This window comes from Brassica napus, chromosome C3 (genome assembly GCF_020379485.1).
Source record: "Brassica napus cultivar Da-Ae chromosome C3, Da-Ae, whole genome shotgun sequence".
NCBI lineage: Eukaryota > Viridiplantae > Streptophyta > Magnoliopsida > Brassicales > Brassicaceae > Brassica > Brassica napus.
In genome coordinates, this window is record NC_063446.1 from 28,797,194 (window position 1) to 28,851,523 (window position 54,330).

The 54,330-nt window shown below is 35.7% G+C and overlaps 6 protein-coding genes and 1 pseudogene across 6 annotated transcripts; 4 read left to right on the forward strand and 3 right to left on the reverse strand.

Moving 5' to 3' along the window:
- The first annotated feature begins 8,488 nt into the window (after positions 1 to 8,488).
- On the forward strand, positions 8,489 to 10,385 carry LOC125584524 (annotated as a pseudogene).
- Positions 10,386 to 28,319: 17,934 nt separating this feature from the next.
- BNAC01G41370D lies at positions 28,320 to 29,177 on the forward strand. Its single transcript, XM_013826186.3, has one exon. It carries the CDS (start codon positions 28,536 to 28,538, stop codon positions 28,779 to 28,781), a length of 246 nt encoding a protein of 81 aa, XP_013681640.1. The 5' UTR covers positions 28,320 to 28,535; the 3' UTR covers positions 28,782 to 29,177.
- A 9,852-nt stretch (positions 29,178 to 39,029) lies between these two features.
- On the reverse strand, positions 39,030 to 40,561 carry LOC106386635 (auxin-responsive protein IAA31). Its single transcript, XM_013826460.3, has 4 exons — positions 40,296 to 40,561; positions 39,997 to 40,211; positions 39,822 to 39,909; positions 39,030 to 39,722 (listed from the first exon to the last, which is right to left on the reverse strand). Exons 1-4 carry the CDS (start codon positions 40,409 to 40,411, stop codon positions 39,668 to 39,670), a joined length of 474 nt encoding a protein of 157 aa, XP_013681914.1. The 5' UTR covers positions 40,412 to 40,561; the 3' UTR covers positions 39,030 to 39,667.
- Positions 40,562 to 43,432: 2,871 nt separating this feature from the next.
- Positions 43,433 to 44,506, forward strand: LOC106385812 (transcription factor HY5-like). The gene is made up of 3 exons (XM_013825710.3): positions 43,433 to 43,663; positions 43,747 to 43,933; positions 44,181 to 44,506. Exons 1-3 carry the CDS (start codon positions 43,600 to 43,602, stop codon positions 44,374 to 44,376), a joined length of 447 nt encoding a protein of 148 aa, XP_013681164.1. The 5' UTR covers positions 43,433 to 43,599; the 3' UTR covers positions 44,377 to 44,506.
- Positions 44,507 to 45,302: 796 nt separating this feature from the next.
- On the forward strand, positions 45,303 to 48,783 carry LOC106384333 (cation/H(+) antiporter 19). Its single transcript, XM_048753142.1, has 2 exons — positions 45,303 to 45,760; positions 46,382 to 48,783. Exons 1-2 carry the CDS (start codon positions 45,563 to 45,565, stop codon positions 48,581 to 48,583), a joined length of 2,400 nt encoding a protein of 799 aa, XP_048609099.1. The 5' UTR covers positions 45,303 to 45,562; the 3' UTR covers positions 48,584 to 48,783.
- A 141-nt stretch (positions 48,784 to 48,924) lies between these two features.
- On the reverse strand, positions 48,925 to 51,129 carry LOC106384332 (ATP-dependent DNA helicase pif1-like). The gene has a single exon (XM_048753143.1). It carries the CDS (start codon positions 51,085 to 51,087, stop codon positions 50,182 to 50,184), a length of 906 nt encoding a protein of 301 aa, XP_048609100.1. The 5' UTR covers positions 51,088 to 51,129; the 3' UTR covers positions 48,925 to 50,181.
- A 492-nt stretch (positions 51,130 to 51,621) lies between these two features.
- Positions 51,622 to 52,887, reverse strand: LOC106384331. Its single transcript, XM_013824313.1, has one exon. It carries the CDS (start codon positions 52,885 to 52,887, stop codon positions 51,622 to 51,624), a length of 1,266 nt encoding a protein of 421 aa, XP_013679767.1.
- Positions 52,888 to 54,330: the final 1,443 nt, after the last annotated feature.

Here is a 54,330-nt window from a genome sequence, read left to right on the forward strand (position 1 = left end):
GAAGAAGATGCCGGATACGAAGAAGCACGACGGGCCAACCCAACTAAACGGCCTCCTTTCCTTTTAGGAACCGCCTACAAAAATATTTAAAGTAAGTAAATAGGGACAAGTAAGTAATCGACATTATAAAAAAATATATTAAAAAAAAATTACCTTTTCAACCATCTCATTTATTTGCAATAGAGACAGGTTGGTTGAAGCTCCCGTGGAGTCGCCGTCATCAGAGAGAGGCTGAGATTGAGAAACTATCTTAGCTTCCACCAAATCAACTACACCTTTGATCACGGGGTCCTGAATTTGACCCGTCGTCTTGTTAGTGTGAGCCACCTTAATGAGTTGGAGACGATCAACGGGATTACCGTCATTTGCTTCGATCTAAAAAAACCGCCATTATTAGCCAAGAAATATATAAAATATTTATTTAAAAAATATAAAGATAAATAATAATAAAAAACTTACAAGTTCATCCTCCTTAGTAGACATGGAGCAAGCGCCGAGGTTGTGCACATACATACCTTTCCCGCCACGATCGCTCTTCCGGTTCCTGGAGTTCCTAGAAGACGTCTCTGCAGTGTCTTCCTTCTCCCAATGAGCTATCAACTGCTCCCACACCGTCCCGTTGATGAACCGTGGCTTCTTGTTCTTCTGCCAAACTGTCTTCCACGCGTTTATCTGCTTTGTGTAAGAGTCCATGGCCTTTTCGTTGAATTTCTTACGGACTGTTTCCGTAAGATCGGAGTGCCAGTTGAACTCTTGCTACAAAACAAACACAATTTAATAAGTAAATATATGTAAAAAAATGTAAAAACTTTAAAAAAATGAAGAGTTACTATACCGCAAACTGACGAAACCACAACTCTCGTTCGTCGGAAGGGATCACACTCCACTTTGGATATCCAAAACGGAGCATGGAGTACATCATCTGGTTGATGCTCCGGCTAATGCCATTTTTCGACTTGGTGAACCTTTAAAAAAATACAAGTTAGCAAGTTAATTAAAGGAAAAAATATAACGGTACAAATAAAAAAAAATACTAACCAAGTGCTATGGCCTCGTCGTGGGTTGGGTTGGAGAAACGGGAGATGCTCTCGACCTGGTTGTTGAACCAATAGATGAACCGGCATGACCCCCGGATCCTGTTGAGCAGCAGCGTGAGGGGCAGCGTGAGGGGCAGAGGGAGCTGGAGCGGAAATATATGCGGGAACCGAGTCATGAGACGATACCGATGCACGGGAACCGCTCACCGAACTACGTCGAAGACGGGCTGCGGGGCGGGCTTCATCCTCGGCCCTAAAAAAAAAAAATTAACCCATCAAACATATTTTCATTTATATATTTACAAAAAGTTTTATAAACGTTTTAAAAAAAACTATTAAACCTTTTATATATATATATATATATATGTATACAAAATTATAAAAAATTTATAAATATAGAAAAATGTTGTTAAAAATTTATAAATGAAGAAAAATGTTGTTAAATATTTATATTTTTTTTAAAAAAACGTTTTATTATACATAGTTTATTAGTGGAAACTTAAAAAAAATTATAAAAAATTTTAAAATTTTTATTATACATGATTTACATATATATATATATATATATATATATATATATGTATACAAAATTATAAAAAATTTATAAATATAGAAAAATGTTGTAAAAATTTATAAATGAAGAAAAATGTTGTTAAATATTTATATTTTTTAAAAAAAACGTTTTATTATACATAGTTTATTAGTGGAAACTTAAAAAAATTATAAAAAATTTTAAAATTTTTATTATACATGATTTACATATATATATATATGTATACAAAATTATAAAAAATTTATAAATATAGAAAAATGTTGTTAAATATTTTTAAAAAATTTTAAAAACGTTTTAAAATATCAAAAAACGTTTTTAAAAATCAAAAAACGTTTTTAAAAATAAAAAAAAATGTTTTAAAAAATCAAAAAACGTTTTTTAAAATCAAAAAACGTTTTTGAAAATCAAAAAATGTTCAAAAAAACTAAAACAACAATCCAAACAACAATCCTAACTTATATATCCTAAACTATCCATTCAATCCTAAAATTTTCAATCAAACAACCTAAAATCCGAGATCAACTTCCAAAACCCTAAACAATTGATTAAAAAAAAGGTTTGGGATGATTCTTACATGATTTGGGGTTTGGGGAAGAGATATGAGGGTGAGGAGAGGATTCGCCGGTGAAGAGAGGTGGAGAAAGGCCGGAATCGCCAGAGAGGGGGAGAAATCGCCGGAGTGTTTGTGAGAGAGAGAGGCCGCGGAGATAACGAAGAAGGAAGGAGAAGGGTTTTTATTTCCGAGGATTCCGACGGACACGGGTTCGTCGGTATTCCGTCGGTATAATTAAAATATACCAAATGCCGATTCGCGAAAATTTTCAAGCGGTTTGGTTCTCCCGGGCTAATTGAAATTCCGACGGAACGTGTCCGTCAGTATTTTCCGACGGACACATTCCGTCGGTATATTTCGACGGAATTCCGACGACTTAGTGTTTAGGGTGTTCATTTCAAGTTTCTAAATGCAAAATCCAATCTTTGATAATATATATAGTATTTGCATAAAGATTTAACAATAAAAATGTTTTATAACACGATTTTACACAACAACATTTTTTGTAGTGTAAGCTTATATAAATATGATTGTATAAGTATATAATGTTAAGATGAGATGTTATGAAAACAATGATATGCATACATAAATATTTTAATGAGTTGTTATATTTGAACGGTTGCGATCTAATACTATACTAAACACTTATTATGTGTTATTTTCATAGTTTTGGCATCTAAATTTATAGATTTTTATGATTGAAACTTTATAGAAAAACATGTCGTCGGTATTTTCCGACGAAATACCGACGACCTTTCCAATTTTCAATGAAACCCGTTGTCGTCGCTATGTCGTCGGTGTATTGCGAGGGATTTCCGACGGACCATAAAAAAAAAAAAAAAAAAAAACTAATCAGAATCTTCTGAATCTTCATCAAACTCCCCAACCTCGGCTTCCGGCTCTGAATGTACGACAGCATCATGTCCAAACACAGTCAAATTCTCAACGAGTTGAACATTTTCCAAATCTTCAACTGCCTGGGCGTTGCTGGTAGACTCTGGTTGCAATGGTTCATCATCATCAGAAGTTCCATCCACTCGTCCTCTTGGGTTGATTTGCGTTACAGTAACCCATGGATCGTCTCTGTACGTCACCCGAGGGTAACTGATGTAGCACACCTATACATATCAATTATACAAGTATTAGTTCAATATATAACATTAATTAATTATATTGGTAAAAAATTATGAATAGATTGACATACCTGATCAGCTTGCGAACCAAGAATGAAGGGATCATAATATTGAAGTTTCCGCCGCGAATGGACTGATGTAACACCAAACGCATCAATCTTCACTCCTCTATCTGGGGTGGTGTCATACCAATCACAATAGAATACTACACAACGCAATCCAACCATTCCAGGAAATTGGATTTCCAATATTTCTTTTATGTTGCCGTAGTAGACATCGTCACCAGAAGAAGATGAAACACCAGCATCATATGTTGTCTTAGAATGACCTTTCCTTGTGAATGCATATCCTCGCGTACAAAATTTAGGATATGATTTGACGACATAGTTTGGTCCCTGCACAAATTCGCGTATCCAATCATCGAACACAAGACCTCTGGCCAAACCATCATTCACCTATAAAAAAAAAACATATATGATTGCAAAATTAATTAGTTTATATATATTAAATTTAAACTAATCATTTGCATAGGGTAATATGATATATGACTCACATAACTACGAAGCCACGCAGCAAATCCGTTATCTCTAAGTTGTCGAAGCTCATCTTCTGTTGTATGCCTGTGAGTCATACGCAACTCCGCCATATATACACTATATACAAAAATATTATCAATATGAAATAAATTTATTGAATATTAATCTAACAATAAATGAATAAATATTTTTACCTCTCATATTGTAGAACATCTTCACAGTTGGTGAGCAAATATGTTTGCAAATGAGCGTGCTCAGTGTCCGTAAGTCTCCGCTTCGTGAATTTTCCACTAAGTCGTCCTATTTCCTTGAACATGCTTGGGACAGTAACATGATATGTTGCTCTCTCCCCTCTATCATCATGCCGAGCAGGTCTTCGGTGTTTTGTTTGCACTTCTGGTGGAAAATAATTTTCAGCAAAGATTGCAGTTTCTTCATTGATCACCTGTGCCACTATAGATCCTTCCACCCTGCTTTGATTTTTGACCATCTTCTTCAGATGATGCATATAACGCTCAAAAATATACATCCATCTGTACTGCACAGGACCACCAAGTTCTAATTCTCTTGCGAGATGAATAGCAAGATGTTCCATTACATCAGAAAATGATGGAGGAAATATCTTCTCAAGGTTGCACATGCTGACTGGTGCGTTTGTCTTCAAATTATTAATACCCTCTTCAGTCACTACTCTGCTGCATAAGTCGCGGAAAAAAACACTAATCCCTACATAGATAAAAGACATAATTTTCGTAAGTATTATGTTTTTATAAGCATAATTGTTAAATATAAAAATAAATTAAATTGTAAAAATATAATATACCTGCAATTGCTTCATGAACATTACGTGGCAATAATGCTGAAAAAGCAAACGGAAGGAGGCGCTGCATAATTACATGACAATCATGACTCTTCAAGCCAGTAAACTTTCCTTCGCTTCTATCAACGCAGTTCCCCAAATTTGATGCATATCCGTCAGGAAATTTCACTTTATCTGTAATCCAATCAAAGAACTCTTCTTTTCTAGCACCATCTAGCCGATAAATGGGAAAAGGGGCCGTACCGTTCTCATCAACGTGAAGTTCAGAACGATCACAAATATCGACTAAATCCAACCTTGACTTCAAATTATCCTTCGTTTTACCTTGGATGTTAAGGACTGTGTTCATCAGATTATCGAAGAAGTTCTTCTCAATATGCATGACATCTAAATTATGTCGCAATAGATGACTCTCCCAATATGGCAGATCCCAGAAAATACTCTTTTTGTGCCAGTTATGTAGCTCTCCAACCGCATTGACTCGAATGTTTTCATGTCCACCTACATCTGGCGTCCTTTCTGCATCAAAATACCTAAACTGCTTCAACAAATCTTTCCCACTAACTTCCTCAGGTGGACCATCAAACACCTGCTTGTTCTTCGTAAACGAAGTCTTACTCCTGCGGTATGGATGATCAGGTGGTAGAAATCGTCTGTGACAGTCAAACCAACACGTTTTCCTTCCGTTCTTTAGTTGGAAAGCATCTGTGTCATCTTGACAATATGGACATGATAGCTTCCCATGTGTTGTCCATCCAGATAACATACCATATGCTGGAAAGTCACTTATTGTCCACATAAGTACTGCCCGCATCTGAAAGTTTTCTTTGCGCGAAACATCGTATGTCTCAAAACCATGCGCCCATAGTTGTTGCAACTCATATATTAGTGGTTGAAGAAACACATCTAGTGATCTTTTAGGATGATCTGGCCCGGGGACGAGAATTGAGAGAAACAAAAACTCTCGTCGCATGCACAAGCTCGGCCGTAAGTTGTACGGTGTCACAATAACTGGCCATAGAGAATACTGCCTTCCATGCTTTCCAAATGGGCTGAAACCATCAGTAGATAATCCAAGATAAACATTTCTTCTCTCTTCCGCAAATTCTGGATATGTTGACTGGAAATGTTTCCAAGCCTTTGCATCTGAAGGATGTCTAATCTCACCATTTGTGGAATGCTCTGCATGCCATCTCATTGCTTTTGCTGTGCGCTCACACTGATACAACCTCTTCAATCTTTCCGTCAAAGGCAAATACCACATTCTTTTGAATGGGATCGGAACTCTTCCCCTCGTCTCCTGATAACGAGGTTTCCCACAAAATTTGCATACATTCCGTGTCTCATCCGCTCTCCAGTAGATCATGCAGTTGTCAATACATACATCTATCACTTCATACGGTAGTTGAAGACCTGCAACAAGTTTCTGAACCTCGTAGTATGAACCCGGTGCAAGGTTATCCTCAGGTAGAATACCTTTGACAAAATCAGTAATCGCATCCATACATTCTTCAGCCAAATTATAGTCTGTCTTAATACCCATTAATCTAGTTGCAGATGATAAGACTGAATGACCATCTCTACAATTTTGATACAAAGGTTGTTTTCCTGCATCCAACATGTCAAAAAATCTCCTAGACTCGGGGTTTGGTTCTTCCCCTCTATAATGATCATGTACCATCTGCTCAGTACCTACACCATAATCTATATCCGTTCTAGATTCTTCTAACCTAATATCAGGCTGAGGTTCACTAACAGGCTGAGGTTCGCTAGTACTACCATATTCATAACCAGTTTCCCCATGAAGGTACCAAACTTTATAATTACGTGAAAACCCTTTCATATACAAATGAGTCCAAACATCAAATTCTTTTATAACCTTATTATTATTGCAAGAAGAGCAGGGACATCTTAACATACCACTTTTTGCATCCGGTTGCTGTTGAACAAGCCTCATGAATTCTCCAATCCCTTGAACGTATTCTTCCGTAAGCAAATTGGTGTTCGGATCCAAATGAGGTTTATCCATCCACGAACGATAATAAACTTCTGAAGACATGATTTTCACGGAATTGTTATGACTAAAGAGAATGAAGAGAGAATGAAGTGTGAATGATTTGAATGAGGAGGGGTTGTATTTATAGGAAATTGCTTACGGACCTCCGACGACTTTCCGACGGAATTCCGACGGATGTAAAGCAGTCCGTCGGAATTCCGTCGGTATTGTCCAATCTCAAACGGCTATACAACGGTCATATATATTTGTCGGCAACGGTCACATGGTTCGTCGGAATTCCGTCGGATAATACCGACGGAATTCCGACGACATTCCTGTAAATCGGAATGTCGTCGGAAATTCGTCGGTATTTTCCGACGGAATTCCGACGACTACAACGGTTACATTTTTTATCGGAATGTCGTCGAAAAGTCGTCGGAAAATTCCGACGAACCCTATTTCGTCGGAATTCCGTCGGAAATGGCCGACAGAATTCCGACGACTTAGTTTTTTTGGATTTGGTCGGAAATTTGTCAGTATTCCGTCACAAATATCCGACGACCTTGGTGTCCGTCGGAACCTCCGTCGGAATTCGGTGTGTTTTCTTGTAGTGCGACGACCACTTTCGTCAGAAATTCGTCAAATTATCTCTATTCCGACGAACTTCTGACGATTTTGTCCGTCAGTATCCGCATGTTTTCTTGTAGTGGTATGCAAAAAATTGTTTATATTTTATGAGCAAAGTTATGTTATACTAGGTGGTTTTTCAGTACTTATGCACGGGTACAAGCATTTACATAATAATCAAAATCGTAATGATTGATTAGTTTTATTTTCTATTTATTGATAATTTTTTTGAAAATTGTAATTTATATGTTTAAAAATATAAATATATTTTTTTAAATTACATTATCTTACTACCTTAATTAAATATAGGATTTTGGGAATAATAATTTGGATCAGTTAAGTTATTTACTGATATATTAAATGTATTTATTTTAAGTTTAATTTTAAATAGGATTTTTAAGGTTAAAACCTCTCAACTACGTTTGTTTTGCGTAAAAACTCTCAAACTAAGTATTTAACGAAACAATCCCAAACTAACTTTATTTGATGAAATAAACTCTAACATGTCGTAATAACCATTACCACCGGTAAATCTTTTGTTTAGGGGTTTTTACATTAAGTAAACATAGTTGAAGGGTTTTACCCTTAAAAAACTTAAAAGCAAAAAAAAAATCAAAATTTTATAATATTATCTAAAAATAAGTAACTTAATTTTTTAAAATTAGCATTAAAATCTTTTTTTTGTAAATATATGAGTTTGATGTATTTTTAACATAAACATTCTATATTTATAAATTAAAAATATAAAAACCCAGCAAATATAATAAAAACTATCTAAAGATTTATTATTACATTTTTATTAGATAAGATAACATTTTTATTATATTTTATTTTTAAAACTTTTTAATCTTTTAGTAATTTTATTACAGGTAAATCTTTAGATAATTTTTGTTATATTTTCTGGGTTCTTAGATTTTTAATTTATACATATATAATGTTGATGTTAAAAACACATCAACTCATATAATTATTTTTTTTAATTCTAATTTTGAAAATTTAAGTTACTAATTTTTAGATAATATTATAAAATTTTGAATTTTTTGATTTTTAATGGTAAAACCCCTCAATTATGTTTACTTAATGTAAAAACGCCTAAACTAAAGATTTACCAGTAGTAATGGTAATTATGATCTGGTAGGGTTTAATTCATTAAATAAAGTTAATTTAGGGTTTTTTTGTTAAATACTTAGTTTGTGGGTTTTTACATAAAATAAACTTAGTTGAGGGGTTTTAACGTTAAAAATCCTTTTAAATATATTAAATCAGATTATGTTTAATATCATTTTGTTCGTTTTATCCTTTTAATTTCTAAAAATGTATTTATACATTTTTTTATAAAAAAAAATCTAGATTTCATGAATGTCTTAATAAAAATATAACTAAACTCTTAAGTATAATTTGTATATATGTGTATTTATGAAGGTCTTCATAAATGTGTATAACATTTTTTGAATTTAACTTTTTATTTATAATCTTTTTTACAGTTTAAAAAGATATTGATAATTATGTATAATATCATCACAAAATTAAAAAAAAAAATCATAAATATATATTAAAATTATATTTTAAATGTGTATTTAGTAAGACTTTCGTGAATATATATATATATATATATATATATATATATATATTTATTTATATTTTAAGATAGTTTCATAAGTTAGGCTTTAAGGTTAAAGATAGACGTCCAAATCTCTCTTCTCTGTCTCTCTCTCTTTTTATATAGTTGACCTTAAAACCTAAATTCTCTTTGCTATTCTCTAGCTCTCTTCTTTTCTCTTCGCTATCCTCTCTTCTCTCTTTCTTCTTTGGGAGTTCACGTCAGAAGCACAAAAAATAAAAGATAATGGTGACCCCCAAACTCCCATGGGACTTGGAATCAGAAATACTTTCTAGGGTTCCTCCCACATCTTTAAAACGTTTGCAGTTAAGTTGCAAACGATGGAACCCTTTATTCAAAGATCAGAGATTTATCAACAATCACATGGGCAAAGCAACAACACAGATGGTCTTAAAGAAGGATGAATCGGCTTATTCATTCAGTTTAGATTTCCATGGACTCCACAATAGGTATGATCAGTTTATTACGTTTACAGGAAAACTTCATAGTCTGAAGGATTCAGAAGATGTCAAGATATCTAAAATAATAGACTTGTGGTTTGGAACCCTTGTACTGGTCAAACTAGTTGGATTCTATCTAACGGTTACGCCATGAACCATAAGTATTATCTAGGATACGGTAACAAGAACAAATCATGCGATAGCCTCAAACTCTTGAGGCTTAGCAGAGTTGATACGTTTGAAATGTATGAGTTTAACTCTGATTCATGGAGAGCTTTTCATGACGATGCTGTTAGTGGGTGGAAATTATCATCGCGTGGCGTCTCTTTAACCGGGAAATACTTCCTGGTTATATTCAGATGATGAAGAAGAAGACGATCTGGTTAATTGTATTCTCATATTTGGTTTCACTACAGAGAGATTTGGACGTCTGTCTCTTCCTTTTCATAATGATGATAACGATGCGGGTGTAGTTCTATCAGTTGTCAGAGAAGAGAAACTTGCGTTGCTATTTCAGAGCTTTGCTACTTGTCCATCAGAGATGAAGATATGGGTGACCAACACTAAGGCTGATGAGGCCAAGGAGTTGTCGTGGAGCTTGTTCTTAGTAGTGGATTACACTAAAGTTACAGAAGCCATGACGAAGGTAATTTGTTTCTTGGTGGACGAGGAGAATAAAAGGGTCATGTTTTGTCTTGAAGACAATGAAGACAATGAAGATGAAGAGAGGACCATAATTCACATTGGTGGAGAAGATATACATAAAATAGTCTATAGCGAGTACATCCCAAAGCCAAAGGTGATAAACCTTGACTACAAGAGGCTATTTCATAGTCCACTTCTCGTCAGTTATATTCCAAGTTTGGTCCGAATTCCGTTAAAACAAAGTAATCCTGATGGCAACAGAAAAAGATGATTAGTTGATTATCAATTAGGGTTGTTTCTGTTTAGTTAATAAACATAGCAGCTGGATTTTCTTTGTTTTCGTTTCTTTTTCTATATAGAGTTTTTCTGGAAAAAAATTATTTTTTGGTGATCTTACTCAAATATATTAGTTCTGGTCAAAGTTTTTCATAAATATGTGTAATGTTTTATAAATACCAGAAACAAAGAGACGAACACCAAGGAGTAGAAAAGCTCTGAGATAGTTGGTGAAAATATCATTACATTGGCAGGACTTTAAGTAATCTAACTATTTAACTACCACACAAATAAGATCTTAACGTCCTCAAGTTGCAACATGCAAAATTTCAAGTCGTTTTATTGAGTTCAACTCTGTATACTGGACGGTTTTCTTTCGTCCTCATGTATATGAAGTGTGGAGAGCAAGAAAAGATAACGTAGTTATGTCTTCTTCTTTTTTCCCTTTCACGTATATCATTTGGAGCTTACAAGGAGAGCATTACAAAGAAAAATAAGGAGAGAAAGCTTAGTTTGAAGTTTGTACACATAGGAGAGGCTAACGAAACGAAGACGAGTGGCATCGAGCAAGCAGTACTTATCACGGAAGGAGAGTGTGAGAGTTGAATGAATCCAAACCAAGTCGATACAACAGGCTCTGAGGACACCGCAAGGACATCGACAGAAGGGCGGTCAAGGCTCAACAAACTAAGTTGGTCAGCATTCTTCAGTCACTCAAACATTGTTATATTTCTTACTACACATTTCTTGATTTCATCTGAGATGTTCAAGCCAAATAAATTGAGCATATATATCCAATTAGAACTAAATTAAACCAAAACATAAACCGATCTGAATTTTAACTGAATTTGATTATTCTTTATAATTCAAACCAATACGAAAAAACGGACCGGACCCAAAATTTAGTTTAACAATGAAATGATTCTTGACAAGTTGAACTAATACTGAAAAAAATCTGAAACAAAACTTATAACTCTCTAAATCTAATAACATGCAACGATGATTTATATTTGCTCCATTTACTTGCTTTTCTAGTTAATCTTGAAGAAAATATACTGAAAATTTTGAACCTAAACCGAGTTTTCAACTTCTTTTAAGTAGCTATATATATGATTAGTTGATTACATCATACATGTTACACGTATAGCACCATTAGGCAGTGATTAAATAAAACACTGTACCGCAATAGCTAATTATTAGACCGTTTAAATCAAGGTTCTAAAAATTGGTCTAGCTCGGTTCTTTCCGAAATGATTTTTTTAAAATACGATTTATACCGATTTATACGATCAAATCAGTTTAAACTGTTCTTAATTGGTTAAAATCGCCTTAAATCGATCTAAATTGGTCTTAATATGCTAAATTAAGCAATAATGTTACTATAAATCCAATATTTTGTTTAACTTCTTTAGTTTTGTATATCTAATTTTGATAATTCATTACAATAATTTTATAATTAAACTCAAAAATAAAATATCTCATATAAATGTAAAAAAAAAAATATAATAAATGAATAATTCGTTAACACCTAGGCCTCGTCTAAGCTCCGAATAATCCACCTAGTCGCTAATCCTCTATAGAGCGTCTTGTTACCGCCTAGTGATTTCTTGAACATTGGTTTAAATATACATCAAAACATCAAAGTGACAAAACTTAATTACTAATCAGAAAATTATGAAGATTTTTTAATAAACACATCAAACATATAATTTAAATAGTGGGTGATCTTCTTGAATAAAATCACTACTGGTTGTTGCAGATCAATCATATTCACAAGTAAAAAAGAACAAAAAAAAAAGATGAAGAATATATAGTTTGGTAGTATATAGAATATAGGCCTGATTACTTTACGACATTTGTATATCTATCAATACATTAAATACTATAATCTATTAGACTTATAAACTAATTAAACAATATATTTGAATCCTTCATTCCTCATACATGGAAAGTTTGAGAACTTATTCTCATCTCAAAAGAAGTTCCTTCACTTTTACAGCCATGCATCCATCGGTCGGTCTCCAATGAATTTTCTCTAGACAATAATCTTACTTTAAACCTCGTATAGATCATATATTATATAGAGATACGTATGTATTTACGTGTTAAAGGCATATTGTATACACGAGAGGTTGTCGTTTGTGTAGCACAATTTCCTAGCTACTTCCTATTCTCTCTTTTTCTCTTCCTATAAATATGAATACTTAGAGATGTATACATATATTCAAGTTGAGTGATTGTAGTACACATATATAAGACAAACTGAGATGGGTAGGAACAAGAAATCATCAACGTTTTCGGTAATAAGAGCTTTGCTACCGTGCTGTTCGAACAGTGGAGATGACTGGAGCGAAGAAGGAGTGATCATAAGGTCAAGAATCATGACCAGTGATGAAGATGGTCGACTTTGGATCGCTGAGCCAGGGGTCGATAGAAGAGCTAATTCTTTTATTGCTAGGTTCTACGAGAACCGTGGCTCCGATCCTAATTGCAAAAGTGCTACCCCTTGAATGATTTTATGTGCTTTGCCTTCTTTATTTTGTTTCTTCCATGTTTTCTTTTGATCTCGTGTTAGTTTATAAAAACAATAACATGCTATTCGTAATACCCTGTCTTTGTTAGTACGTGTCTTAATTTTCGTTTGTTTATTTATGTAATAATAATAACTAATGAGATTTATAAGTTATGGTATGTTCCAAAAAAAAGAAGAGATTTATAAGTTATGGCTTCATACTGTTTATTTATATATACAAAAATATATTGGAAAACTTGTTTCTGACTTACGCCTTTTACTTTCTTAAAAACATAATAATAACTAGATTTTTCACCCGCACGGATGTGCGGGTAGATTTTCATTTTATAAATATATGACGTATACCATCGCAAAACTTTAAAATATATTTACGTTTTAGTGTTATATATTGTGTAAATCTATAATGTTATTGGTTATGTTTCTTATTCGATATTATTATTGTATAATGATTTGTTTTATATATTTTACTTTATTATTAATTGTTATTATATATTAATATATTTTCGAGTTTGGTAAAATAAATTCATAGTATGAAATAAAAAAAATTGAGAATCTCCTTTATTTTTTCTAATTTTTACAAACTGAATACAATACATTTTAAAATTTTATTTAGTTATACTATAAACTGATATTTTCTTAGCATAATTTATATTTCTATGTTATTTATTTTAGTATATTGTGGGATTTTATAAGTAAATACTTTATAATAATAATATATTATTAATTATGAAATCAATCGTTGCATTAATTTAAAAATATTTTAAAATTTTATTAAGATTTTGTTAGGTTTTTTCAACATATTTTGTTATAAGTAAAAATAAAATTTAAATTTACAATTTAAATTTATTTATTAATATCTATATAATTTATAAGATATTTTAGAAATGTTATATATTAAATAGACCTAGTATGAATTTTTATGGTATTTATTTTAATAAAGAAGATATAGAATATAATTATAAAATTTGAAAAATAGCATACACTTTTATTTTATTTTTTTATAATAAAATTTTATTTAAATTAATGTATAATAGTATATATTATTAATTACGAAATTAATCAATGGTATTAATTTAAATAAAATATTTTAGATTTTTAGAAAGATTTTGTTAGATTTTTTTTCAACATTTTGTTATAACTAAAAATAAAATTTAAATTTACAATTAAAATTGATTTATTATTAATATCTTTTTATATTGAATAGATTAATATAAATAATTAAATAAATGTAATTAATGAAATGGACCTAATAAGGCTAGTATGACTTTTTTATTGTAGATAAAAATGGTACTTTTCTTTTAATAGAGAAGATTTTATCAAATTTAGTCAAGAAGTTTAATTAGTATTATCATTATTTATGTGATACTTTCTTGTTAACGTCAGTATATTATATGAATATTGCATATACCTCACACTGTAACACATCTCCTTCACAATGATAACTCTTCGACTCGTTCACTCGAGTAATGCATATCTAATTTCTTTACTGGATCAGTTATAATTTCCATTTGGAGTTAATAAACCATGCAAAAAATGAGTTTCAACTCAAACTCAGTTAAAAATTAATGAACAGATTGACTCGTATCATTTATACATATTAGTATTGGTCTCTAAACTTCAATGTAGGATTTCTAAAGGTTTCGTGTTTGTTAGTGATGCAAAACTCTTCCATTTGGTAAAGGAGAAAACAACGACATTTTTATGGAAAAAGGCTATAGATCTCATAGAAGTAAAAGTTATGCTCGATTTGTCAATTCATTATAATTTCGAGTGACACGAGTGATGTATTGAGATTTTGCATGGTTTTAAGCATAATTTCTACATTCATTTAAATAATTTAAAATGCATTTAGAGTCTAATTAGGTATATAGCATATGCATGTGTGGTATTTTAGGTAAGGAAAATCTCAAGTTGAAGTACGGAGAGTGTGATGGGCAAGCAACCGCGGACGAGTTCCGCGGACCGACCCTGTCCGCGGATTATGGGCAGTGAGGTCGAGTCTGAAATGGAAGATCTGCAGACACCGACCGCGGACAAAGGCAGTCCGTGGGATCCGGGCAGTGAGGTTGGATCAATTTGTGCTTGGCCGCGATCGATGCCAAGACCATCTCACCCATTTGTCTTTTGGGTCAAATCCGGGTTTGTCGGATCGATCCGGTTCGAGTTTTAAGCTATTATAAATACATTTTAGACCTAATTTTATGACTTATCTCATTTTTTGTCAAGACTTTGTCTAAACTTGTAAAAGCTTGAATCTTTTGATAATCTAAGGAAGTACTTCATCTTATATTTGTGTTTCTCTTGCTCATTAACATGATTAGCCTTGATCCATACATGGGTTTAAGGTTTTTCATGGAGATTAGTGAGTAGTGACTTTGTGATTCATGTGTTAGATAGATTAGGGTAATTAAGTAGATATTTAAGATGTTTCTTGCTTGATTAGCATTGTTCTATGCTTGCTAAGTGCTCTTAATGCTAGATTAGACTTGATCATTCTCATCTAGATCTTAAGCTATTTTACGTCCGAAAGTTGTTTGTTAAAATGTTTGAATGAACTTAGTATTGTCATTTACATATTTGGCCAACGGCAGTTGATGTCTGAGATGTTTAAGTGGTTAGTACACTTGTGATTTATGCATGCTTGAATGTGTTAACCAACGGGAGTTGACGTTTGACGCATCCCGCGGCCCGGCTTGACCCGCGCCCATCGCTCGCGTCCTTGGTCATCCACTACAAGAAAACAGCGACATACCGAGGGAAAAAATCGTGGGTATGTCGTCGGAATAACGTTATTCCGACGACATACCGACGAAACAAGTCCTCAGAAATTCATTTTTCTTCGGAAATCCCTCGGAAATTTCCAACGGAATTCCGAGGAAACGAATTTCCGAGGAAACTCCGAGGACCACCAGTTCGTCGGAAAGCTCCTCGGAATATACCGAGGGAGAACTTCGTCGGGATATTTCGATGGACTTTCCGATGGTCCAATCCTCGGAAGTTCCGACGAAATGTTCCTCAGAATTTTTGAAATTTAAATTCGAAAATATAAAATTAAAATTAAAATTGAAAACATATTAGATAATATTCAAACTTGTACAAATAAAAATAAAACATTCCGAGTTTTTGAAAAAAAAAAAAAACTACGGGTCTTGCACGTTCGGGAACACCTCGTTCGGGTACATCATTTGCATCATCTCCATCATTTGCTGGTTCAGCCTCCTCTGTGCCTCATAGCTCGCCTGTTGAGCCGCCATCTGGGTCTCCAACAAAGATATGCGATCATCCTTGTCCTTCAACTGAGCCGTAAGTACTTCTGGATCAACAAACGGCGGTGGTACAGAAGAAGGAAGAACCGACCGGGTGCGACGACCCAAACCGACCAAATGTCCCTTCTTCTTTGGAACCGACTGAAATAGAAAATAGCCAAATTTAAATCAAGAAATAAATGAATTGAACTTTAAAAAAAAAGAACTTACGGATTCAACGATTTCGTTGATTCGAAACCGGGACAAGTTGGTCGAAGCCGTCAAATCGTCATCCTCGGTTTGAAGCTGAGACACTTCGTCTTGCACCTGAGTTTGGACCAGGGTGACCACTTCCCTCACAAGACCGTCATCAATCTGGCCGGTTTTCTTGTTGGTATACGCACTCTTCATTAGGGCGAGATCATCAACCGGCTCGCCATCATTTTCTTCCGCCTTGAAAAAAACATAAATTAAAGAAACATTAGAAATTAGAAGAAATGCACAAAAAATAAAATTTCAAAACTTAAATAATTGAAGAAAAAACGGTTGAACTTACCATGCGATCCCCCAGAGAGGCAATAGATTGAGCACCCAAGTTATGCTTGAAGACGCCCTTCCCTTTACGGTCGCTCCTGCGGTTGGTGGAGTTGGTGGAGGAAGTTTCTTTCGTCTCTTCCTTATCCCAATGCGCACACAACTCTGTCCAGACCGTGTTGTTTATCGACTTTGGGACTTTTTAATAAAAAAAAAAGAAAATAGTTTAATAAATTAAAAAATAGTTTAATAAATTAAAGAATTGTTTAATAAATTAAAAACAACCTTGTTGATTTCCCACTTCTTTTTTCCACTCGTGGATCTGCTTCCCATAGTTGTCCATAAGTTTATGGACGAAGTGGTGATAGATAAAGAGCGTCTCATCGGAATTCCAGTTGAATTCTTGCTGAAAAAAAAACACAATTAGTAGAAAATTTATATTAAAGATTAAAAATATAAGTAAAAAATTAGAATACTTACCGCAAACTGACGAAACCACAGATGCTGCTTGTCGGTAGGGAAGTCAGTGAAAGTCGGATGTCCCTTGTCGAGGGCCGAGTACATACGGTTGATCCATGCGTTGATCCCGTTCCCGGATCGGTTGAACCTAATAAAAAAAACAAACGCTTAATAATGAATCAAATTTTAATAAAAAAAAAATATGTTTAATTACCATGTTTGACCCCGTCCATGTGGATACGGAGTGAGATAGGGAAGATGGTCACGACCGGGCTGTCGAACCAACTCCGCAACACTCATCACTCCCGGAGGACCCGGAGGAGCAGGAGCGGGTGCAGCAGCGGAAGCGAGAGGAGCAGGAGCGGGTGCAGCAGAGAGATGTATGGTAGGAGCTGTGGGGCGAAGGGGAATCCTGAAAATGGCTGGAATCTCGAGACTCGCTCCCCGTACCACCACGAGCACGACGCTGTCGAGGTCGGGTCTGATCATCATTAGACTTGTAAATTAAAAAAAATATATTTGATAAATATAGAAATATATAATTATTTTTTAAAAAAAAATCCCAAATAATAGTTTTTAATCGCAAAAAAAGTTTTATAGATATTAAAAATGTTTAATAAATATATAAAAATAGTTCTAATAAACAAAAATAATTTTAATAAATAAAAAATAGTTTAATAATTACAAAAAATATTTTTAATAATATTAAAAATATTTAATAAATATAGTAATTTATATTATATATATATTTTTTTTTTAAATCCCAAATAATAGTTTGTAATCACAAAAAAGTTTTATAGATATTAAAAATGTTTTGTAAAATCCAAAAAATCGAATTTATATACAAAAAATGTTTTGTAAAATCCAAAAAATCGAATTTATATACAAAAATCGTTTTGTAAAATACAAAAATCGAATTTATGCACAAAAATCGAATTTATACACAAAAATCGATTTTATAAATACAAAAATAATAAAAAATTTATAAAAAAAATATAAATCAATTCAACAAAACAAATTATTCAACCAAACCACAATTCTAAACCTATTATTCAACCAAATCACAATTCTAAACCTATTATACAACCAAATCAACCTAACAAATAGAACCTAAGAGAGTGGGATAGGGTCCTTATATGATTTGTGTAGGTTTAGAGAGGATTCGCCGGAGATATCGTCGGGAGAGAAGGGGGAGATTGCCGGAGAGGAGGGAGAGGAGCCGGAGAGGAGCCGGAGAGGAAGAAGAGAGAAATGGGGAAGAAGAAGTGTTTCGTCGTTATAAAACCTAGGGTCCGACGGATAGTTTCCGTCGGAATTTCCTTGGTATTTCAATTTCAATTTTCGCGAAATATTTCGCAGCTGGTTTGCCCGGTTAAATGAAAATATTTCGAGGAAATTCCGACGGACACTTAAATATCCGTCGGAATTTCCTCGGATATTTCATTAATTCGAAGAAAAAGAATATCATATGCATGTATTTCTGTTGGTTTATATTGTTCCTCAGAATTTCCTCGGAATATTCCGAGGAAATTCAGAGGAACACATGTTTGGGGTTTCAAAACATCAAATTTTTTTGCCCTATATCATTTCTTATACAAATGCAATGCATACCATTGAGGAATCTTTTTATAGACGATCATAAACTATGAAATAACAAAATTTCAAAACGAATTGTAAGTATTCCCTTTACCGTTCATTAAAGTGTATAAGTGTTTCTCTTATGTTGTGGGGATTTCGTTCATACAATCGGAAAATTGTTTATTATAGGGTAAGGAACAAATTTTTGACTTCATAATCAGTCTAAGACACTTAATAAGGGTTATATAAGTGTTATTCAAACTGCAAAACGTTGTTTTCGGTTTAAAAACCCTAATTCCTCGGAATTTCCTCGGAATATTCCGAGAGAATTCCGAGGAAACCCTTACCTTCCTCGGAATTTCGTCGGAATATTCCGAGGAAATTCCGAGGAAAAAGACTCTATAATCAAATCCCTAAATCGACAAGGTCTATTCCGAGGAAATTCCGAGGAAAACCTATCTTCCCTCGGAATTTCCTCGGTATTTCTATTAAAAAAAAAAGTCGATGCTAGTCTGTTTCCGAGTCATCATCACCAGATGAATCTGAATCTGGATCTTGGTAAAACTCTCCAATCACTGGTTCATCTTCTACGTGAACGAAGGCTTCCTCTCCGAAGTCGGTTAAATCGACTACAAGGCCAACTCCAGCTAAATCTTCTACTGCACTTAAGTTGCCGGATGTGCTTGGTTGTAGTGGGTCTTCCAGCTCAGAACTTCCCTGAACTCGGTCTCTCGGGTTGAGTCTTGTAACAGTAACTCATGGATCATCTCTGTTCCTTACCCGGGGGTACTTGATATAACAAACCTGTAACATTTAAAAAATTATTAGTAAAATTATAAATTAATACACATGATGATGAATCATTCTGAATAATTAACATTTAATTACTTGATCGGCGTGAGAAGCAAGAATGAAAGAATCATAATATTGCAGCTTTCGCCTCGAATTTACTGATGTAACACCAAATGCATCTGTTCTCACACCTCGATCTAGAGTGTTGTCGTGCCAATCACAATAGAAAACAGTACAGCGCAATCCAACCATGCTCAAATACTTGATTTCTAAAATCTCATGTATGTGTCCGTAGTATACATCATCTCCTGATGCAGAACAAACGCCAGCATCATAAGTCGTACTCGAACTTCTCCTCTTCTGAGTTGTGAATGCATATCCTCGAGTACAAAATCTCGGATATGACTTCACAACAAAGTTTGGTCCAACGACCATCTCGCGTATCCAATCGTCAAATGTTTCACCTCTGGCCAAACCAGCAGACACCTATTAATAGCACATATATATGTTATATCAATAAATGTGAATTAGTATTAATATGTGATAAATGATATTTTAATTTGTTTAAAGCAATCACATAAGTAAACATGCATCCAGAAAATTCTCTCTGCTTCATTTCTTCTAGTTCGTCCTCTGTGGCGTATCTATATTCGAACCGCTTTTCTGCCATGAAAATCATGTACATATGATGACAATAATGTAATTAATTAAGATTTAAATTTCAACTTGTTAAAATAAAAATTTGTAAGCTAATTTAGTTACCTCTCATATTGAAGAACATCTTCGCAGTTGGTGAGCAAATATGTTCGTAAATTACTGCGCTCCTGCTCAGTAAGTCGACGGTCCTTTGGTTTTCCGCTAAGTCGTCCAACGTCTGTGAAAATGTCTGAAACAGTAACATGATATGTTGCCCGTTCGCCTCTATCATCATGCCAAGCAGGTCTTCTGTTTTTGGTCTGAACTTCTGCTGCAAAGTAGTACTCGGCAAAGTTTGAAGTTTCTTCATTGATCATCTGTGCGGCTATAGAACCTTCCACCCTACTTAAATTTTTCACCATCTTCTTCAAATGGAACATATACCGCTCATACAGATACATCTATCTATACTGCACAGGACCACCAAGTTCCAATTCTCTTGCCAGGTGAATAACAAGATGCTCCATAACATCAAAAAATGAGGGAGGAAATATCTTCTCAAGGTTGCACTGAATCACGGCTATGTTAGTCTTCAAATTTTCAATACCTTCAAGAGTCACTGATCTCGTGCATAAATCGCGGAAGAAACCACTTATCCCTGCAATTGCTTCATGAACATTTCGTGGTAATAGTTCCTTGAAGGCAAACGGAAGGAGGCGCTGCATCATTACATGGCAATCGTGGCTTTTCAAGCCAGTAAACTTTCCTTCCTTTCTGTCGATACAGTTACGCAAATTAGATGCGTAACCGTCTGGAAATTCCACATCGTTTGAAATCCAATGAAAGAACGCATCTTTTCCCTCTGCATCAAGTCGGTATATGGGAAAATGAGCCCTACTATTCTCATCAACATGAAGTTCTGAACGAGCACATATATCGACTAAATCCAGTCTTGACTTCAAATTATCCTTTGTTTTACCTTGAACATTAAGGATCGTGTTCATGAGATTGTCAAAAAAGTTCTTCTCAATATGCATGACATCTAAATTATGCCTTAGCAGATGATCATCCCAGTATGGCAGATCCCAGAAAATACTTTTTTTGTGCCAGTTATGTAGGTCTCCAACAGCATCTACCGAAAAACGCTCATGTCCACCGACGTCTGGCGTCCTTTCTGCACCAAAATCTCTTAGTTGTGTCTTCAAATCTTTCCCACAAATTTCTGGTGGTGGACTGTCAAACACCCTCTTGTTCTTCGTAAACAAATTCCTACTCCAACGATATGGATGATCAGGTGGTAGGAATCTCCTGTGACAGTCAAACCAACACGTTTTCCTTCCGTGTTTTAGTTGGAAAGCATCAGTGTTATCTTGACAATATGGACATGATAGCATTCCATGCGTTGTCCATCCAGATAACATACCATATGCTGGAAAATCACTTATTGTCCACGTTAGTACTGTCCGCATTTGAAAGTTTTCTTTACACGAAACATCGTATGTTTCAGCACCTTGAGCCCATAGTTGTTGCAACTCATATATTAGTGGCTGAAGAAACACATCAAGTGATCTCTTAGGATGCTCTGGCCCGGGAACGAGAATCGAGAGAAACAAAAACTCTCGTCGCAAGCACAAGTTTGGGGGTAGGTTGTATGGTGTAAGAATGACTGGCCATAGAGAATACTGTCTTCCACTCTTGCCAAACGGGCTGAAACCATCAGTACATGCACCAAGGTAGACATTTCTTCTCTCATACGCAAAGTCGGGATACTTTGATTGGAAATGCTTCCACGCTTTTGCATCTGAAGGATGTCTGATCTCACCATCTGTTGAGTGCTCCGCATGCCATCTCATTGGTTGCGCTGTGCGTTCAGACAGATACAACCTCTGCAACCTTTCTGTCAAAGGCAAATACCACATCCTTTTATATGGCACTGGAACTCTTCCACTCGTATCTTTATAACGAGGCTTTCCACAAAATTTGCATGTAACCCGCTGTTCATCCGCCCTCCAATAAATCATGCAGTTGTCGATGCATACATCTATTACCTGATACGATAAACCAAGACTAGCTACGAGTTTCTGAACCTCGTAGTATGAACCATGAGCTACATTATCCTCGGGTAGAATACCTTTTACAAAATCAGCAATAGCATCCACACAGTCTTCAGTCAATTATAATCTGTTTTAATGCCCATCAATCTTGTAGTAGATGATAAAGCTGAATGATCATCTCTGCAATGGTTGCTTTCCAGCATCCAACATATCATAAAATCTCCTAGCTTGTGCATTGGGTAAATCTTCCCCTCTAAAATGATCATTTACCATCTGCTCAGTACCTACACCATAATCTACATCCGTTCTAATTGGTTCTTCTAATCTAACCGCTGGTTGAGGTTCGCTAGTACTACCATGTTCATAATCAGTTTCCCCATGATGATACCAAATTTTGTAACTTCGTGTAAACCCACTCAAATATAGATGAGTCCAAACATCCCACTCTTTAATAACCTTTCTATTTTTACAATTAGAGCAAGGACATCTTAACATACCTGTTTTTGCTTCCGGTTATCGGTGAACTAACCCCATGAATTCGGTTATACCTCGTTGGTATTCTTCCGTAAGCAATCTTGTGTTCGGATCCAAATGAGGTCGATCGATCCAAGAACGAAAATAATTTGAAGAAGACATGTTTTTTATGAATCAAATTCGTGTGTAAAGAGAGTAAGAGGAAGAATGAAGATATGGAGTGAATGAAGAGGAAGAGGGGTGCTTATATTTATAGTTGAAATCCTGCCGACATACCGAGGAAATTCCGACGGAATACCGACGGCAACGGCTCTTTCCTCGGAATTTCCTCGGAATTTTTAAAATCCCCCAACGGCTCTCTAACGGCTATAATATATCCTCGGAATTCATCGGTTTTTCCGAGGAATACATTTTTCCTCGGTATTCCTTAAGAATATTCCGCCGGATTGATATTTTCTCGGAATTCCGTCGGTATATTCCGAGGAAATTCCGAAAAAAACCAAATTTTGTGTTTCCTCGGAATATCCTCGGAAATTCTTCGGGATATTCCGAGGATTTCATTTTCCGTCAGAATGTCCGTCAAAATACCGCTGTTTTCTCGTAGTTTTTTTTGTAGTGATCGCCCATACCCGCGGACAGCTTCAACCCGCGTTGCACGGCCGCGGCGTCTCCTCCGAACCACTCAACTCTCTGCCTCGATTCCACGGCCTCCCTCCATCCGTGGCGTTCATCCGCCGTGTCTCCTCGAGCTCACTGCCTTGTTTCCGCGGAGAGCTCCAATCCGCAGCAGTGGTCCGCGTTCGTTGCTCAATCTGTGTTTTTCCTTTGCTCTATCTCGAGCTCTCTACCACCATTCTATCGTCTCAGCCACGACGAAGCTCCTCACCGCCTCCGTCTTCATCTCCTCCACGATTCACGCCGTCGTCGTCATCAACAAGTCGCGGATGTGCTCAGAGTCGCCGCCGTGACCTCAGCTCGAGCCGTGACAGCATCTCCTGAAGCTCCGGAGTCGTCGCAGCCATCTCGTAGCGGAGGAACCACGAAGCAAAAATGGTGGATTTTGGACTTTTTGCAAGTCTGGTCCTTCATCCTTTGGATGTTTACCCTTTGACCCCAAAACTATTGAAATTGCAGAAAGGTCCACCCAAATCAGCCCCAAAGCTTCCAATTGTGCAGACCAGACCCTTAGTATTTGCAGAATGGTCCCTGACCTCTTGAGTGTCCTCAGATCGGCTCCAAACTTTGTAAATTACAATAACAACCTCATGATTTCACCCCAAAACTTCCAAATGTGCATTCCAACTCCTATGATATGCAAATGAGTATGCAAATGCAATTTAACACCTAGATGCAACCTAAAATGATCATAATAAACATAAATATGAATTTAAAACTCATTAAAATCAAGAGACATCAATGAACCAGCAGCCCACATGCTAAATAACCCAAATTTGAAATGAGAATAAATCCATACATCCATCTCTATAGAAGTTGTAAAACCCGAGCTTTTTTTTTCAGATTAAAATTTAGAAATTTTCTCGATTAAAAACAAATTTTGAGAGATCTTAAGTTTTTCCGACTTCTTCTAAATGAAACTTGGTTTTTGGTCTCCTCTTGTATATAACTTTATTTAGTGTGAAATTATTTTACAAGTCTCTCCCTCATGAACTGAAAATATAACGACTTGCTCTATTTGTAAAGATTTTTTTTGGTAAATCTTAACTCGTAAATTTATTATTTATTTGTCGGCGTAACAAGTACAATGGACCTAAATTCTTCAAGTACAGTAAGAGTCAATAACAAACATAATATTATATAACTTTCTTTTCGTCAGAAAACGTGAACATACAATTCAGTAGTCAAAAGCTTATATAAAACTTATTCTTAAAAAATGTTATTCTTAACATAACACAAAACGTTACACAATTTGTTTTGTTTCAAAACGTTACACAAATATATTTAAAATTAAATTGAAAGTGTGAAAGAGAGAAAAAGAGCAAGTCAGAGTTTGAGAGGCACCGGAGATTTACGGACCGACCAAACCGCCACTCTGTATTCATAAGTCAACATACAAACAAACAATTAGAACGTTACTTTTGCATATGACCGACCTAACATTTTGAGAAAAGATAGTAAATCCATACCGTCAAAATTAGAACGATCAGTCCGCTGCATAAGATATGCTCAATTTGGTTTGTTTGCATTACCATTCAAAGCTTTTGTATATTTTCTTCTTCAAAAAAAAGAAGAAATTATACGATCTAATCATCATGATTCAAATTCTGTAAGTTGCAGCAGTTTGTCTTTTTTCTATGAATTATCATCACAAATTTTTAAATGGGACAAGGAAAAAAAATTGTAAAAGGAAGAATACGCATCTATAAGTTACAACCAATTATCAACCCCTCAAAAAAAGTTATCACCATTTGATTAAATCCACCGTGTCTGGAGGGCCTCCGAATGTGTGATCATAGAACCACGAACCAAATCATGTTCTACAATATTTATATATTTTATTGGTATTATAATATAAATTTAAAAGTTTGAGAGAAGAGAAAAATAATTACGCACCAATGAACAGAGTCTGTTGGCTGTCATGTGGGATGTTATAAAAAAAATTAAAAGATGTGTTGCAGCTTTTTTATATTTCCGGAAAATATATATTACATATAAGAGGATTTTAATTACTTAAAAATTTAAAACAATAGATTCTATTGTAACGAGAAGATGATACATGCACTGCCACTGTTCCTCTCATGCAAAAGATGCTTTTGATGCATTTTATTAATTTTAAAATCAATATCAAAAGAAGAAAAACAAAACATTACTTTAAAGGTACGTTTAATTTTACCACTTGGGTTTACTTTTACTTAAACTAAACATATTTTCGAACAAAAAAAAAAAATGTATTATGTATCGTACATATGAAAAAGGAGTCTTCTAATTTGGTGCGTGCAGGCGTCTGTATTCAACCCTTTTCTAATAAGCTTGTGATCCAATTGAGCATAAATAATTTCACTTTCTTAAATCTTAAACTCGAAGTATATTAAACTAAAATTTTATAATAGTTGAAACAACTATATGCAAATTTAGATTAAGAAACGTGCTATGCTATATACATCTATAATTTCACTTTCTTATAACTTAAACACGAAATATATTAAACTAAAATTTTATAATAGTTGAAACAACTATATACTGTATACATCTAAAATTTGATAACCAAATGAGAACCGTGCTAAACAACCGTAACTAAACTAATCAATTAGTAATACTTTATTGGTAAGAGCTAAATTCGAGGCTGGGTTTGTTTCTTAATGAAAACAAAATTGCTACTATATGGATAATTTGTATTTGGATTTCGACCTATATAGTTTATATAATATTTTAATTGACAGATGATTTTACTATCCCTAACATTAGCCAGAAAGCATTTTAATTTAGGTTAAACAATATGGTATTCGATTCGTTCTATAATTTATAAAGTGCATTTTTTATAGTCTATAGAATATATAAAAAACTCTAACTAAACAACTAAAAAGTAGTCAGTAAAAAGTCAGAGTTTATATTATCAAAAATAAGCTTTAGAAAAATAAGAAGAAAAGTTTGTGGATAAAATTAACATTTGTTATATTAAGTGTATAAATTATACACTATATATGATATATGCGAGTAAGAAAAAATACTACATATATAGGAGTATATGATTATATAAAGAGGTGAAAGAGCAGAAGGTAAGAGATAGAGAAGCAGGAAACATGTGGAAATCACATGGGGTATTGCTGAACAATCTGTGCCCACCTCAATCCTCTAAATCATTGGTTCGCCAAATTTTAATACATTCTTACCGTTTTCTAACCACCAAATTTGATCTACATATTCAACTTGAATAAGCATAACTTAATCACAATTCCATTTGGACGTGGATTAATAAATTTATATAACTGGTACCTACATATTATATTAGTATAGTTTTATTGATCAATATATTCGTAATTATGCGATATTTTCTACAATATAAACAGTTATTGAAGCGCTGCCGTTTTGGGCAGTGATGTAGATAGATATATATGTGCTTCACATAATAGTCAAGTTCTAAAACCCTACATTGTATTCCCCACATATATATATCTCGCTCATGAAATTATTGCTTTGCTAGATGAGCTACTGATGATATCAATTACAAAGAAATTGATGTAATGATAAATGATAAATAAATAAAAAGGGGGATGTGCACATCTAATAGATACTGTTGGAATGAAGTGGATGAGAATGAGAAAATGAAGTAAGTATTTGATGATTTAATTGTCAGTAGTTCTGGCTCATTTCCGGTGAGATGGAAAAGACAAACTCTTGACTTCATCGGCTTTTCATATGTATTGATTTGGTGCGGTTCGGTTTGATCCGTTTTGGTTACATGATATTGCACAACTAGTCCTTCGTGAATGTAAAAGGGAGAGCCAGAGATCATGTGTGTGGTAAAACAAAATAAAAAGGGGAAAATCGCATTTTAAACCCCGAAAGTGTCACATTCTCGCAATTTAAACACTGGACGTTTTTGACTAGCACTTTAAATCTTGAAAGTGACATTTTTATCATAACAAACCTCAAATGAGGTTTACTTGTTTATCAAGTCAACAAGGTGACCTGTACTGTTCATTTTGTGATGACGTGTCGTTTTTTTTTTAATAAAAATAAAATACATAGAAAATTCGAAAATATTCGAAAAATATAAAAATAACATTTCAAAATTAAAAATAAAATATTTTTAAAAAATTAATCCAATTATAAACTAATAAATATATATATATATAATAACTTGAATGGTGATACTAGATTCAGTTTTTTTGATTTTTGATTTTTTTTTTAATTTTTGATTAATACTTAACTTATTAAATTTTTGTGAAATTATAAAATATCTCATAGACCACTTAAAATGTTTTTGACCTTAACTAAAATACTGTAAGTTAGTTTGAAATATAATTAAGAGATAGAGAGGTATGCCTTTAGATTTGTATATGTTAGGTTTTGGTATTAGTGGAGCTTCTTAGATAAGTAACATATATTTTAGTTTCTCTAAAGTTTGATTAGTTATTTATTTAATTTCAAAGTTATTTACTATTTTTAAGAACTTCACTTATAAGTTAATTTTTTTTTAAACAAACTTAAAATTACTAAAATAAATATCATTTTAATAAATAATACCAATAATAGGATTAATTTTAAAAATTTAACAAGTTAAGTATTAATAAATCAATTTTTTTAAAAAAATCAAAAACCAAAAACCAGAATCTAGAATCACCATTCAAGTTATTATATTATATATACTTATTGGTTTATAATTGGATTAATTTTTAAAAATATTTATTTTATTTTTAATTTTGAAATGTTATTTTTATATTTTTTTGAAATTTTTGATTTTTTTGAATTTTTTAGATTTTTTAAGATTTTTTTAGTTTTTTTCGATTTTTTTCGAATTTTCTATGTATTTTATTTTTTATTTAAAAGAAAAAATCGACACGTCATCACAAAATGAACAGTACAGGTCACCAAGTTGATTTGGAGGTTTGTTATGATAAAAATGTCATTTTCAAAGTTTAAAATGTTAGTCAAAAACGTTCAGTGTTTGAAGTGCGAGAATGTGACACTCTTGAGTTTAAAATGCGATTTTCCCGGATAAAAAGCAAGAGAAGAATATATCACGTGGGGTGGCATGTGGGAGGGTAGGGAGAGGCCTAAACGAGGTTAAATGGATAACAAAAAGTAAAAAGTAAAAAAAAACAGTGATGTTTCTTGGAAGCTCTTAATGCGGATCTTGCCTCTCTCTCACCTTTGCTTTAGCATTACTAACCCCTCTTTTGTTTATTAATATTTATATGAGAGAGAGAGGATGTGTATAAATACACCTACAAGTCGTTCTCGAGCTCTACTAATCCGAATCTCCGAGAAAGATTCCTTTGTTTCAAGAACTGAGTAAACAAAAGAAAAAAAAAATGGCATCATGGAAGAAAACAATAGCAACACCATTCAAGAAGGCAGCAACACTCTTCAACCAACCGCAGCAATCGCCAAGAAAGGGTTGCGGCGGTGGAAAAATGGATGCCAAAGCGAGGGAAGAGCACGAGAGGAGGATGGTAAGAGAGCTTCAAGGAGAAGTTATGGCTTGTGGATACGATGATGTTCTCGTCATGTGGTCTATTCTCGACAAATCTAACTCCTCCAATAACCTCACTTCTTAACCCCAAACCAGACACCAAACAAATGGTTTTCTTATCTGCCTTTTGTACATATATATCAAAAGTGGTAGCGATCACCTCCTTCTCCTCCTCTTCTTCCTATAGTTACCCTCTCATGTCTCTTTGTAAGGTCTAGTGAACTTTTTTTCGACGAATTATCGTCGAGAATTTAGATGTTGCTCTTTCCTCTTTTGATAACCCACGTGATTCTGTTACTGTGGGATTTTTTTAAAAGAGGAAAAAATCTTTCTTGAGTTTTACATCATCTGCATGATATGATTAGGATTATATTTGTTTAAGAACTCAAAAACTAGTTCTCCATAATGTAAAAGCCATGTGTATTGACCGAAGTTGCACATGAGTCAAATTATTAATCAGAAGAAATAAAATAATTATATGATTGTGGTGGATTATGAATTATGATATTATTCTACTCATTCTCTTCGAAGTTAATAATAGCTTTTCATTTTCGGTGAAATGTCTCACAATTCACACACACTATCAGCTGAGTTGACGTTTCTAACTTTGGACAGACACAAAGAGTTCAATGATATACGCTCATTGCCCTGCTTTAGTCAACAAAAAACAATTCAGTCTCAAGTAGACCCAAATCTTTTTATAACCAGAAAGAGAAAATAAATTATAAGTTATAACCTAAATTAGAGATGGGCAAAAACCTATCTTCTTTTTGTTAAATCAGTTTTCTTTCAGAGCATTTTTTTAATTGATCATCGAGAGAAGCATATAAGTCGAACTAGAGTAATATTCGTTTCTTCAATTTAAGTTAGTTTATTACTAGCCAAACCTAGTCGAAAAAGAAAACACAAAAAACAACTAATAAAACTTAAATACTTCTTTTTTGCATCTAAGGTATTTATCCCTAATCAAAATAACTACATATTAGTTTTAAAATAAATACAAGTTTCTTTTGTTCGTAAATTTGATATACAGTATATAGTATTTTTTTTTGTAAGCTACTATATAGTATTATGTAATTGTTACTCGAGCCTCTGCCGATTCAAGATGTACCTCACGGATCCTGTTATATGGCACGAGTACAACTCATAAATAATACACAACAAAAAATGATCGATGATCTCCAGCCAATATTACAAAACTTCCAAGAAAAAATAATTTAATTTTCGAAAAAAGAAGAAAATAATTAAGATGACAGCAGCTTGAGCTTAGAGGGGACCCAATCATTGAACAAGCAAATACAAAAAAGGAGAATAGAAGAAAAGTACGACCGTATATCGACAGTGAGTTTAATGGTTGATGATGAGATCATATTAAACTCTCAAGTGGGAGTACTTGATAGTTGATTCTCACAACGTGCCTTGTTCTCTGAGTTTTATTTTTGTTTGTTCAAAGTCCTCCGAGTCTCTTCTAAAATTTTCTATTATTTCACTAAATTAAATTTTGTACTCACTCTCTCTCTCTCTAAAATTCTTAACATGCTCAAAGTTTGGGAAACATCTTAATCAAGAGATGGCCTCACTCAACTCTGCAAACCTAACATGTCCCTTTGAGGTAAACTCAGCTAAGATTCATCATTCCACACTAACTTGTGCTTTGCCTTACCAGGGTTTCTAAACCAAAACTCAAGACTTTTACACACACGAGATTTATACTATCGAATCGGATGCAGTGACTAATGTAGAGGATTAAGTGTTGTTGATATGCCTAATCTGGTATAACCTGATAACATTAGACAACCACTACAAGAAAACACGCCGAATTCCGACGGACGTTCCGACGGACATCAATGTCGTCGGATGTTTGTGACGGATTGCCGACCAATTTCCGACGAAAACCAAAAAATTGAAGTCGTCGGAATTCCGTCGGCCATTTCCGACGGAATTCCGACGAAACATGGCTCGTCGGAATTTTCCGACGATTTTTCGACGACATTCCGATAAAACATGTAACCGTTGTAGTCGTCGGAAATTCGTCGGAATATACCGACGAACTTTCGACGACATTCCGATTAACAGATATAACCGTTACAGTCGTCGGTATTCCGTCGGAATATTCCGACGAATTTCCGACGAACCATGTGACCGTTGCCGACAAATATATATGACCGTTGTATAGCCGTTTGAGATTGAAAAATACCGACGATATTCCGACGGACTGCTTTACATCCGTCGGAATTTCGTCGAAAAGTCGCCGGAGGGTCGTAAGCAATTTCCTATAAATACAACCCCTCCTCATTCAACTCATTCACACTTCATTCTCTCTTCATTCTCTTTAGTCATAACAATTCCGTGAAAATCATGTCTTCAGAAGTTTATTATCGTTCGTGGATGGATAAACCTCATTTGGATCCGAACACCAATTTTCTTACGAAAGAATACGTTCAAGGGATTGGAGAATTCATGAGGCTTGTTCAACAGCAACCGGATGCAAAAAGTGGTATGTTAAGATGTCCCTGCTCTACTTGCAATAATAATAAGGTTATAAAAGAATTTGATGTTTGGACTCATTTGTATATGAAAGGGTTTTCACGTAATTATAAAGTTTGGTACCTTCATGGGGAAACTGGTTATGAATATGGTAGTACTAGCGAACCTCAGCCTGTTAGTGAACTTCAGCCTGATATTAGGTTAGAAGAATCTAGAACGGATATAGATTATGGTGTAGGTACTGAGCAGATGGTACATGATCATTATAGAGGGGAAGAACCAAATCTCGAATCTAGGAGATTTTTTGACATGTTGGATGCAGGAAAACAGGCCTTTGTATCAAAATTGTAGAGATGGTCATTCAGCCTTATCATCTGCAACTAGATTAATGGGTATTAAGACAGACTATAATTTGGCTAAAGAATGTATGGGTGCGATTACTGATTTTGTCAAAGGTATTCTACCTGAGGATAACCTTGCACCGGGTTCATACTACGAGGTTCAGAAACTTGTTGCCGGTCTTCAACTACCGTACGAAGTGATAGATGTATGTATTGACAACTGCATGATCTACTGGAGAGCGGATGAGACACGGAATGTATGCAAATGTTGTGGGAAACCTCGTTATCAGGAGACGAGGGGAAGAGTTCCGATCCCGTTCAAAGAATGTGGTATTTGCCTTTGACGGAAAGATTGAAGAGGTTGTATCAGTGTGAGCGCACAGCAAAAGCAATGAGATGGCATGCATAGCATTCCACAAATGATGAGATTAGACATCCTTCAGATGCGAAGGCTTGGAAACATTTCCAGTCAACATATCCAGAATTTGCGGATGAGAAAAGAAATGTTTATCTTGGATTATCTACTGATGGTTTCAGCCCATTTGGAAAGCATGGAAGACAGTATTCTCTATGGCCAGTTATTGTGACACCGTACAACTTACGGCCGAGCTTGTGCATGCGACGAGAGTTTTTGTTTCTCTCAATTCTCGTCCCCGGGCCAGATCATCTTAAAAGATCACTAGATGTGTTTCTTCAACCACTAATATATGAGTTGCAACAACTATGGGCGCATGGTTTTGAGACATACGATGTTTCGTGCAAAGAAAACTTTCAGATGGCAGTACTTATGTGGACAATAAGTGACTTTCCAGCATATGGTATGTTATCTGGATGGACAACACATGGGAGGCTATCGTGTCCATATTGTCAAGATGACACAGATGCTTTCCAACTAAAGAACGGAAGGAAAACGTGTTGGTTTGACTGTCACAGACGATTTCTACCACCTGATCATCCATACCGCATGAGTAAGACTTCGTTTACAAAGAACAAGCAGGTGTTTGATGGTCCACCTGAGGAAGTTAGTGGGAAAGATTTGTTGAAGCAATTTAGGTATTTTGATGCAGAAAGGACGCCAGATGTAGGTGGACATGAAAACATTCGAGTCAGTGCGGTTGGAGAGCTCCCTAACTGGCACAAAAAGAGTATTTTCTGGGATCTGCCATATTGGGAGAGTCATCTATTGCGGCATAATTTAGATGTCATGCATATTGAGAAGAACTTCTTCGACAATCTGATGAACACAGTCCTTAACATCCAAGGTAAAACGAAGGATAATTTGAAGTCAATGTTGGATTTAGTCGATATCTGTGATCGTTCTGAACTTCACGTTGATGAGAACGGTACGGCCCCTTTTCCCATTTATCGGCTTGATGGTGCTAGAAAAGAAGAGTTCTTTGATTGGATTACAGATAAAGTGAAATTTTCTGACGGATATGCATCAAATTTGGGGAACTGCGTTGATAGAAACGAAGGAAAGTTTACTGGCTTGAAGAGTCATGATTGTCATGTAATTATGCAGCGCCTCCTTTCGTTTGCTTTTTCAGCATTATTGCCACGTAATGTTCATGAAGCAATTGCAGGTATCTTATATTTTTACAATTTAATTTATTTTTATATTTAACAATTATGCTTATAAAAACTTAATACTTATGAAAATTATGTCTTTTATCTATGTAGGGATAAGTGTTTTCTTCTGCGACTTATGCAGCAGAGTAGTGACTCAAGAGGGTATTAATAATTTGAAGACAAACGCACCAGTCAGCATGTGCAACCTTGAGAAGATATTTCCTCCATCATTCTTTGATGTAATGGAACATCTTGCTATTCATCTCGCAAGAGAATTGGAACTTGGTGGTCCTGTGCAGTACAGATGGATGTATATTTTTGAGCGTTATATGCATCATCTGAAGAAGATGGTCAAAAATCAAAGCAGGGTGGAAGGATCTATAGTGGCACAGGTGATCAATGAAGAAACTGCAATCTTTGCTGAAAATTATTTTCCACCAGAAGTGCATACAAAACACCGAAGACCTGCTCGGTATGATGATAGAGGAGAGAGAGCAACATATCATGTTACTATCTCAAGCATGTTCAAGGAAATAGGACGACTTAGTGAAAAATTCACGAAGCCGGAGACTTACGGACACTGAGCACGCTCATTTGCAAACATATTTGCTCACCAACTGTGAAGATGTTCTACAATATGAGAGGTAAAAATATTTATTCATTTTTTGTTAGATTAATATTCAATAAATTTATTTCATATTGATAATATTTTTGTATATAGTGTATATATGGCGGAGTTGCATATGACTCACAGGCATGCAACAGAAGATGAGCTTCGACAACTTAGAGATAACAGATTTGCTGCGTGGCTTCGTAGTTATGTGAGTCATATATCATATTACCCTATGCAAATGAGTAGTTTAAATTTAATATAAACTAATTAACTTTTCAATCATATATGTTTTTAATTTATAGGTGAATGATGGTTTGGCTAGAGGTCTTGTGTTCGATGATTGGATACGCGAATTTGTGCAGGAACCAAACTATGTGGTCAAATCATATCCTAAATTTTGTACGCGAGGATATGCATTCACAAGGAAAGGTCATTCTAAGACAACATATGATGCTGGTGTTTCATCTTCTTCCGGTGACGATGTCTACTACGGCAACATAAAAGAAATATTGGAAATCCAATTTCCTGGAATGGTTGGATTGCGTTGTGTAGTATTCTATTGTGATTGGTATGACACCACCCCAGATAGAGGAGTGAAGATTGATGCGTTTGGTGTTACATCAGTTCATTCGCGGCGGAAACTTCAATATTATGATCCCTTCATTCTTGGTTCGCAAGCTGATCAGGTATGTCAATCTATTCATAATTTTTTACCAATATAATTAATTAATGTTATATATTTTACTAATACTTGTATAATTGATATGTATAGGTGTGCTACATCAGTTACCCTCGGGTGACGTACAGAGACGATCCATGGGTTACTGTAACGCAAATCAACCCAAGAGGACGAGTGGATGAAACTTCTGATGATGATGAACCATTGCAACCAGAGTCTACCAGCAACACCCAGGCAGTTGAAGATTTGGAAAATGTTCAACTCGTTGAGAATTTGACTGTGTTTGGACATGATGCTGTTGTACATTCGGAGCCAGAAGCCGAGGTTGGGGAGTTTGATGAAGATTCAGAAGATTCTGATTAGTTTTTTTTTATTATTATTGGTCCGTCGGAAATCCCTCGCAATATACCGACGACATAGCGACGACCAAGGGTTTCATTGAAGTTTGGAAATGTCGTCGGTAATTCGTCGGAATATACCGACGACATTCCGACGAACTAGACGACATGTGTTTCTAAAAAATTTCAATCATAAAAATCTATAAATTTAGATGCCAAAACTATGAAAATAACACATAATAAGTGTTTAGTATAGTATTAGATCGCAACCGTTCAAATATAACAACTCATTAAAATATTTATGTATGCATATCATTGTTTTCATAACATCTCATCTTTACACTCATATACTTATACAATCATATTCATATAATCTTACACTACAAAAAATGTTGTTGTGTAAAATCGTGTTATAAAAACATTTTTATTGTTAAATCTTTATGCAAATACTATATATATATTATCAAAGATTCGGATTTTGCAATTAGAAACCTGTAATCAACAACCTAAACACTAAGTCGTCGGAATTCCGTCGAAAAAAGTCGTCAGTATTTCGTCGGAATATACTGACGGACACACATTCCGACGGAATTCCAATTTGCCCGGGAGAACCCAACCGCGTGAAAATTTTCGCGAATCGCCAATTGGTATATTTTTAATTATACCGACGGAATACTGACGAACTCGTGTCCGTCGGAAACGTTAGATATAATAACCCTTCTTCTTCCTTCTTCGTTATTTCCGCCTCTCTCTCTCAAACATCCTCTCTCTCACGGCGATTTCTCTCTCTCTCACGGCGATTCCGGCCCTTCTCGACCTCCCATCACCGGCGAATCCTCTTCTCACCCTCATATCTCTTCCCCAAACCCCAAATCATGTAAGAATCATCCCAAACCTTGTTTTATCTCAATTGTTTAGGGTTTTGGAAGTTAGATCTCGGATTTTAGGTTGTTTGATTGAAAATTTTAGGATTGAATGGATAGTTTAGGATATATAAGTTAGGATTGTTGTTTGGATTGTTGTTTTAGTTTTTTTTGGAATTATTTGTTTTTTTGTTAAAATTCAAAACGTTTTACTATTTTTAAAACGTTTTTTGATTTTTAAAAACGTTTTTCAAGTTTCCAGTAATTTTTAAAAACGTTTTTCAAGTTTTTAAAAATATTTAACAACATTTTTCTATATTTATTAATTTTTTATAATTTTGTATACATATATATATATACATATATATAAATCATGTATAATAAAAAATTTTAAATTTTTTATAATTTCTTATAAGTTTCCAGGAATAAACTATGTATAATAAAACTTTTTAAAATTTTTTTAAAATATTTAACAACATTTTTCTATATTTATAAATTTTTTATAATTGTGTATACATATATATATATATATATAAATCATGTATAATAAAAAATTTTAAAATTTTTATAATTTTTTATAACTTTTCAGTAATAAACTATGTATAATAAAATGTTTAATAGTTTTTTTTAAAACGTTTATAAAACCTTTTGTAAATATATAAATGAAAACATTAAAAATAGAAATGATTTGAAAAGATTTTTGATGTATTAATTTTTTTTTTAGGTCCGAGGATGAACCCCGCCCCGCAGCCCGTCTTCGACGTAGTTCGGTGAGCAGTTCCCGTGCATCGGGATCGTCTCACGAACAAAACTCGGTTCCCGCATATATTCCCGCTCTAGCTCCCGCTCCAGCTCCTGCTCCAGCTCCTGCTGCCCCTTCCGCTGCTGCTCAACAGGATCCGGGGGTCATGCCAGTTGAACTATTGGTTCAACAACCAGGTCGAGAGCATCTCCCGGTTCTCCAACCCAACCCACGACGAGGACATAGCACTTGGTTAGTATTTTTTTATTTGTAGCATTATGTTTTTTCCATTAATTAACTTGCTAACTTGTATTTTTTTAAAAGGTTCACCAAGTCGAGAAATGACATTAGCAGGAGCATCAACCAGATGATGTACTCCATGCTCCGTTTTGGATATTCAAAGTGGAGTGTGATCCCTTCCGACGAACGAGAGTTGTGGTTTCGTCAGTTTGCGGTAGTAACTCTTCATTTTTTTATAGTATTTACATTTTTTAAAATATATTTACTTATTAAATTATGTTTGTTTTGTAGCAAGAGTTCAACTGGCACTCCGATCTCACGGAATCAGTCCGTAAGAAATTCAACGAAAAGGCCATGGACTCTTATACGAAGCAGATAAACGCGTGGAAGACAGTTTGGCAGAAGAATAAGAGGCCAAGGTTCATCAACGGGACGGTGTGGGAGCAGTTGATAGCTCATTGGGAGAAGGAAGAAACTGCAGAGACGTCTTCTAGGAACTCCAAGAACCGGAAGAGCGATCGTGGCGGAAAAGGTTTGTATGTGCACAACCTCGGCGCTTGCTCTATGTCTACTAAGGAGGATGAACTTGTAACTTTTTTATTACTATTTATCTTTATATTTTTTAAATAAATATTTTATATATTCCTTGGCTAATAATGGCGGTTTTTTAGATCGAAGCAAATGACGGTAATCCCGTTGATCGTCTCCAACTCATTAAGGTGGCTCACAATAACAAGAAGACGGGTCAAATTCAGGACCTCGTGATCAAAGGTGTCGTTGATTTGGTGGAAGCTGAAATAGCATCTCAATCTCTGATGACGGCGATTTTACGGGAGCTTCAACCAACTTGTCTCTATTGCAAATAAATGAGATGGTTGAAAAGGTAATTTTTTTTATTAATATATATTTTTTATAATGTCGATTACTAACTTGTCCCTATTTACTAACTTTAAATATTTTTGTAGGCGGTTCCTAAAAGGAAAGGAGGCCGTTTAGTTGGGTTAGCCCGCCGTGCTTCTTCGTATCCGGCATCTTCTTTGCAAGCTCCGTATGCCGATCCCATGATTCTCGAGGAGCTACATGACAAAGATGAACGGATTGGGGCATTGGAGGAGCAGAACACCACTATCCTTTCTGAGAATGCCACTATCCGTTCGGAGAATGCCACTATCCGTTCGGAGAATGCCACTATCCTTGCTGAGTTGGCATCCCAGAAGAAGTTCAACACCGAGATAATGCAGAAGCTAGATCGTTTGATGTCTTCGAGTTCTTAGTTTTTTTCTGCTTTTTAAAACTTTCTGAATGTTTTTTTTTCTATTTCGGTTTGTATGAATTTTAAACTTTCTGAATGTTTTTTTTCTATTTCGGTTTGTATGAATTTAAATTCTATAATATTATTAGTTTTAAATTTCAGATTTTATTTATTTATTAATTAATTTTTAATATAAAAAAATAAATAAAAATGCAAAATTAATTCGTTTTTAAAATTGATATATTCCGACGAATTCTGGGCGTCGGAATATACCGACGGACTATGGTTCGTCGGAAAATACCGACGGAGAGGATTCCTCGAAAAATACCGACGAACCATTGTCCGTCGGTATATTCCGACGAACCATTGTCCATCGGTATTTTCCGAGGAATCCACTCCGTCGGTATATAGTTTTTCCGATGAACTCTGGTCTCGTGTGTCCACATCGGAATATCGTCGGAAGTTCGTCATAATGACGTTTCTCGGTATTCGTCAGAAAGTCGTCGGAAGGTCTGACGAAATTCCGCCGAATATTTTTTTTCCGACAAAAAGATACCGACGGATTGGTTCGTCAGAAATTCTTCGGAATCGGTCTATTCCGACGAATTTCTGACAATTCTAGCCATCAGAATCCCCCTGTTTTCTTGTAGTGAACACGGGCATTTGGCTGAATTCACCACCAAATAATAAAAGTCCAATTTGTCAGTAAATATAGCCAATTTAGTGAACCATATTAAATTTGTGTGTTTTTTACTTATCGTGTTTTATCTTCTGTTTTTTTCGCATTGATTATAATAGGTGTTTTATCATATACTGTTTTTCTTTTTTTTAATATGTTGTAAGAATCCAAAAATTCTATAATTGAAGATTTTTTTTTCCTAATAAAATCATAAACTCCAGTTAAGCATAGTACAACAACAATTTACATATACGACATGTACACGGAAACTTTTACTTTGCATACCTTCTTTCTTTGGCTTCAAGCACATCAATTTCCTCATATGTTAGCAGATCAACCACTGGTTCATAAACATCCAATTCTTTCCTTTTACTGTCAAGATCATGGACAAATCAAGATCATGGACAAGATTTGTTTGAAAGGAATTTGTCATTACTTTTTAATTTTAATTTGGCATGTAAAATCAGAATCTTGTAGTTCAAAAATCTCATCCAATGATAAGCTAGTTGAACGTGTGACTAGCTGAAGAGAACTTAGTAAAAACCTCATATTCGATCACTCAAAATCTGACACAATTGTCTTGGAATGTAAGCATAAATGCTAAACTTATAGCTCGATTAATCATTCTATGACAAGTAAAAGAGCAAACAGGACAAATAAAGCAGAATGAACTTGAATAGATATTGTCTTCTATTACATGTCCTCATATCCAAGCCTTACTATGTATGTTATGTTACATTTGGGCTCTACACGGGCTTTCTTGTCAGCATATATTGGACTTGAAACAGGTTGTCATTAAAATTGCAAATCGGTGTAAATTGAAATCAACAAGAATGACGAGCCGGCACATCTCAAAGAGTGCCCCCCAACAACATTCGTGTTTTCTTCATGTCATGTACTGGTACACATCCGAAGGAACACGATTACAAACATGTGAAAATGTAATTTGACATTATTGTTATTATTTTTATTGTTCAGACCAACAAAAAAAAAAGAACTCTTTGGACATTGTGATTTATTTATATAAAAAACACTCAAAGGTGTCAAATAAAAATATGCATCAATCATCCAAGTTCTTTAAGGCCTTTGTTGCTGATATGCAGCCAAAACTCTGTCCCGCATGAAAACTCTCACCAATGCCTAATTCTACCGAACAACGATCCAAGTCTTAACACCCCTCTGGTTTCGTGATCTTCAGTCTTCTCACGGTTTCAAGAAACATTCTGAACCAAAAACATTGAATAAAAGTTAGATATAAATATACAAAAAGAAGTAAAATTATCACTATGTCAGATGGGAGACTCAAGATTCAAGATTCTTACTCCCATGGAATATCTCCGACCATCATCCAATCTCCATCTGTGTCTTGATATGTCAAAACATGGTGTTTTCTATCTCGATGATTACCGCCTGTTAGAAGCAAAGACAATGTTATATATGGGCATTCTTTAGTCCAATGTTTGTTTTTTCAAGAAATATTTGTTCTTAATTACTTACAGATAATTGAAGTATTGAACATTTGAGACAGACTTTCTAATAGACTCTCGTAGCCTGAGAATGTGGAAAGATCGAGCTTTCTCCCAATGGGAACACCTTCCATATAAACCTTAACAAACAGACATGTGTCGTAATCGCGTTGAAGAAGACGACGACGAACCTTTAGTGTATCTCTTAAACGAGGTTTTATCGGGGGCCAATCTTGTTTTGTCGCTCTACAAACAAACAAACAATGTGAACTAAAAAAAACAGAGCAAAAACAGAACAGATGAAAAACAGAGTTGTAAGGAGAAGAAGACCTTTGTGGAGAAGTAGAGGGAAATGTGAGGCTAAGGGAGAGATTAACAGAAGATTCAGAAGCTGAATGCTTAGTACTGTCGACAGAGGATGAGGAATAAGAGTTACAAATCTCCATTGACGAGACCTTGAAGTTGTAACCTCACACCTACAACTGTAGCTCCATGATTCTTCTATTCGCTCTTGAGAGTGCTCTTCATGTCTCTCTCTCTTTCTATATATCTATCTGCTTAGTAAACAACAAGAGACTAGTAGGTGATGCGATTGCGTAGATTTTATTATAATATATAAAGTTAATTAATTTTTTATTTAACTTTACTATAAATAAATACTAGAAGCTACAGGGTTACCCATTTTAGCTATGAGCTTTAAACATTTTCTATATGTGAACACACATTGATTTTTGATAACAACTGTTATAGTTACCCGATTAGATACTGAATTCATATGTTTAGATCGTTGAAGCTTGGTAATAGTAAAAAATATAAGATTATGGTTTTGATATTTGTTTACATGTAAGATTCGAAATTTCCATAAAAAAGGAGAAATCCAAGGGAGGTGTGTCCAGATGGTGTTGGAGATAAAATGTTAAGGCTTTGATTTTAATTTCTCAACTGCTCAGATTCTTTAATTAGGAGAGATAAAGAGCCAAGAGACTTTTTTGTCTAGCCTTAAACAGAAACTGAGTATCACATCACTTTCACTTTCTTGCATCAATATTTAAGAACTGGGTCTATAGTATACACTATGGACTTGGGGATCAGTTTTAGACCACTGTGTTGATAAGAAAACTCAAATGTCTCTGTGACACATTAATATTACAGACCATGGAGAATTGGGGAAACAATAAAAAAATATAGGAGACTTTTTTCTTTTTTTTGATCAAAAAATAAAGGAGACTAGAAGAGTTTTGTGTATGTTGTTTTTGTGGAGCAGACAGTGTTCTTTTCTTTAACTATACGTTTTCTGTTAGTGTCTCTTTAGGAGCCCAATCTTTTTACCTTTTTGTTTCCAAAATTCACTCATTGGTTTATACTTTATGCTAACTTAAAAAATTAAAAGTATACATTTACATCACATAGTGTTCATTGGCTGTATTGATAATAATATTAGCTAGATCCTAGAATCATCATGGAAGTGTAACAGTGTACTAGTTACTTTGTCATAAAGCCTACCTTGAATGTTGGATAATTAAGACTCCTATGAATTATTACAATACGATCTGTCTGTGGACATGCATGTCTGGTCTCTAGGGATCCTTCTTATGAGAATTTCGATATAATTAAGAATTTCGATATAGTTTACTTTATAATGTCTACTAGTCTAATGATGAACGTCTAATCCTCTTTATACTTGTAATACTTAAGTCTAGTTTAATCAATTATTTTATTGTCTTATACAACAAGCCCAACGAGTTAGTTATTTATGACTTGCATAGTAAAAAGAGTTTAGTCATATGCTTTTGTGCATTCAATTTTCTACATTAAAACTCTATAGTTGGTCCGAAGATTACCCTTGTTGTTTTTAAAGGAGTTATGTTGTTTCGGGATCTTTGGCGCACTGTCTATTTCCTTCGTGTTACATGACTTTACTTGTTTGGATGTTTATCATGCATTCTTGTAGTGAAATTTTCACCAAGTGTTAAAAACTCTATTTTAGAATGAATTATTGTTTAATCATATTTTATTTTTATTAATGAGTATGCAAAATAGACTAAATATACACTTTATTTCATTTTTTGTCAAAAATAGAATAAAACTCGAGTAAGTTCAGTTCCATTTTAGAGCTAATCTATTGTAAATAATATAAAATAATTAATATATTGGAAACGTTCTAATTCATAAGTAAAAATTTGCCATAATTCTTAATATATTAGGACCGAGCTAGCATGCATGCTAACAAGAAAATAAACGCAGTATGGTTTGTACGTCGCTCATTACTTCTTTGTCGTATAGATTAAACACTTTATTGAAGTAACAATGTAACATAGATGTATGCCATAGTATTGTACCAAAAAGTTATAGCAGGAGAGATCATTATCATGATAAGTTCATGCATAGACAAAGATGCAATCATATCTCCACGTTTGCAAACAACTTCATATAATCAAATCATATATATAGTTTTTTTGGTCTAAAATCATATATATAGTTCTACAGACAAAATGAACGTTTTATAGCTGCTGATGAAAATCAATCATTTGTATAGTACTTCGACAAAAAGTGACATCAAATGAATTTTATTGATTTTAGGGCACGGGGTCCATTTGAGTGATACAAACACTCATCACTCATGAGTCATGATCCAATTTAAAGAAGAAAACTAGTGAAAAGAGTACAACTCAAAGGTCGGTAATGGGTCCGGGAAGATATATTAGATCGGTCGTCAGGCCACACATAGGTTTTTATGTGGAGAAGTCCTGAATCTAGAAATACAGTACGATAAAAAAAAATTATACATGTATGCTGTTAATTTTGTTAAGAGTGCTATAAGAAGATTTTCAACAAGCAATTATTAAGTCACCAGCAGAAATTTAGTAAACTTGTCATTGTCACCAAAAGAAAGCTAAAATAACTAATAAATGTTTGAAGCAAGTAAGAGAAAAGAGGTATATGCTACATGATGAGTTCATTGTGCATGCCTTTTTTAACGCCGTGCAAACATATACACACGTAGTTGTGTCAATAATAAGTCTCTGACTTTGTCTGTAGGTACATTTGTATTGTTGATTTGTTGTAGACAGTAATAATAGTCTTAAAACCACACGCACTGTCAATAAAGGTTTTTTTTTTCATAAGAAATAATAACGGAAGACTTTAAAAGCAAAAACGAATAATCAATTAAAGACTTCAAACCAGAACGAGTCAGCTCTGGTGGTAAAGGGATTGCGGCTGTTACTCCCGCTATCCAGGTTCGAATTGTGTGGGAGAGACTATTTATCCGGCGAAGAGGTGAAATACTTTTTTCGACCAAAAAGGAAAAAAAATTAAAGACTTCGAATCAGCCAATCAGGTATATCCGTATATGTATATAGTGGAAAAGATAACGGAGATACATGATGTACTGCTAGTTTCGACCATTGGATTACAACTCTTGCACTTGTGGCCTTGCATAAACATACGTGTTCTTACATAATCCAAGCAAATCATTTGAAAACAGGTTGCAGAGATATGGTGTTTGATTGGTTTTTAAGACTTTCCGTGGTCCCCAAGAACAAAAAAAAAAGCAAAAGGCTTTGGTTCTCTATTACCTCTTACTCTCTTCTACTCTGGTCTTCATCAAATCTCAAAAGACAATACTATATTGATGTCTCTTCAACGACCCAATGGGAACTCGAGCTCTTCTTCTTCCCCCAAGAAGCGCAAAACTGGTACTTTTTTTAATGAAAATGTTGCTTTATTTTCTTCTTATTTTTAACCTGAGAATGTGAGATATTTGGTTTGTGATTTTCAGAGGAGAGTGATGAAGAGTTGTCGATGGTTCCAGACATGGAAGCAGCTGGATCAACAGGTGTTCTAAGCAGCAGCGCCGACGACGGAGTCAACAATCCGGAGATTGAACAGACCCAAAATGCAACCTCCACCGCTAAGCGCCGCCGTGGACGAAATCCAGAGGATAAAGAATACAGAAGCCTTAAGAGGTAAAACTAATTAGCCTTTTACTAAAGTTATGCAGTTGAAATGTGGTAAAAAGGAAAACGATGTAACTAGTCTTTTACTAAAGTTATGCAGCTTAAATGTGGTAAAAAAGTGATGTAACTAGTCTTTTACTAAAGTTATGCAGTTGAAATGTGGTAAAAAAGGAAGTTATGTAACTAGTTTTTTACTAACGTTATGTAGTTGAAATGTGGTAATAATAAAAAAGAAGTGATGAATGTGATTTTTCAGATTGTTGAGAAACCGAGTATCTGCTCAACAAGCGAGGGAGAGGAAGAAAGTGTATGTGAGTGACTTGGAATCAAGAGCTAATGAGTTGCAGAACAATAATGAGCAGCTTGAGGAGAAGATTTCTACTTTGATGAACGAGAACACAATGCTTCGCAAGATGCTTATTAACACAAGGCCTAAAGCTGATGACAATTAATTAGTGAGAGACACCTTTGATTAATTCAATGTTTGTGTGATTATCTTCTCTTCGTATACGATTTTTGTTCGAATTACGTTCGATTTGTGACGCCTCTCCAATAATCTGAATTTTTCTTCGGTTGATAAAATGTGATTTGAGATTTACATAATCAAGAAAGACAAAAAGGTAAAGAGTCAAGACCTAAAAAGATTATCAATTAATTAGAGCATATTCTTAGTGAAGTGTCTCTTTCTCACTATGAAAAATAATACTAGTGAAAGAAAGAATAAGATGAGTCTCTCAAATATTATATTTTCAAAAAGTTTAAGAAACTTTTTGTAACATGAATCTAAACTAATCATTTATACATTTTAAAATTTTAACGACACAACTAAACTGTATCAAATTACTATATTGGTGAAATATTCACATAAGTTTCTTATCAATATGACCAATACCAAGATGCAAACTCTAGCTTCAACTTAAACAAAGCAGAAACCTCTCTCTGAGGAGTTTGACTACTCAGCTGGTCCCACCATTGTAAGTTCTTTAGTTACCCTATCTGCTGCAGACTTGCAGCCTTTGTTTCCTTCTGAGAAGTATGAGTGTATATTGTACCTATATATGTTGACTTCTTTCTCTATTACGTGGTCAGTTGTTCTTACTCCTTTTATGCATCTCATGAATGTTTAAATATTGTGTATCTTATATCATATATCCTATCCATATACATTGATATAAGTGAAAATGGTTGATGTTGAAGAATATAGCTCAACTTTTTCCAGGAGACATGTACAAGAGCTTGTAAATTTAGGACAAACAAAGACGAAAATGTCGGCGTAGTCAAGGCAGTTATATGAGTAAGAGATGCGATTTGGTTGGAAGTTAAGTAACTGACAGTCTATAAATAGAAAAAAAATGCGAGGTGTATGCTTACCCTGGAGTTGGTATGTCCTGTTCATTCTCGTCTTTCTATTATTAGCACTATTGACATTATTAGTTTTCTGTTTCTCTCCTTTTATATCCTCACTTCTTGAAGTAGATTCTGTTCATGACACACAGAGACGTAGCAGAATAGATCTTGTTTCCTTTTCTCCTTACGCCCAAAGGCAATGAGGGAGCAGCCAAGGCATTATTAAAAGTTGAAGCAGTGTTGCTTTCCTCGACCAATCATCAAGCCCAGGAAAGTTATATCTCGACTAGGATGGCTACCCCCAACGCTACAGGGAACTGCCCGGCTGCAATGAAGGCTACTTCTAATGGAGCCTTCCAAAACGAAAACCCTCTTGATTACGCGCTTCCTCTGATCATCCTACAGATCTGCTTGGTGGTTGTGTTTACAAGGCTCTTAGCTTACCTTCTTAAACCTCTCAAACAGCCACGGGTCATTGCTGAGATCATTGTAAGTCTCATTCACAGGGCTGGTCTTGAGTCCATACGTGAGAAACATCCGTATGGAGCCTACAATTTTTGTAGTTTTTAAGGCCAATTTTTTCTTTGGTTGTTAGCAGAAAAAATATAAATAGGAATTCCAAAAACGTATTTCAAACCTATAACAAAATAAAAATCTTGAATATTTTTCATTATTTATATGAAAAAATAAAGAGTTAACTTTTAGAACTGGAAATATATTTGTTCGAAGGGTAATGCAATTTTTAATTGCAAATTTAATTTTAAATTTTAGTTAATTTAATTTATTATTTAACCAAGTGGTCTTGGCCTAGTGGTAAAAGGGTTCCGGCTGGAGCTTCCGCCCTGGTTTCGATTCCCCTTGGCCATCCATAGACGCCTTCAGTGGCAAGAAAATCCGGATTTCTACGGGGCTTTTGGTGATTAGTCTTTGGGCCTAGAAAGCTTTTGGGAAGATTATCAAAAATTTTTTATTTATTTATTATTTATGGCAGAGATATTTAGTTTTGTTTTGGATCCGGAATATCTCATGACAGGCACTGCTCATTTACATTCTTTGTAATGCTTTTTTTTTTCTTTAATACCTTTTGTTGATAATAGATGGTTTCTGTAGGGAGGGATACTGCTTGGACCTACTGCTCTTGGACGAAGCAAGGTCTATCTAGACACTATCTTCCCAGAGAAGAGCATGACGGTTTTAGACACACTTGCGAACATCGGTCTTCTGTTCTTCTTGTTCCTAGTTGGGCTTGAGCTTGACTTTGCAGCCATCAGAAAAACCGGAAAGAAGTCACTTTTGATAGCCTTAGCTGGGATCTCACTTCCTTTTGTAATAGGTGTAGGTGCATCTTTTATTCTCAGCTCCACCATAAGCAAAGGAGTCCATCAGCTACCCTTTATAGTCTTCATGGGTGTTGCCTTATCCATCACTGCCTTCCCTGTGCTTGCTCGTATCCTAGCTGAGCTAAAGCTTCTAACAACCGACGTTGGACGTATGGCCATGTCTGCAGCTGGAGTCAATGACATTGCAGCTTGGATATTCCTTGCACTCGCCATTGCTCTCTCAGGAAATGACAGTTCTTCTCTTGTACCTCTTTGGGTTCTCCTCTCTGGATCCGGTTTTGTGATCTTTGCTATTTTGGTAATCAAACCTATCCTTGGCTTTATGGCTAAACGCTGTCCTGAAGGAGAGCCTGTCAAGGAACTCTATGTCTGCGTCACTCTGACATTGGTTTTAGCAGCAAGCTTTCTGACAGACACTATTGGGATACACGCGCTGTTCGGCGCCTTTGTGGTTGGTATAGTGACTCCAAAACAAGGACCGTTCTGTAGGATCTTAACCGAGAAGATAGAGGATCTTGTCTCAGGGCTTCTTCTACCATTGTACTTTGCGTCAAGCGGTTTAAAAACAGATGTAACAACCATCAGAGGTGCACAATCTTGGGGACTTCTAGTTCTTGTTATACTCACCACTTGTTTTGGTAAGATTGTGGGAACCGTTGGAGCCTCTATGCTATGCAAGGTTCCCTTCAGAGAAGCTATGGCACTTGGAGTACTAATGAACACCAAAGGTTTAGTAGAGCTTATTGTTCTAAACATCGGTAAGGACCGGAAGGTGTTGAATGATCAAGTATTTGCTATCTTAGTCCTAATGGCATTGGTCACAACGTTTATTACAACACCACTTTTGTTAGCGATTTACAAGCCTGCGAGAAAAGGAGCACCTTACAAGCATAGAACAATACAAAGAAAGGACCATGACTCCGAGTTGCGGATACTCGCTTGCTTCCACAGTACACGCAACATACCTACACTGATCAACATGATAGAATCATCGAGAGGAACAGGGCTAAAGGGACGTCTCTGCGTCTACGCTATGCATCTAATGGAGCTCTCTGAGCGGTCATCAGCAATTGCAATGGTTCATAAAGCGCGGTACAACGGCCTACCGATCTGGAACAAGATAGAGAGGTCCACGGATCAAATGGTGATAGCTTTCGAAGGATACCAGCATCTCCGCGCAGTAGCGGTTAGACCGATGACGGCAATCTCGGATCTCAGCACCATCCACGAGGATATCTGCACGAGCGCGCACCAGAAACGAGTCGCGATGATTCTCCTCCCGTTCCACAAGCATCAGAGGATGGACGGAGCGATGGAGTCGATAGGACACGCGTTCCACGAAGTGAACAAACGCGTCCTACAACAAGCTCCCTGCTCCGTCGGGATTCTTGTGGACAGAGGACTCGGAGGAGCGTCCCACGTCGTGGCCAGCGAAGTTGATTACAAGATCGTTGTCCCGTTCTTCGGAGGGTTGGACGACAGAGAAGCTCTCGCCTACGGGATGAAGATGGTGGAGCATCCGGGGATCACGCTGACCATTCTCAAGTTCGTAGCGTCGAGAGGGACGTTGAAGAGGTTCGAGAAAGGTGAAGAGGAGGAAGATGAGAAGAAGGAGAAAGAGATTGACGAAGATTTCGTTAGGGAGTTGATGAACGATCCGAGAGGGAATGAGTCGCTGGCCTACGAGGAGAGAGTCGTTGAGAGTAAAGAAGATGTTCGCGCGACTCTTAAGGCGACGAGCAAGTGTAATCTGTTTGTTGTCGGGAGGAACGCTGCGGTTGTGCCGTTGGTTAATAGTACGGACTGTCCCGAGCTAGGACCAGTTGGACGTTTGTTGTCGTCTTCGGAGTTTTCAACTACTGCGTCGGTGCTTGTTGTTCAGGGATACGATTCGGCGGCGGATACACGGCCGGTGGTAGAGGATGATGATTATGAACAGTCTTCTAGAGAAATTGGAGACTCAACGGTCTGAACGGATCTAACTTATTACAGAGCTTAAAGGAAAAGAAAAAATGTCGTCTCTCTGTTTTTATATTTGCCTCACGATATATTTTTGTTGGGACTTGGGATTGTCCGAAGTTTTCTTTTTTTATTTCCCGCTAAAATAATGGTTGTCATCATTATATTTATGGACATTGAAAATCGACTAGAAATTTCTCCAAACCTAAATGAATTACACATGTGATTGACAAACTTATTTTAATACTGAAATAACTAAATTTAGTGCAATGTAATGTAATCAAATCAAATAAACCAGGTTTTTTTTTTCCCAACGAACCAAACTGGTAGCTTGGCATCTTTATGAATAATTATTAAATAAACTAGGTTTACTCTTTAAATATATATTTATACATCTTAACCGTATAACATATCGAATAAACCAAGTTTACAATTTAAACATAGATCTATACATCTTAACCGTATAATCTAAAATATTAGGGGTGTGTCCGCGCTACGCGCGAGTTGTCTGTATATTTTTGTAGATACGATCATCTTCAACAGCTGATGAGATCGTTTTTGATACGGTCAGACAGTTTCTGATAGCTTCGCGGGACGAAGAGGCAACGCGTTAAAGTATTTCCACAACCAAGTCTCGTGGTAGTGATTCTAAGCGAGAGAGATTGTTGGGATTTGCCATATTTGTTTAAATGTGAGAGCTATGTTGTTTTTTTCTTCTTCTATGTGGTTGCTAGTTTTATACTGTTACATTGTATTGAATGTTTTGGAAAGGAAAGATTGTGGATTCCGACTTGCCTTTTTAACCTTACTAAGATTTCCACGTTTGAATAATGGAATGAGCATAGAGATTTTGCTAAAAGTTTGTGATGTGTTTTGGAAGATAGTTTGATATGATTGCCCGAGTCTTGGTATTTAATTTATGTATGATTGATGATGCATTCCTTTAGCTGAACACGGGGTTAATGATGAAAGATTCAATTTTTGTGACTGTATAAATTTTTTTAAGAGTGTTTAATGGTGATTTTTTTTTAAAATCTGAAAGTGGCACAAACTATAGGTCTTTTCGGATGTTAATTTGAAACTTCTTAAAGAAACGTGAAACCGAAGGAAGCTATGAGGGTTTCATATAAACGTGTGTGAGGACGCTATTATATAGTATTAGATCTCACGAAACTCTAGTATTGTTTGGTCTAGTCAACCTTGAATTAAATTACATTTTAGTTTGTAAGAGATGTAAAGGAATTTGTCTTTAATAGTTATATGTTACTTTAAGACATTTGGTCGAAAGACAAACTGGTTGCTTAAAAAGTTAGAAACATCTGGTATTTAGAAAGCTCGAGTCTGAAACTAAATCAATCGTCTGTAAATTTGGAAATCACAGCAGCATAAATATTTGATCACCATCTTATGAAGACCGTCAGTTCCTGTCTTTGCTGGAGTTACAAACCGGACACAACTAACGTTGCATATCTATGGTGTCTGTATCTTTGAACACCTTCAATGCGTTGGTTTTCAATGCTGAGATCTGGGATGCTCTCCGTAGTTGTTACCTGTAACAAATGTAGGAAGGGTAAGATGTTATATACGAAATTGTCGGTTGGAGTACGCGAATTAGGATAGAGATGTAAGCCTACTTGCTCTAAGGTTACTGAAAATTTCTCTATAAACGATGTTAGTGACAGCATCTTTCCTTGTTCCACCTTCTGTATCATCTAGTACCTTGAGGCCCTCTGGAGTAGTTACTCGCGAGAGAGCTACGTACAACTGGCCGTGACTAAAAACTGGTCTTGGGAGATAGAGAGCAACCTGATTTAAACTCTGACCTTGGCTCTTATTTATTGTCATCGCATAACACAATCTTATTGGGAATTGCCTTCTACGGAAAGTGAACGGATGCATAGTGTCGGTTGGGGACAATTGAATCCTTGGGATCAAGACTCTATCTCCTACATGAGTTCCTGTTAATATCTCGGCCTCAAGTACTCTGTGTCCCATACGTGAAATCATCATTCTTGTTCCATTGCAGAGCCCATTACGCTGGTTTATATTGCGCAACATCATCACCGGAGCTCCAATCTTAAGACTGAGTTTATGTGCTGGCAATCCTGAAAACTTAAGTGAGTTTAAGTCCTCTTGAGTGTAGTTATTTGTCCAGTCATCTTCTTGTGGTGTGCTCTCGAAAGCAACACTGTCTGAGCTTAAATATTCTTTCTCTGAAGAAGGTACCTTAGACAGCAGGTAAGAGTTAATCTCTTGGGCACTGGCGTTAGTTGGGGCTAGGATTGCTCTCTCTGTTAAGTAAGTACGGTTTAAGTAGTTGTTAACAAAGTTGGGGTAGGCAGCATCTGATATAGACTGATGAGGCTGATCCGACCTGGGAATCATGAATTCATCACTTATTATAACCTGCTCATCCTCTTCTGGGCTTCGTCCCTCTGTTTCAACAGTAGCCGCAGTTCCGTTACCTACTTCGAGTATCCACTTGGCGAATTCTTTGTCAGCTTCTCTCAGTCTCATGTTGATGGATAAACTGTGAACCTGTGCAAATGGCCAAAGATATGACTTGCTAATGGAAGCCTTGACAGTGTCTTGTCTAGACCCTTGCACTATAACTGGCAATATTTGCCTAAAATCACCGCCAAGAACAACCGTCTTCCCACCAAACGGTTTATCAGCAGCAGATGGATCATGCTGAGATTACAGGTCTCTAAGTGTTCGGTCCAGAGTTTCAAATGCCTGACGGTGAGCCATGGGAGCCTTGTCCCATATGATCAAGTCTGTTTTGTCAATTAAAGTTGCCAACGTAGAACCTTTTGAAATTTCACAAACTGATGTGTCGCTTAATGTAAGAGGGAGCTTGAAACGGGAGTGTGCTGTTCGTCCACCTGGTAATAACAAAGCTGCAATCCCAGCTGATGCTACAGGAAGCACCACCTTACCAACTGACCTGAGCTTAGCTATAATTGTTTTGTATAAGAAAGTTTTACCAGTGCCTCCAGCCCCATATACGAAAAACAACTGACCAGCATTGTTGTTGACAGAATCAATAACTTAGCTGTAAATGGATCTCTGGTCATCATTCATGGTGGTAAAAATCTTTTCATGCTCTCCAGCTTCTTTTGCAGTATCATAGTTCAGTTCTTCTCTTAGTACAGTGTTTGATATTTCCTGAAGAACACTTGTGTCTGGCTTTGGCATTCCGCGGAAGTCAGTTAGAGATTTGTCGTTCTCTTTGAGGAGTCTTTCTATCTCGATTAATGTGTACTGCTGCAGCTGCGCATCCTCAAGAATCAAACCGGGGGTGTTGAATTCTCTTTGTTTCATGTATAAGATATCTTCTGCTAATATCTTCCACGTATGATCCCAGAGTTTTAATGGGTTTCCAACTTCACAGTAGAGCAAGATAGTGATGAATAACCTCCTTAGCTGACGACCTGTTGCCCAGTATGAAGGTTCAACAATGGCCTCGTGCCATTCTTTATCGTCGTCCAGTAACCCTCTGGCGTAGCAAGCATCTCGAAATTCCTTAAACTTTGTACCCCCTACAGTATAGAGGTCGTCATAACCAAAAGCCCCCTTCACCACATTGAGGAGGATTCTAAGGTAGTAACGGTCTCCTGAGGCTGGATGAGCGTAAATAATCCTGCCTATAGCTGTCCCTTGTTTCCTTGGTGTCCAGGTTTTTTCGCCACTGTGGTAGACAAACCGAGATGGAAACTGTATGTAAGTAAGTTCTCTGGCCTCTTCATACTTCTGGTTCGCCATAAAATATGCAGTGAGCATTGTTTTCTCAATACCATCCTCTGACAGAATATCAGATAAGCTCTTACCCTCCTCTACTACCAAATTGTGTTCTCCTGGAAGGTGGAGTGTTAATTTCATAACAGAAGGCTGATTGTGGTGAATGTGGAAAGAAAACAGTCTCCATGGGGCTTCACATGCTGAAATATATCGACATTCTTGAAACCTATCAATCTCGTCCATCTCAAGCTGTTTTTTTTTCTCTATCTCTGCTTTGGTTTTCCCAGACTGTTGAAGCAGAAGCAGTGCTCGGTCCACACCTTTGGTTATGTATTTGAAGAGATACTTGATAGCACTTGTATTGCAGCACCACTCAATATTAATGTGTGCTTGATATTTTTTAAGGAGGGCAAGGTTGTGTGGCACCACATAACAATTATCCAACTCTATGTCACCTTTCAAAACAGATCCTCTGATATCAACCCGCCTCTTGTAAACAACAAATCCAGACTTGTCGATTTTTGTAATGTTAGAGTAAGGCTTGGGATACTTCTTTGTGCGCTCTCCCTTTTCCATACATGGTGATAGGGGTCACTGTTTACCACAAGGACCGTGAATCATGTGGCGCTCAACCAAATCAAATCCCTCTCTGTCTGTTTCTTTGTCGGGGAGTTCAGCCGATATGTATTGATCAATAACCGCAGGAGTTGCTTCTCCTTTAAAACCTTCGAACCAGAGAAGAATGTGTGCGTGTGGAAGGCCGCGTTTCTGGAACTCGATTGTGTAGACCACTAAATAATGAGATTAAAAAATAAACGTCAGATGAGAAGCTGAGAACTGTCTATTTAAGATTAGGTTAAGTGGGAAAGAAGATTTAGAATGCAGAACTCACCTGCAGCTGGTTTTGGGAAGAAGACACCTTTCTTAAAGTCTGACATCATCTCTTCTAACTTTAGCTTAAAAACTCTGCATTCTAGATCAGGCCTATTGTTTGGTGAATCACCTCCATACACATCTAAGTGTTCTTTGAGTTGGACCCAATTCGGGTTGGCTGTTAAGGTGATGAAAAGGTGGGGATTACCATACCAACGACAGATAGCCATAGCATCTTGATATTTCTCAGACATATATCGAGGTCCTCCAGTGAAAGAAGAAGGTAATATGACTTTTTTCCCCAACTGGCTAGCATCTGTATCTCCACGCTCTAATGCATCGCAGACGTTTGTATATAACTCAGCCCTGAGTTTTTTCTGGCTACGTCTGATAAACCGCAATCTCTCTTGCTCTGTGGCCACGTATGCATCAACAATATACTGATGAAGCAATCTTCCTGCCTTAATGATAGTCATACCCTCGGTTGGTCTTGTTTGTATCTGGTGAGCGAAGTACTCTCTCATTGTCATATGTTCTCTTTGAATTTTAGAGTTTTCTGTAACCTGATAGGGAATTCGCTCGTCGTATTCACCGTATGGAAAGAGTAAGGGATATTGCAGGCTCATGTACAAAGGATGTAAGTCGCTGATCCTCTGCAGCTTAGAGGACTTGTACTCAAGCACAATATCCTTACCTGCAGAGTCTGCCGAGAAGTCACCAACTAACAAACCACCTATCTCACCTGCAGTTGGCAAGTCATATTGTCTTCCTCGATGCTTCTGGTTCACCAAAGTGATATTGAATTCAACTGTGTCACCAGATAAGATACGATCTCGTGCATGTCTCAAAGTTTTGGCCAGGTGATTATTTTCATCCAACATCTTGATTAACTCAGCTATCAAATTGTCATCAACTGTTAGAGCGGATTTACCCTTATTGAAAGCCTTCTTCCTGTTCTCCAGTTCATTGTCTGTGTCCACTATGTACAACTGTGAAAACTGTGGAAGTTTACCTTCAGGTGGGAGCAGAGAGCCAATTTTGTGGTGGGTTTGCCCATGTAGCCTAAACGCAAAGGGCCCAGGAGTGCTTGTGACAGTGTGATCAATCTGACCACCCATTGAGGTGAATGCTAACATTCCATTGGCA

Coding starts and splice junctions, on each gene's coding strand:
- BNAC01G41370D (XM_013826186.3), top strand. CDS start 28,536: ATGGCATCATGGAAGAAAACAATAGCAACACCATTCAAGAAGGCAGCA.
- LOC106386635 (XM_013826460.3), bottom strand. CDS start 40,411: ATGGAGATTTGTAACTCTTATTCCTCATCCTCTGTCGACAGTACTAAG. Junction 40,212..40,295: donor CCCTCTACTTCTCCACAAAG/GTCTTCTTCTCC, acceptor GTTTGTTTGTAG/AGCGACAAAACAAGATTGGC. Junction 39,723..39,821: donor GTCGGAGATATTCCATGGGA/GTAAGAATCTTG, acceptor TTTTTGGTTCAG/AATGTTTCTTGAAACCGTGA.
- LOC106385812 (XM_013825710.3), top strand. CDS start 43,600: ATGTCTCTTCAACGACCCAATGGGAACTCGAGCTCTTCTTCTTCCCCC. Junction 43,664..43,746: donor CCCCAAGAAGCGCAAAACTG/GTACTTTTTTTA, acceptor TGTGATTTTCAG/AGGAGAGTGATGAAGAGTTG. Junction 43,934..44,180: donor GAATACAGAAGCCTTAAGAG/GTAAAACTAATT, acceptor GTGATTTTTCAG/ATTGTTGAGAAACCGAGTAT.
- LOC106384333 (XM_048753142.1), top strand. CDS start 45,563: ATGGCTACCCCCAACGCTACAGGGAACTGCCCGGCTGCAATGAAGGCT. Junction 45,761..46,381: donor GGGTCATTGCTGAGATCATT/GTAAGTCTCATT, acceptor TGGTTTCTGTAG/GGAGGGATACTGCTTGGACC.
- LOC106384332 (XM_048753143.1), bottom strand. CDS start 51,087: ATGAGACTGAGAGAAGCTGACAAAGAATTCGCCAAGTGGATACTCGAA.
- LOC106384331 (XM_013824313.1), bottom strand. CDS start 52,887: ATGGAAAAGGGAGAGCGCACAAAGAAGTATCCCAAGCCTTACTCTAAC.